Source organism: Apium graveolens, chromosome 3, assembly GCF_009905375.1.
Source record: "Apium graveolens cultivar Ventura chromosome 3, ASM990537v1, whole genome shotgun sequence".
Lineage (NCBI taxonomy): Eukaryota > Viridiplantae > Streptophyta > Magnoliopsida > Apiales > Apiaceae > Apium > Apium graveolens.
In genome coordinates, this window is record NC_133649.1 from 42,308,780 (window position 1) to 42,380,868 (window position 72,089).

A 72,089-nucleotide genomic window follows, 5' to 3' on the forward strand; every position below is an offset into this window, starting at 1 on the left:
GGTTGATAAAGAGTATTATCTTGAAGACTCAAACCTTAAGTTCCTGTTAGTTCTTCCTGAATGCTGGGATTTGAAGGCAACGACAATAAGAGACAACTATAATCTTGATGAAACAACTCTTGATGAAATCTATGGAATGCTCAAGACTCATGAGCTGGAGATGGAACAAAGAAGCAAGAGGAAAGGAGGAAAGTCAAGGACAGTTGCTCTTAAGGCTGAAGAAGAATTCCCCAAAGCAGCTTCCTCAAAGAAAGACAAGGGTAAAGCTCTTTTCATAAAGTCTGATACCGAGTCATCAAGTTCTGAGAGTGATGATGACTCAGATTCTGAAAGCTTGCCTGAGACTGATGCTGATGAGGAGATGATGAAGCTGTGTGCTCTTATGGTGAAAGGAATCACAAAGATTGCATACAGGAAGTTTAGGAAGGGAAAGAAGTTTTCCAGGAAAGGCATAAGTTCTGATAAAAAGAATTTCAGAAGATCTGAAGGCAGAGGAGGAAAGTCTGACATAGGAGATTACACCAATGTTAAATGCTATAACTGTGATGAGAAAGGCCACATATCTCCTGATTGCAAGAAGGTAAAGGGTGACAAAGGCAAGGCTCTTGTCACAAAGCAAAAAAGCTGGACAGACACCTCAGACTCTGAAAGTGAGGAAAACTATGCATTGATGGCAAATGCTGATAAAGAAAGTGCTGAGAGCAGTTCTGAAGCTGCTGAAACAAAGGTACCTCAGACTACTTATGCTATTCATACTGATGATATTAATGAGTTGAGAAGATATCTTAAAACCATGTTTGTTAGTTATAGAGATCAAACTTTAACATGTGAAAGATTAACTTCTGAAAATCTTGCATTTAAGAAAAGAAATGATTTCTTAGAAAAAGAGCTAGTCATGTTCCATCAAACTCAGAAGGATAGAGATGATGCTTTTTATGTTAGGAATGAAGTGCTAAAAATAAATGAATCTCTAAAAACTGAGTTAGAAAAGGAAAGAGAGATTATCAGGACTTGGACTAACTCTATCAAAACAACTCAAAATTTGCTAAGTAGTGGAAACTGGAAAGAGGGCTTAGGTTATGGAGAAGATAAGAATGATAAAGGAACTGAAGAAATTAAGCCTGTTATTAAACAAAAGCCAAAGTTAAAACCTGTTAAGTTTGTAACTGTAAAGTCTGAAAATGAAAAATCAGAAGTTACAAAGAAATTAACTTCTGACAAACTAAAACAGGAAAAGACAGCTGAAGTGAACATAGACTTAATGACAAAGAAGCAGCTTAAGCATAAGCTGAAAGATGTTAAGAATGCAAACAAGGTAAAATCACCTAGGAAAAATAGGAATGGAAAGGAAGGTGTGAATAAAAGCAATAATTACAAACCTGTTCCTGATGCTTCTAGGAAAACATGTCATAACTGTGGAAGTTCTAACCATCTGGCTTCTTTTTGCAGGAAGAATAAGAATATTAACTCCTTACCTTCAAAGTCAGGAGTTAAGAGTCAGTCTGTTAGATACAAACCACAAAATCCTTGTTTTCATTGTGGTAGTTTATGGCATTCCATTTATACTTGTAAGGAATATCATAGCTTGTACTATGATTATTATCAAATAAAACCTTCTTTGAAGAAAGTTTCCATTGTTCCTTCTAGTTCAAAGTCTGATAGTGTAAGTTCTGATAAGAAAATTGTTAACATAAACTCTGATGCTAAATCCGCTGCAAATGTTAACAAACTTAATAAGGCCAAAGGATCCAAGCAAGTCTGGGTCCTTAAAACTAATAATTAGTGGTCTTTGTGATTGCAGGGCAACAGGAAAAATATTCTAGTTCTGGACAGTGGATGTTCAGGACATATGACTGGAAATAAGGCCCTGCTATCAGACTTTGTGGAGAAAGCTGGCCCAAGTGTTTCTTATGGAGATGGCAACATTGGAAAAACATTGGGATATGGCAATATCAATCTTGGAAATGTCATAATTAAATAAGTAGCTCTGGTCTCAGGACTTAAACACAACCTACTGAGTATAAGTCAAATCTGTGACAGAGGTTATCATGTTGATTTCTTTGAAGAACACTGTGAAATTGTGAGTAAATCTAAAGGCAAAGTTGTTCTGAAAGGATACAGGCGTGGTAACATTTATGAAGCTAAGCTTTCAACAAGTACTGATGGTTCTGCAATCTGTCTGATGAGTAGAGCATCAATTGAAGAAAGCTGGAATTGGCATAAGAAACTCTCTCATTTAAATTTCAACAATATAAATGAACTGGTCAAGAAAGATCTTGTGAGAGGATTTCCAAACACAGTATTTGCTCCTGATGGTCTTTGTGATTCATGTCAGAAAGCCAAACAAAGAAAATCTTCATTCAAGAGCAAGACTGAATCATCAATTCTTGAGCCTTATCATCTACTACATGTTGATCTATTTGGTCCAGTAAATGTCATGTCTATTGCAAAGAAGAAGTATACATTGGTCATAGTGGATGAGTTCACCAGATACACATGGGTGTATTTCTTGCATACAAAAAGTGAAACTACATCAATCTTGATTGATCATGTCAAACATCTGGATAAAATGGTCAAAGATTCTGTGAAAGTTTTAAGGAGTGATAATGGTACTGAGTTCAAGAATTTGATAATGGAAGAGTTCTGCAAAAGCCATGGAATAAAGCAGGACCTGGAACTCCACAGCAAAATGGAGTTGTTGAAAGGAAGAATAGAACTCTCATTGAAGCTGCACGTACAATGCTTGAAGAAGCAAAGCTTCCAACCTATTTCTGGGCTGAAGCTGTGCAGACTGCTTGTTTTACTCAAAATGCAACACTCATTAACAAACATGGAAAAACACCATATGAGATGGTGAAGAAAAAGAAGCCAAATCTGAAATACTTTCATGTATTTGGATGCAAGTGTTTTGTTCTCAAGACTCATACTGAACAGCTATCAAAGTTTGATCTAAAAGTTGATGAAGGAATCTTTGTTGGATATCCACTTTCCACAAAAGCCTTCAGAGTCTATAATTTGAGAACAAAAGTAGTCATGGAATCTATCAATGTCTCTTTTGATGACAAGAAGATTACTGGTCTTGAAGATTTCATTGACCATGATCAGCTGAGATTTGAAAATGAAGACTCAAATTTTGATACTGAAAATCCTGAAAGTCTAAGTCCTGATACTGTAAACTCTGATGGAATAAACTCTGATGGAATAAACTCTGATGTTATTGAAACTGTGGTGGCTACGCCAAGGGAAGATGCACCGATGCAGGGGGAGCATACTCAAGATCCTACCACAGCTCAAGAAACATCAGAACATACATCTGGCTCTTCAAATTCTGATTCGTCAAGTTCTGATAAGCCAAGTTCTGATAGTGCTGAAAATTTAAATACTGCAGACTCCAACTCAGAGAGCATAGTTTCAGGGGGAGCATCAGAAAATGAAAATGAAGATAGCATGGATCATGGGGGAGCATCCAGTTCTAGAGAAAACCTTCCATCTGCAAGGAAGTGGACAAAATCACATACACCTGATTTGATAATTGGAAATCCTGATGCAGGTGTCAGAACTAGAACAGGTACTTCAAATGAATGTCTTTACAATTCTTTTCTCTCTCAGACTGAGCCAAAGAAACTGGAAGAAGCTCTTCAAGATGCTGATTGGGTGCAAGCAATGCAGGAAGAGTTGAATGAATTTGAAAGAAACAAAGTCTGGACCCTAGTGCCAAGACCAAAGAATAGATCTGTTGTTGGTACAAAGTGGGTATTCAGAAACAAAACTGACAGTGATGGCATAATTACAAGGAATAAGGCAAGGCTGGTTGCAAAAGGATATTCTCAACAGGAGGGAATTGATTATGATGAAACATTTGCACCAGTTGCTAGGTTAGAAGCCATAAGGATATTCTTGGCTTATGCTGCTCACAAAAAGTTTACTGTATTTCAAATGGATGTGAAAAGTGCTTTTCTCAATGGAGAATTGGAGGAGGAGGTATATGTTGAACAACCTCCAGGTTTTGTAGATACCAAACATCCAGATTATGTCTACAGGCTTGATAAAGCACTTTATGGACTTAAGCAAGCTCCTAGAGCATGGTATGAGACTTTAGCTCAGTTTCTTCTGGAAAGTGGATTCAACAGAGGGACAATAGACAAAACACTGTTCTACCTCAACCATGGAAAGGACTTACTTCTGGTCCAGATTTATGTTGATGATATCATTTTTGGATCTACAAATGACAAACTTTGCAAAAAGTTTGCCAAACTAATGCAGTCAAGATATCAGATGAGTATGATGGGGGAACTTAGCTATTTTCTGGGCCTTCAAGTCAAGCAGAATGAGGAAGGCACTTTTATTTGTCAAACCAAGTACCCCAGAAACTTGCTGAAGAAATTTGGAATGCAAGATTGTTCAAGTGCATCCACTCCAATGGCCACTGCAACAAAACTGGATAAGGATACCGGTAAATCAGTAGATATTACTGACTACAGAGGTATGATTGGCTCTCTACTCTATCTAACTGCTAGTAGACCTATCATGTATGCTACCTGTCTTTGTGCAAGATTTCAAGCAGATCCAAGAGAACCTCACTTAACAGCTGTAAAAAGAATCTTTAAGTATCTTAAAGGAACAGCTGCTCTGGGATTATGGTACCCTAGAGAATCAGATTTTAAACTAATAGGTTACTCAGATGCAGATTTTGCAGGTTGCAAAATTGACAGGAAAAGCACAAGTGGAAGCTGTCAATTTCTTGGAGGCAGATTGGTTTCTTGGTACAGCAAGAAACAAAAGTCAATTTCCACATCAACTGCAGAAGCAGAGTATATTGCTGCAGGAAGCTGTTGTGCACAGATTCTTTGGATAAAGAATCAGTTACTGGATTATGGGTTAACATACTTCAAAATCCCTATTTACTGTGATAATCAAAGTGCTATTGCTATGACAGGTAATCCAGTTCAACACTCTATGACAAAGCACATCAGCATCAGGTACCACTTCATCAGGGAACATGTGGATGAAGGTACAGTGGAATTGCATTTTGTTCCCACAGATCAACAACTAGCAGATATCTTCACAAAACCACTGTGTGAAGCTACTTTTACAAGATTGGTAAATGAACTTGGAATGGTTTCAGGTTCTTTCTCTAAATTTGCTTAGTATTGTTCTGTGTTATCAGACTTTATGCTCAGTATTTACAGAATTAATCTCATTGTGTATTATGTGCTTAATTGATAAATATCTTTAAGTACTGACTGTTGTCTGATATATGTTTCTAAACTCTGATAAGTGAAATGTCTGTTCAAGTACCTATTCAATCCTATGAGGATAACTGTGCTAGATACTGACCTAGTAGTCTTCAATAAACAAATGATTCCATGTAAGAAGTAATTATTTCAGTGGAAATCTTATGACACTAGCAAATTCTGATAATTGAGCTTAGTTAAGTTTACTTTGTATATCTTATTACTAAGTCACAAATTAGAATAATGCTACTCATCTGTTAAGTTCTGATACTAGTAAAACTGCCGAATGCACTAAGTGCTGATAAACCTCACTTATCAAAAGAAAAAGCAAAAAGATCAAAGAATAAAATCAGGTACTCCTTTGAGATCTAGAGTAAAAATGTGGAAGGGACGACCCAAGTGCATTGCTGGTATTAAGTAAATATGCATTAGAAAAGCAAAATATTTTCTTGGTGACTTTTCACACTCTATGATTACTGGAGAAATACTCTGATAATAGCATAAATTCTGATAAACAGTCGTGACTCACTTACACTGAGAAGCCACTGTAAAATAGAATTTCAAAAGATGCATAAAATTAGCACAAAACAGTTGAGGTGGACTCAAGCATGAACTCATTCATCAGTAGGTTTCAGGACAATGACAGCTCTTTAGCAAAATTTTAGTTATGCCTTATTTCTAAGATGTACTGAAGTGACTCAGACTTTACTCTCTGTCTGTTATTTAGCTTAATGCACATACTAATCACTCCATATGAATGATGAAAATTACTGTGGTGGTCTATGTTATTTTAGATAAACAGTCACTGTGTCACTTTGCACAAATTCTGAGGACAAGTTCTAGTTACACGTTCTAATGATTAAATTCTGAAGTCTATAACTCAGAACTTGTATGACGATTTACTAAGATGGGCATTCCTTTTTCGAGTTAAGAAATTATGTTCTGATGACTGTTAAGTTCTGATATAAGTCTAAGTTCTGATATTAGAGTCTAATGTTTTACTTGACTTATCTGTGAATAAAATTTGATAACAGTCTCAGTTAATAATTGAATATGTTGACGTGGAAGATTAATAATCACTATGGTTAGGGTTGATGGTATTTGTACCTGAACAGTCCAATGTTACTTGTTTCTTGTGCGCTTTAAACCATGTTTCCTCTTTCCAATGAATGTTATTCTTTTTCAAAGTCTAGGGAGACGAGGTAGAATTAATTCTACCTGTCAGCATTCAATTTCTTTGCGTCTCCTGGCATTCTCTTGCCTTTATAAGCAGCCACTTCACATCAGTCTTTCCATCAAATTCTTCTCACACACTTATCTTCATACTTCTTCTTTCAAAAACACAATGGTCAGATACAACATGTTTTTGAACTACCAAAACTTCAATATGGAGCTAAGCTGTGCCGAGTGGCAGCAGGAATGGCATGTCACAACCATTCCTGAGGAGATATGGGACTCTGTCCCACAGGAGGTACTGACACACCTCCTGTTCTTCTATATGGATTACCATCGCCATCTGGAGCGATTGGAGGAGGAAAGGCTGGCAGCTCTCCGCCAGCAAGAGCGAATCATCAGACTCGCCATTCTGTTTGTCGAGAGTAGGAAGAAGAAGAAATGATTTAATCTTGTCTTCTTCCTGTTTTTCTTCATCATCAGCTTTGTCAGGCTTCTTAGCTAGGACTAAGGCTGTTGATGTTAGGTTTAGAAGCTTAGGGAAAATCTTGTATAAGTATTGATGTAATTTCCATTTCATAAATGTATTGTCTTGATATATTAATGAAAGTTGTTTTTACTTCAAGATTTAGTCTCTGAGTTATTTTATCTTGTGTTGATAAATCCTGATTGATATTCTGATGACCATATAAATCTTGTTTTATATTAAGTTCTGATTCGTTTTCAGCACTTACTTATCTAATTTATCTTGGTCATTTTCATGTGATGTATTTTCAGAATATTAATGATGCAGTGAAAAATAATTCAATCAGTGATAACGGTTTACATTTTGAATTAAAACTGTTTCTCTTGATAAATGGAACGGTTTTTTCTTGAAACTAGGCAAATGGGTAAGTAATGATTCCTGTTTTCTCGAGCCCAGTAACTGTCTGTTATTACTGCATGTCTGACAGGTGTCCAACGGTAACATTTTTGTTCAGAGTATAAGTACAACAGAGAGAAGATTTCTTTAATCTTTTATTTTCTTCATATTTTATCTCTCTCCTTACTTTTACTCTCCTTATCTTTATTTCTCACGTTGGTTTTTCATACAGACATTATATCAAACACCTAACAGGCATACTTGAATCTCAATTTTTTTTTCACATGGCACCAAAGGATTTAATCATTGATGGAGCTAAGTTTCTCCCCAACAACTATGCTGCAGTTCTTGATCACACTGAAGCTCCATCTGAATTGCACTTTGTGCAAGATCTTCTTGCACATAGTGAGGTTGGGTATGCATTAACACAGCCTGAATTCTTTTCAAGCCAACAAGTTCTGAGGTTTTGGAGGACTGGACTTTTTTATGATGGTGGTCAATGTGGAACTCCCAGTATTATCTTCCAAGTGGGTGATTCATCCTTTGTAGTCACTCCTGGTACAGTACGCAGGGCTTTACATCTTCCAGAAGATTGTACTTTCTCCATTCCAGAGGACTCAGCCCTTCAGGAGTTAATGGCTGAATTGGGATATAAAAAGAGTCTGACGAAACTTGGACAGTTGAAACGGGCTAATATCAGAAGAGAAAGGAGTTTCTTCTTTGATTGCATCACTAAAGCTTTTGGGAACAAATGTTCGAATTTTGATGCTATTCCAATTATGAGTCAGCACATCGGGTATGTAATTATTAATCAAACTCATTTTGATTTTGCAACTGCTTTAATTGGTTTTATTGGGGATAGGATGACAGAGGATCGAGATGTTGTTTATTTTGCTAGATTCTGTCAACTTATTTACACTTATTGTACTGATGAACCTCATTTAGTCAGCACACAAACCCCACCTTTTAAGGTTGCAAAACGATACTTTAATGACCTGGTAAATGCTGATACTAAGAAAAAAGTGGTTATACCATTACAGATTCCTCAGTCTGTCAAACAGATCCTAGTAAATGTTGATTCTGATACTTATAGATCTGTTTACTCTGATGTCCAACCAACTCCAAACACCCAAAATCCATCGACCTCAGTACCTACCTCTCATTCTACTCAACCTACCCTCAGAACATATCTCAAATCCTATCTCTCCACTTCACAGACTGCTCAACCTTCATCTTCAGCACCTACTGTGAAATCTTCATCTTCCAAGCCAAAGAGGACAAAGAATGTTCCTCAAACACCTCAAAAGAGAAGGAGGATTGCATTGAGAGATGAATCTGATTCTGAGGAACCGGTTTCTGCTAGAGAACCTATTGTAACTGAAGCTGAGAAAGAGATTTCTCAGAAGGATTCTGAAATTGGGGGTTCTAGGCTTCTCAATAGGCTTAGACGAATGACAGTTCCTGAAACTCCCAAGGAATCCAAATCAACAAGGAAGTACAAGAAACAGAGGGCACAAAGGCCAGTTTCAGATGATGAAGAGGAAGCAGCTAAGGGGATCAGGAATCTCTGATCTCACAAGACAAGGAATTTGCTCCAGTCACTTCTTCTCCATCAACTCCATCTCAGGAAGCTGTATCTGACAAGGCTAACTCACCATCTGTGTCTCTTGTTGATCCAGGCACAAGTGCTGATATTGATGTTCAACACTTGGTTGTGTCTGAAGTATTTCTCTTAGAAGCTCCAACAGCAAATAATCCATCCACAACACCTGTTACTGATGTTGTTCAAACTCCAGAGTTATCAACAACACCTTCTCTGCATCAAGATGCTGATGATCAGACTTTAGGTTAGCATCAGGATATGGCTGTTGATCATAACTTAGTATCAGATCAGCAATTAGAGGATGCTGAAGCCTCCATTGCTACTCACACTGTTGTCTTATCAGAAGATACTGATTTTTTAAATTCTGATGCTGCAAATGCTGGAGATACTGGTGACGCTGCTCCAACTGTAGATGCTGATGAAGCAGGTCCTTCAAGACATAATCCTCAACAGACTCTTCCTAAGTCTGAACTGGTAAAGAAGTTTGTTACCGGGGAAGCACCAGTACCTTGGAGTGAAACTCCTGTAGGTCAGGAGTGGACTAAGGAATGGAACTCAGTTTCATGTGTTCCAACTGAAATACATCTTGCTGAGCACTTGACTAAAGCTGATGAAATGTTAAATTCTGATGATTTAAAAACCCAGCTTAGAGTCACTGCATTGAGTACTAAACATCTACAAGGTCTTCATTCAATTACTCATGCAGAGCTACACAAGATTCATGAGAACTTTATCAAACAGGAACAAGTTTGGAAAATTGATAAGAAAAAGTTCTTTCAACCTACCATTGACAGAATTGCTTATATTGAGAAAACTCAAGAGAAACAACAAGCTCAGATTGATGAAATTCTGACAAATCAAGCTTCTCAGCAATCGCAACTTACTGAAATCCAATCCTCAGTGGAATTACTTATCTCTCTTTTACTACCTGCTGATGCCAAAAAGGGGGATAAGGTAATTAAGTCCAAATGCAAAACTAACAAGACATTGCAAGGAAAGGATGATGGAAATGATGATCAAGGATACTCTGGAATGGGTAGCGGTCATAGTCAAGGTAGAAGGTTTACATCAAGACAAGCTAGTCACAGGACAAGTTCTGATACTGGGAAAAGAATAAGTTCTGCTGCTGGTAAAAGGATAAGTTCTGATGAACTTCTAGATCTTGATGAGGAAATGTCAAGACAGTTATTTCTTCAAGAAAATCCAGGAATGGACTTGGAAAGTTTAAAGAAAGAAGAAGCTAGACTTAAATCAGAGAAAGTCACATCTAAATCTGAAGCTTCTGGTAAAAAGTCACTTCCAAAACTCAAAGGCATTGTGATCAAAGAAAGGACACATACTGAACCAACATTGGCTAGATCACAACCACAGATAGATCCAAGATCCAAGGGTAAAGAAAAGGTTGGTGAACCTATCAAGGTTTATGTACCTCCTGAGGAAGAAGAAATTACTGATGAAAAGGATGATCTTGCTCTGACTTCAAGAAAAGTTCTTAAAACAACCTCTGACATGGCTCAAGTTGTTCAGAGTCAAGAAATTGTAAGTTCTGATATTCAGAAGAAGCAAGTAACCTCTGACAGAGCTCAAGTTAACTTGATATCAGAAAATAGATCAAAGACACTCCTACCAGGATTCACTAAAGCAAAACAGACTCAATCTTTGAAGACTACTGCAAGTGGTTTTGAAGCAAGAGTAGTTACTGGAAAGGAAGCTAGAGATAAAACTGGATTGGGAAGTGCTGATTAAAGAAGAGTACACAACACTACCAATGATCCAACTTCCTTGAGTGAACCAGGTATTGGAGCAACTCCTGAGAGATTGAATCAACTGGAATCTGTACAGATGGTTTACCATACCTACTTGAAAGAATACATCATGTTGTATTTCATGACAGATGGTAGGGTTTATCATATAAGACAAAATGCCATTCCATTGAAGTATTTTGAAGAATTGGAGCATGTACTTTTCTTACTTCAAGTGGATGACAGAATAACAGGGACTGCTGCAAACTACTTAAAAGAACAGATTCAGAGACAGAAAAGGCTTTATTATATTAAGTCTGACAGCATATATATTCCAAAGTACAGAGATCACAATGGTGATATTGTTGATATGAAGCCTAATACTGCACAAATCAGAACATATCTTGGTATTAAGGGACTTGAATTCAATCTAGAGTCTGACAAAGATTATGTCATAAGACTAGATCAGGAGTTGAGAAAAGCAAAGATCAATGATCTCAGAGCTGTAATCTTTCAAACTGGTGAAGATACTGCAGAGCTTAAAGATGTCAAAAGGAAAATGATTGATGAACTCAGATATGCTGAGAAATGTTTGTTGAAGAACTATCTCAGAACAACTCCTGACATCAGAGAGATCAGAAAATGATGAAGCCAAGTCGAAGATCTACAACTGCTTAAATTCTGATATTTATATAGACTAAAGTTGTTATCAGAAGTTGAAATTGGTAAAAGCTTTAAGGACTGTAAGTTGTAGTTATCTAATCTAATTCTCATGCATTTGTACTTAATGTTTTTGACATCATCAAATATCTGTTAAACTTGTATATTATGTTAATTTACAAGTTGGGGGAGATTGTTAGATATATTTGATAATGTCATGGCTAATATGTTTTATGTTTAGCTTTCAGATCTCACTTGAACAGGATAAATCAGTACTTAACTGTTGATCAGTACTTATACTGGAAGTCAGGACTTAAGGGATATCAGTACTTATGTTATCAGGAGATAATCATCAGAAGATAGATATCAGAACTTAAGTGCTGAAGGACGATCAGATAAGGACAGTAGCTGATTAAAGGAAAGAAGATCAAGATAAATATAAGAAGAGATATGCATGAAGAAGGAATTCTGTAAAGAATGGAATACTTGGAAGAAAAGATATCTGATTGATATATTTTAGGAAGCAGAATTATATTCCATATCAATTAGCGATTATCTTGTAACTGTGTAGTATATAAACACAAACATAGGGTTTACACTATAAGTGTTATCATTATTAGAGAAGATTATTCATTGTAACCCTAGCAGCTCTCGTGATATTTGTTCATCACTGAGAGGTAACAGTTCCATACTGTAACAGAGTTTATTGTTTCAATAAAGTTTGTTTTCTGTTACTTAAGTTCTTAAAGTTCGATTTGAGTGTACTATACACTGTATTCACCCCCTCTACAGTATGTGTGTGACCTAACATTTTATATATGTATTGCAGATGCCTAGGAGATTCTTGCGCGGTAGTCAGGGAAGAGTTCCAGCTCCTTTCGTGTCAGGCTCCTCTGAGGTAGTTGTGCTCAGACCAAATGAGGACTGTTGAGTTGCTGCATTAAATTAGTGGTCAGGATTATGTAAGATAATTTGGGTTGTGTTAGTTGAGTAACCTAAGTCATACTTAAACCTGAAAAAGGTCTCGGTAAAGGGGTCGTAGTTATGTATTATTAATGAGTTGGACTGAATTATGATTGTTATTATTGTTGTTGGTGACGTCAACTCCTGACCCCGGGGTTGAGGCCGTCATAAATTAAGTGAGAAAATATATTGCTCGAAAGGTGTTTGTGAAAATGCCTGTAAGAAAAACTGCTTCAGAGAATATTAGTGGGTGAGAGAAAATAAGAGAGATGAGAGAATAAGAAAAGTAGGTAAAAGATTAGAAAATCTTTTAACTCTCTTATTTATACAGCCCATGTGATAACGGTTAATATTTGAAGCATGGCAGACAAATTACACCTGGCAACGTGTGAATAGTCAGTTAAAAGTTAAAGCAGGAGTTAAGGGGCACGAGAAATAAGTAATAATTACTGTGCACATGCAGTTTTTCAGGACTTGCACGTTTACCACTAACCCTTAATGATTATGACTGGTTTTATCTCACCTAAATATATTCGGATTAAATATGATTGTTTCAGTTTTTTTACCACAAATAAGTCAAGTAATGAATAATGCCACGTTAGCATCAAAGATTCCATCAGGATTTAATATCAGAACTTTAACTTATATCAGATTTTAACAGTCATCAGAATATGGCTTCTGTACTCAAAAAGTGAATATTTTTTTTTGTGATTCTTCATACAAATACCGACTTGATTCTTTAGAGTTTAATCATCAGAACTTTCATCAGAACTTGTCCTCAGAATTTATGCAAATGACACTTAACTGTTTGTCAAAAATAACTTAATCACCACAGTAATTTTCATCATTCATATAGAGTGAAAGTGTGTGCATTCAGCAGAATATTAGATAAAGATTAAAGTCTGATAAACTTCAGTACATCTTAGAAATAAGGCATAACTAAGAAAAGTGCTTAAAATCTGTCATCAATCATGAAGTCTACTATGGAACAAATTTATGCAAGAGTCCACCTCAACTGTTTGTGCTCATTTTATGCATCTTTTGAAATTCCTTTTTACAGTGACTTCTCAGTGTAAGTGAGTCACAGCTGCTTATCAGAATTTATGATGTTATCAGAGTATTTCTCCAGTAATCAGAGATTGTGAAAAGTCACCAAGAAAAATTTATTTATTTTTCTAATGCATATTACTTAATACCAGCAATGCACTTGGGTCTTCCCTTCCACATATTTACTCTAGATCTTAAAAGAGTACCTGACTTTAATTTTCTTTTCTTTTCTTTTGATAAGTGAGGCTTATCAGCATTTAGTTCATCCTTAAGATTTACTGACATCATAATTTGACATATAAGAAGCAAGAATCTAGTTTGTGACTTAGTAATAAGATACACAAAGTAAACTTGACTAAGCTCAAAATTAGAACTTGTCTGTGTTAATGAATTTCCACATAAACAACTAATTCAAACATGGGATTTCTAGTATGTTAAAGACTACTAGGTTAGCATCTAGCACAGTTATCCTCATTGTATTGAATAGTCACAGAACATTCAAAACACTATCAGAGTTTAAAGATCCACATCAGATAACAATCAGCATTTAATGAATTTTAATTAAAGCACATATTAAATGAAAATAAAACAATATGTAAACACTGATCATAAAGTCTGATGCATGAGAACAAAAAGTAAACAGATTTAGAGAAAGAACCTGAAACCATTCCAAGTTCATTTACCAGTCTTGTAAAAGTAGCTTCACATAGTGGTTTTGTGAAGATATCTGCTAGTTGTTGATCTTTTGGAATAAAATGTAATTCCACTGTACCTTCCATCACATGTTTCCTTATGAAATGGTACCTAATGCTGATGTGCTTTGTCATTGAGTGTTGAACTGGATTACTTGTCATAGCAATAACACTTTGATTATCACAGTAAATAGGGATTTTAGAAAATTCTAACCCATAATCCAGTAACTGATTCTTCATCCAAAGAATTTGTGCATAACAGCTTCCTGCAGCAATATATTCTTCTTCTGCAGTTGATGTGGAAATTGACTTCTGTTTCTTGCTAAACCAAGAAACCAATCTGCCTCCAAGAAATTGGCAGCTTCCATTTATGCTTTTCCTGTCTATTTTGCATCCTGCAAAATCTGCATCTGAGGAACCTATTAGCTTAAAATCTGATTCTCTAGGATACCACAATCCTAGATCAGTTTTACCCTTAAGGTACTTGAGAATTCTTTTCACAGCTATTAAGTGTGGTTCTCTTGGATCAGCCTGAAATCTTGCACAAAGACAGGTAGCATACATGATATCAGGTCTACTTGCAGTTAAATAGAGTAAAGAGCCAATCATACCTCTGTAGTTAGTAATATCTATTGATGAACCAGTATCTTTATCTAACTTGGTTGCAGTGGCCATGTGAGTGGATGCAGTTGAACAATCTTGCATTCCAAATTTCTTCAGTAAATTTATGGTGTACTTGGATTGACAGATAAAAGTACCTTCTTTATTCTGCTTGACTTGAAGTCCCAGAAAATAGCTGAGTTCTCCCATCATACTCATTTGATATCTTGACTGCATTAGCTTTGCAAACCTCTCACAGAGTTTGGCATTTGTAGAACCAAATATGATATCATCAACATATATCTGTACCAAGAGTAGGTCCTTTCCATGGTTGAGGTAGAACTATATTTTATCAATTGTACCTCTGTGAAATCCACTTTCCAGAAGGAATTGAGCTAAAGTCTCATACCATGCTCTAGGAGCTTGCTTAAGACCATAAGTACTTTGTCAAGCCTGTAGACATGATTTGGAAATTTTGAATCTACAAAGCCCGGAGGTTGTTTAACATAGACCTCTTCTTCCAATTCTCCATTAAGAAAAGCACTTTTCACATCCATTTGAAAGACTTTAAACTTTTTGTGAGCAGCATAAGCCAAAAAGATTCTTATGGCTTCTAATATAGCAACTGGTGCAAATGTTTCATCATAATCAATACCCTCATGTTGAGAGTAGTCTTTAGCAACCAGCCTTGCTTTATTCCTTGTAATTATGCCATCACTGTCAGTTTTGTTTCTGAACACCCATTTTGTGCCAACTACTGATCTTTTATTTGGTCTTGGCACTAGGGTCAAGACTTTATTTCTTTCAAATTCGTTTAACTCTTCCTGCATTGTTTGCACCCAATCAGCATCTTGAAGAGTTTCTTCCACTTTCTTTGGTTCAGTCTGAGATAGAAAAGAATGATAGAGACATTCATTTGATGTTATAGTTCTAGTTTTGACACATGCTTCAGGATCTCCAATTATTAAGCCAGGTGTATGTAATTTGGTCCACTTCCTTGCATAATGAAGTTGACTTCTAGAACTGGATCCTCCCCCATGATCCATGCTGTCTCCATCAGCATATTCTGATGCTCCCCCTGTAGTTATGCTCTCTGAGACTTCAGAATTTGACTTGGATCCTTCAGGATTTGAAGTATCAGAGTTTTCAGAATTATTAAAATTTGGTTCATCAGAACTAGATGAATCAAAACTTGAAGAGCAAGTGACAGGTTCTGATGCTTCTTGAGAGTCTTGAGATGTGGTAGGATCTACAGCTTGCTCCCCCTGGACAGGTGCATTTTCCTTTGGAGTTGTTACCACAGATTTAATGACATCAGTACTTACAGGATCAGAGTATAAGTCATCAGAATTTACAGAATTTGAATTTAAGTCTTCATTTTCAAATCTCAGCTGATCGTGATCATTGAAATCTTTAAGTCCAGTAATCTTCTTATCATCAAAAGATACATTGATAGATTCCATGACAGCTCTAGTTCTTAAATTGTAGACTCTGAAGGCTTTTGTGGAAAGTGGATATCCAACAAAAATTCCTTCATCAGCTTTTAGATCAAATTTTGACAGCTGTTCAGGATGAGTCTTAAGAACAAAACACTTACATCCAAATACATGAAAGTATTTCAGATTTGGCTTCTTTTTCTTCACCATCTCATATGGTGTTTTTCCATGCTTGTTTATGAGTGTTGCATTCTGTGTAAAATAAGTAGTCTGCACAGCTTCAGCCCAAAAGTAGGTTGGCAGCTTTGCTTCATCAAGCATAGTTCATGCAGCTTCAATGAGAGTCGTGTTCTTTCTTTCTATAACTCCATTTTGCTGTGGAATTCCAGGTGCAGAAAATTCCTGTTTGATTTCATGCTCTTTACAGAACTCTTCCATGATTGAATTCTTGAACTCAGTGCCATTATCACTTTTTTGAATTTTAACAGAATCTTTGACCAACCTATCCAGCTGTCTGACATGATCAGTTAGAGTAGATGTAGTTTTATTCTTCTTGTGCAAGAAGTACACCCAAGTGTACCTTGTGAATTCATCCACTATAATCATAGCATATTTCTTCTTTGGAATAGACATGACATTGACTGGACCAAATAGATCAACATGCAGTAGGTGATAAGGCTCAAGAATTGATGACTCAGTTTTGCTCTTGAAAGAAGATTTTCTTTGTTTTGCCTTTTGACATGAATCACAAAGGCCATCAGGAGAAAATACTGATTTTGGCAGTCCTCTCACAAGATCTTTCTTTACAAGATCATTTATGTTATTGAAGTTTAAATAAGAGAGTCTTTTGTGCCAATTCCAGCTTTCTTCAATTGATGCTCTACTCAACAGACAGATTGCAGAACCATCAGAACTTGTTGAAAGCCTGACTTCATAAATGTTACCATGCCTGTAACCTTTCAGAACCACTTTCCATGTAGTATTGCTTACAACTTCATAATGTTCTTCAAAGAAATCCACATGATAACCTCTGTCACAGATTTGACTCGCACTCAGCAGATTGTGTTTAAGTCCTGAGACAAGAGTTAATGTTTCAATGATGACATTCCTAAGATTAATATTGCCATATCCCAGAGTTTTTCCCATGTTGCCATCTCCATAAGAAACTCCTGGGCCAGCTTTTTCCACAAAGTCTGAGAGCAGAGCTTTATTTCCAGTCATATGTCCTGAACATCCACTATCCAGTACTAGGATGTTTTTCCTATTGCCCTGCAATCACAAAGACCACTAATGGTTAGTTTTAAGGACCCAGACTTGCTTGGATCCTTTGGCCTTTTTAAGTTTGTTAGCATTTGCAGCGGATTTAGTATCAGAGTTTATGCTAACATGCTGTTTATCAGAATTTATATCAGACTTTGCATCAGACTTTGCACTAGAAGGAATTAAAGTAACTTTCTTCAAAGAAGGTTTTATTTGATAATAATCATAGTACAAAATATGATATTCCTTACAAGTGTAAATGGAATGCCATAAACTACCATAATGAAAATAAGGATTTTGTGGCTTAAACCTAACAGACTGACTGTTAACTCCTAACTTAGGAGGTAAAGAGTTTATATTCTTATTCTTCCTGCAAAAAGAAGCAAGATGGTTAGAGTTTCCACAGTTATAACATTTCTTTCTAGGAGCATTAGGAACAGGCATTTAATTATTGCTTTTATTCACACCTTCCTTTACATTCCTATTTTTCCTAGCTGCCTTTACCTTGTTGACATTTCTTATTTCTTTCAGCTTATGCTTAAGCTGCTTCTTTGTCATTAAACCTATGTTGACTTCAGCTGGTTTATCATGTTCTAATTTGTCAGAAGTTGACTTCTCCTTAACTTCTATCACAGACTCTTTCATCTTTTCAGAATCAGACTTTACAGTTTTAGCTACAAACTTAACATGATTTACCTTTGGCTTAACAGTTTGTTTAACAACAATTGGCTCAATTTGTTCAGTTCCTTTTTCACTTTTATCATCTCCATAACCTAAGCCCTCTTTCCAGTTTCCACTACTTAATAAATTCTGAGTTGTTCTGCCAGAGTTAGTCCAAGTCCTGATAATCTCTCTTTCCTTTTCTAACTCAGTTTTTAGAGATTGATTCAATTTTAACACTTCATCTCTAATATAAAAAACATCATCTATTTCTTTCTGAGTTTGATGGAACTTAACTAACTCATTTTCTAAATAGTCATTCCTTTTCTTATAAGCAAGATTTTCAGAAGTTAATCTTTCACATGTTAAAGTTTGATCTTCGTAACTAATAAACATGGTTTTAAGATATAATCTCAACTCAGTAATATTATCAGTATGAAAAGCATAAGTTGTTTGAGGTACCTTCAATTCAGCAGTTTCAGAGCTGCCATCAGCATTTGCCATTAAAGCATAATTCACCTCATCTTCAGAATCTGAAGAGTCTGTCCAGCTTTTCTTCTTTATGACAAGTGCCTTGCCTTTGTCACTCTTTCCTTTCTTGCAGTCAGGAGATATGTGGCCTCTTTCACCACAATTATAGCATTTGACATTTGAGTTGTCTCTTCTGTCAGACTTTGCACTTTTGCCTTCATACTTTCTGAACCCTTTCTTATCAGTACTTCCATCTTTCTTGGAAAACTTCTTTCCCCTTATGAATTTCCTGTAGGATATCTTTGTGATACCCTTCACCATAAGAGCACACAATTTCATCATCTCTTCATCAACATCTATTTCAGGTAAACTTTCAGTTTCTGAATTATCATCATCAAAACTTGATGATTCTGAATCAGACTTTATGATGAGAGCCTTTCCTTTGCCTTTCTTTGAGACAACCACTTTGGGGGATTCCTCCTCAGCCTCAAGAGCAATTGTCCTTGACTTTCTCCCATGCCTCTTGCTTCTTTGATGCATCTCAAGTTCATAAGTCTTGAGCATACCATAAATTTCATCATGAGTAGTTTCATCAAGGGCATAGTTGTCTCTTATAGTAGTAGACTTCAAATCCCAACTTTCAGGAAGAGCTAAAAGGAATTTTAGATTTGAATCTTCAAGATCATATTCCTTGTCCACCAGCGACAGATCATTCAAGTTTGACAACCTGTCATATAAGTCAGTTAATGACTCATCAGCTTTTGAGTCAAAGTGCTCATACTCTTGAGTGAGTATAATCCCCCTATTTTTCTTGATTGCATCAGTTTCCTGACATCTTGTCTCCAAATCATCCCATATCTCCTTTGCAGTCTTGCAATAAATTACCCCGTTTGACATGACATTATCAATGGCACTATGCAGCAAATGCCTTACCTTTGCATCCTTGGCAATTGATGAGATATCTTCAGCTATATACTCACTTTTCTCCTTTGGTATGGTCTTTGCTGACTGATCTGCAACTACAACAGAGAGCTTGGTAGGCTTATGTGGTCCTTCATTAATTCTGTCAAGGTATTCTGGATCTGTAGCTTCCAGAAACATAACCATCTTCACTTTCCATATGGGATACTCAGAAGGTCTTAGTATGGGAACCCTAATAGTCTCATATCGACTGTGGATTTGTGTGTTTTTAGTTTCTTCAGTTTTGATGGGCTTGGTTGGATTTTCTGCTTCTTCAGACATGATTGTTTGGATCTTTACTGTATGTGAGTTAACAGATAAGCTCTGATACCAATTGTTAGGTCACACAACACTGTAAAAGGGGGTTGAATACAGTGTTCAATACAATCAAATCGATTTCGAACACAAGTAACATTAAACAGATATATTCAATATAATAGACTCTGTTACAATGGAACTATTCTCTCTCAGTGATGTGCAAATATCACGAGAGCTGCTAGGTTACAATGTATGATCTTCTCAATAATGATAACACATATAGTGTAAACCTATATCTGTGTTTATATAGTACACAGTTACAAGATAACTTCTAATTGATATGGAATATAATTCTGTCTGCTAAAATATATCAATCAGATATCTTATACAAGTCTTCTTATCTTCTAACTCTTTCCATGCATATCTTCTTTTGTTTTAGTCTCGATCTTCTTTCCTGTAAATCAGCTTCCTTCCTTAACTATAAGTCCTCCCATACTTAAGTTCTGATATCTATCTTCTGATAACCTAAGTTCTGATATCCTTAAGTTCTGACTTCCAGTAAGTACTGATTCCAGTAAATCCTGATATTTCCTGTTTGTTAAGATTTGAAAACTAAACATGAAATATATTAGACATGACATCTCAAATATATCTAACAAACATAAAATAAACAAAATGCTATTTTATTAAGTACTTCGAAATACCTATTAAAGACTATTAGCAGCTAAGTTCAATTAAATGTTACTTGACTTTGGTTCATTGATTATATCATTATAGGTAGAAGTTACCATCCAAGAAAAAATGGGATAATGGGAAAAAGGACGACGAAGACTTACTGGAAGTCTTATATCTCTTAACAATGACAGAACTTTCACAGGTCTATACTTAATATTAAATCATGTGTTCTTATTTGTCATTTTGGTCCATATTATACTTAATGATAGTCTTTAACCTTTGTTCGGAGGATTCTGAAATTGTTTCATAAAGATTTTAGAAAAAGATTGCCTCCGAGACTAATGTTTCAGTGTGTTAATTCTATTTGGAAGGGTAAACATGATGAAATCCGTGTACAACTTATGACATGAGATTTTCGTATTGTATCCCTACTATTTTAATTATATACTTATTATATAATATATGTATAAGGGGGGATTTTATCCAAATTTTGGTAATTATGGTCCTTGTACTACCAATTTAATAATGACCGTTAGATTTATAAACAAATTGATCATAACGGTTGGATCTAAAATAAAGTAATATTTTATAACTAAATATATGTAAGTATTCTAAATTGAATAGAATTTGTATATTTTCAATAATTTAAACCAAAAGAGAGTAGGCATTCTGAATTGAATAGAATAATAATGCAAAATTTCTTATTATTCTTTTCTTGAATTTATGGATAATATTTGTTGGACAAAATTTGCAAACACTAAATTATATTTGTATTATAAGTATGTATATGTGTAAATATTATTTCTGAATTAAATTCTTGATTTTATAATTATTTTTGACTGTATGGTGTGAATGAAGTTGTGAATGTACTAATGTTTCTGTTTTGTGATTTTTTTTTATCGTAGGTAACCCGCAGCCGTTATCCTTCGGGTGCGCACAGGATAAACCCTACGGGCTCACGCAATAGCCTGCAAATCACGTGAACCAAGGTAAACCGCGGTAAACCGCATTTAAGCGACAGGCTCTGACTCATGAGGCATAATCATAAATTCTACTTCCGTGGGATTCGAACTTGTGATCAATAGAATAATTATTCTCTCTTTAACCAACTGAGCCAACCCTTGCGGGCCTGTTTTGTGATTTGTGTTCGCCTCCTTCCATCTTTTCATATATATATTTGTATGTGTAAGTATATATGTGTAAGTGTCGTTTCTAAATTAAATTCTTGATTTAATGATAATTTTTTATTGCATGGTGTGAATGAAGTTATTAATGTACTAATGTTTCTGCTTTGTGATTTGTGTTTCGCTTGTAAGTCCAGGGTCTTATGGTTCACTTTAAAATACTTTTGTTTGGTAAATTAAGATTATTATTTTGTTTTTAGGGTTGTTTTTGTATTTAATATTTAATATGATCATAAATATGCACATAACAAGCAAGTTAATCAAATTGATGGATTCCGGTAGGATGCTAATATATAAGGTTTATAAGGCCGTTGCAAAACGTAATTTACTAGACATTGAGTTTAAATCAAGAATTCCAATTACAATAAAATCGTAGAAGAGTTCAAAAAAAATCGACGATTTTTCTTCAAATTTTTTATTCAAGATGACCAACACGAAACCAGAAATCCAAATAATTTTATTTATTCTATTTAAAAGCAAATTTATAATGTTACTAGTCCATTATTTAAAGAAACAAATGAAAAAAAAACAAACATATTTTATTTTGGTGAACGGTGATATTGTGCTGTACTACTAAAGAAACATCGGTCCCCAGAAAATCAGTTAGTATAAAAGTGAAGAAAAGGGTATGACTTGGGGATGAATTGAAGACGGCTGATTTATTTTGCGGCCATGGACGGGATTTCAATCCGACGAAATTCATTATTGCTTTCGCGCCTTAAATCTCTTCTCTCTTTAAAGGCACTGTCTCTTATTTTTCATTCAGACATTTTATCAAACACTATGCATACTTTTACAATTGTATACATTCATGTTCATATATTTTGCAGAGATTTAGACATAGTTTTGTGGGAACTGGAGCTCAAGATAAATCTAGTGTTAATAGAAGTAAAGGCTCGCATTTGAATCCTGACTCTAAATTAGGTATGTGTATATATACCATGCTTTCCATTTATGAGTAAGGGTTTTTATTTTAGAGTTCATTTAACTAGTAAGCGTGGTACTTTGTTGGACGGGTTTTCTTAAGTTTGCGATTTCATTGCCAGATATTACTTCAGTCGTTTAGAAAAAATGTAATTTGTAAAAATGGTGGCTGCCATATGACCTCCGCTTTTCTGAAAGGCGGAATGAATGCAGCCGCCAATGTGCTATGTTAGGTAAAATTTGGGGCACCAATGTGTTATGTAGGATTTATTTTCTTATTGTTGTAGTAATGTAAGATTGTATATTCTGTTTATTGTTTTTTCATGGTATGCATGTGTAGGTAAAATGGATACGTCACAACGCACGCAGTTGGATTCCAGAAAATTGGGTTTATATTCATCAATGATATCTGAGGCCTCGTGGCTTGTTCTTAAGTCTCTCCAAGCACGAGGTGACAAGTTTAATTGTGTTTTTGCTAATTGACTAGTTCATGCTAAATGTTTAATATTATTAAACATCTGATTTTTATTTTTTTCTAATTTGAGTTTGTTTCATTCTTTTTCCTTGTATTCTTGAAGTTCCAGACACAGCCTCGGCTTTTTAAAAATAAATTATCAGGCAGAAAATATGTAAATCATTCTTATAGAATATGAACTCATTCTTGTTCTCGAATTTGGCTTTTCCTCAAGCCAAAAGCTGCAAGCTTGTAACTGTTTGGGATAATATTAGAACACCACATCTCGCATCTCACATCTCTCGTCTCCAGCCTCATTTAAGCGTGTGCTTCATGCAGTGAAAATATACTGTTCTATTACAGGATTGAAGGAGAAAAATGATTGAAAAGTATTCTTTTTGCCACATCTATAAAAGACAGACATAATGTGTAAAGTAACAGTTAATATCATATTGTTAATAATAGTTTATATAAGCACACTAAGTTACAGTTGATGTCGTTTGAAAGTTCCTTGTTTTTAAGGATTTGATCGTGGCTACTTTATACATGGGCTTGTAGTCTATTGTGATCAACATGCGATATTGTAAATTTGAATCACATAGTATAGCATAATTTGTGAAAGTGGTCTTTATTTTGTTTTGTGGTTCTACTAGTTATTTTACAAGTCACATAAAAATTGATCTGTATTATGCAGGGTTCAAAGCGTACTTGGTTGGTGGTTGTGTAAGGGATTTACTACTAAACAGAAAACCAAAAGATTACGATATTATAACAACGGCCAACCTTAAACAGGTTATCTTTACGATTCTTCTGTTGATACTTTTTACTTTTAAATGAAGCGCTTTTATAATAATGAGACGGTGTATTTATATATCTTTGATTATTTGTTATATTCATGTAGGTCAAGAAGCAATTTTATCGTTCTTATCCTTCACAAATTGTTGGACGGCGATTTCCTATATGTATAGTACACTTAAAAAACACAGTTATTGAGGTCAGTAATGTATATACGTATCTACTTCTGGGAAGCGTAGAATATTTTAGTGGTACAAATGAAATTATATGTTATATAACATTTTTTTTCATTTACCAGGTATCTAGTTTTGAAACTGCAGTGGAAGGCACTATTGAGAAAGAAAAGTTTCTTGCTGCTCAAAAGCCCCCCACATGCCAAAAATCAGACCTTGTACTTTGGAGGGACAGTATGAGCCGCGATTTTACAGTTAACAGGTTTGTGTTGAAGCGTTTGTTATGTTTTCAAAGTGTGATAACTCATTCGTGTGGATGTTTTATGTTCCTCACTAGTAGCTGTTTTAGGTTTTGGATTTTTTCCAGTATGTAGTTACTGAAGTACATTTTGAATTTTGCATTTGTTCGCTATATGTTAGGAATCAGCTTAGTAGTAGTCTATAGTAGTATTTGGGGTAATAGGAATAGTAAGGGTATATGTGTCATTTACTGATTTAGTTTGTTGGTAGCTTATATTTAGCAAGACGTGATTGTATTTTCAGATTATGCATGATCAATGTATGAAAACGGACTTTTTCCACAAGTCTCTCTCTCTCTCTCTCTCTAAGTTCAATTTTGTTCTATCCTCTTGTTCTATCTGCATTTCTAGCTCTCTCTCTCTCTCTCTAAGTTCAATTCTGTTCTATCCTCTTGTTCTATCTGCATTTCTAGCTGTTAATTCTCTGTTTCTCGCCCTCCCCCTCCCCCCTCCCCCCTCTCTCTACATTCCGGAGTTCTGATCTCTGTCTATATTCAATTCTGTTCTATCGTCTTGTTCTATCTGCATTTCTAGCCGTTAACTCTCTATTTTTTCACTTGATTACTGTCCTATACTATCAGAAAACAACAAAAACATTCAAATATTCAGAAAACTCAAAGTCAGAAACCCTAGTTCCTGACACTATAACATAAAAAAACTTGCTGTTTTGAAGTATCTTTTGCCTTGATTTTGGCTTCAACTTCTGGGGCATGAGTTGAATACTTTTGTTATTATCTCCACATGATCTGGCAGCAGATTCTTAAGATATGCCTCCTTTTCTTTTCTGGAAGACCCCTTATTCTGCTAGCTTCTGTATATCTTGCCTTACGCGGTTATGCCTTCCAGTCCCTGAATTTTGTGTTTTTATGTAATGCTTACTTAATTATTTCTTCTATGAATTATGCCTTCTTTGACATTAATACTCCCCCTCCCCTTAAATTGTTGAATCAGCTTATTTTTCAACCCTTTTGAACATAAAATTTATGATTATGCAAATGGACTGGGGGATATAAAGTCCTTAAAGGTGAGCTCATTCTTTATTATCTATTTAATTTCTCTTTTCTTTTCCCTTGAGCTATTAAGATTCTAATGTTGCGATATGTGCACAGCTACGAACTTTAATTCCTGCACATATATCTTTCACAGAGGATAGTGGTAAGTGTATATTTCGTTTCAATATTTTTTCAGTACCAGGATGTTTGTAATGTATTCTACGTTTAAACTAGTTTCTTTTTGGTTCAGCTAGAATCTTGAGGGCTGTGAGAATAGCAGCTCGTCTTTGCTTGTCTTTTTCAAAGGAAATTGAGTCTGCGATATCTGATCTCTCTTTCTCAGTGCTAAGCATATCCCAGGTACCTCATGGAAATGTTTAGTCATAGCATTTGCTTGCTAGTTGTATCGCTTAATGCTGTTCGTGAATTTTGCCCATTGTTTTTCCCTAACTTAATGATATCTGCCCATTGTTGTACAGCAGCTTCAGTCTTTGTTCTGTTCATTTACCTGTTTACTTATAATTAATTTATAAATGGTTTGCGTAGTTCTGACTACTTTTCTATCCTAATACACCTTTCTAACATGATCAACTGATCATTTCAGTCCAGGATAATGATGGAATTAAATTATATGTTGTCTTATGGAGCTGCTCAGCCTTCTATATCTTTACTTCAAAGAGTCGGCCTGCTTGAAATTCTGCTACCATTCCATGTGAGCTAGTTATATTTTGCTAGTTTTCTGCTTTATTGTATACATTGCTGGTTGTAGAAGCAGCATATTTTTAACACACTTCTGATCCAGGCGGCATATCTTACTAAGCAAGGAAGAAAATATGGTGAAAATTCAACAATGTTGATGGTAAAACCTGTTTTCTTCGGATAACCATTATTCAATATTAATATGGTCCTTGACCAATTGGCTCTATATCATACATATTTATGTAAAAAAGACCCATATTTTCCGCAAGTTACACATATCATGACCACTCTGTTTTCATTCATGTCTAATCTGATTATCTTCTCTCGTTTCAGAAATTATTATATAATTTAGATCGCCTGTCATCTTGTGAACAACCTTCTGATTCTGGTGTGTGGTGAGTTGATATTTTGATTTTAAACACGAGTTTTTGTTTTTTGATTGTTATGTCTAAAGTCTTGCACATACATTATGCAAGTTTTTTAACTTTGTTTTATATGTTTTGTAGATGTAATGATTTTTATCGTGTGAATTGAATGATAAACTTAAATTAATTTTTTACCTAGCCTGAAATGAATTAGTCTTCCTGCTAATATATTAGTATCAACTTTCTTCATCTGATAAGAAAAATACAATAATTGTAAGATTTAATTAGGATGCTTAACTTGCATGTGTCTGTAGCCTAGTATATTTGTATATGGTTTCATTTTTTGTTACATGGATGTAGTATATACACTTATTTAAGATAAACACGTTTACAAAAATGTTTATAAATAGGGTTGGACTTTTTGTCTTTCATATGGCATTGGTAGACAAGCCTCAGCATCCCCTAGTGGTTTTTTCTCTAGCTTCTCTTCTGTATTATGGAAATTGGAAGGCAGCAGTTCATTTTGCAAGACTGCAGATTGAAGTCCCTATTAGTTTTGAGCCTGAACTTCTGGAAGCAACAGCCTTTATATCAGATCGTGAACTTGCTGAAAGAGTTATCCAGCTGGCTATTTTAATACAAGAATCTGTACATATTTTGACTAATGCAGACAGTTTGCATGAAATGATGGAAAATTTTCCAGGCTCCGCTTGCTCTGGTTTGGTAGGTACATCTATAGAAACTCACATTTGCAATCAATGATGTAAATTTTCAGACGACAATTCTGTTCATAGCATTTTTATGTTTGTTTTGGTCTAGCCCAAGTAACTTACCAAAAAAATGGTCTGGCCCAAGTAGGCTAACATAAAGGCATCGAGTTGACTAAAATGAATTCCTGCTAATATATATGTTTCTTTTGTTCACTAAGTTGTGATGGCATAGGTTGACATGTTTGAGATGTGGGTTTTGAGAGAGTTGGTCATCTAACATGTATGAGAGCTCGGTTCTTCTGATTAGAGGTTTTAAGCTCGGAAGTGATACTCCCAGTCTTATCACAATTTCATAAGGATCTAAAGTTGGCCCTTTTGCCCTTTGGGGATCTGTTGATGCCCTTTAAAGGGTTATAGTGATCTACTCTTGCCTGTATGTGGACTTAAGAAATGGGCTGTAAATATTATTTTTTTTGCTAATCAAAATGGGCTGTATTTATATATGTTTATGATTCGTTTAGTGCTTTCTCAAATAAATAATACCTACTTTTTCTTTGTCAACCATCTTTCAAAACTGTTTTTTTAAGACTTATCTCATCACCTATACAATTGCAGTATTTAAGTTTAGATTCAATGTCATAGAGTTTGAACTCTGATATTGTGTAAATTATTTTGATTTCAGGTTTTTGTACCAAAAAATATGAGGAGCTTCATTGCTAAGGTTTTTGGTGGGATTGACGGACTTATAAAACGCAATACTCAAGGACGGACGAGTTTCGATATTAATTATGACATGCTTCAAAAATGTGATGTAAAAGAATCAAGGTTTGTAATTGGAAAAATCGTTATGGAAACTATCTGCTGTGTGGTAGATCATGAAGTCATGGCTCAAAGTGAAGAAGACCATGTTGAGAAGGAACTAGTAGAGAAACAACTGTCTTGTGCTTGTGAGTCACTACCAGCAAACAACATGACGTCTAATGATGACGTGTTCACAAGGGTAAAACGAGAAATGCAACAAAAAAAGGAAGAGCAACAACTGGCAACTAAAAAGCAGAAGGTAGACAAAACTGAGGACGATAGAGATGTTGCAAAATTATAAGTGACAGGTAAGGAAAGATTCTCATTATCACAGAGCAAGGTGGATAAGATGCTGAAGACAGTAGAAAATTGCGAGGAAACTATGCATAGTAAATGTAATGTTTCTGAAGGTGGTGTACACAATAAGAAGGGGGAAACAAAGGTGAGTAGAGGAGAAGGAAGCCAGCTGGGTGCATTATCTGCTCTGTTCAAGCACGAAGACGCAGGTGATATAATCTAATGTGTATACTTCGTAGGAATAACCAAAAAATCAGGCAGGTATATTCAATTCATGTTAGTGTTCCCAATTAACTGATCACTCTTGGTGATAGCACAGGCGGTGAGGTTTGTTTTTTGACGGCTTATAATTTTTGATTGTGATGTTTGTTCTTTTTGGCAGCTTATACTAATTTTTAGATTATTCCTGTTGTAGCTATATATTATTTATCTATTTCCTTCCATATATCATTTCTTTGTTAAATTTCAGGAAGAACTAGTATAACATAAGCTGCACTTTTTTTTTTATCTCAGCGCTCAACAGCCATTGAGTTTTTAATTTCTAAAGAGTTAATTACATTTTGCAACCCTCATCTTTCATTTAAAATCAAAACATTATACCTATTTTGCAAAATACAGTTTGCAACATTTAACTTTCAGAATCAATTACAACATGCATCCCTTATAAAATTGAAATTGAGATGTTAATATTAATAACTAAAATTTCAAAATAATTAAAATATTTATTTTAATGCACTTTTTGCATGAAAAAAATTATAGCTATTTTCTATTAGTAATACTCTAAATTAATCATAATGTTAAATACTTAAAATATATTTATTAAGCAAAATATATGTTTATATATATAATCATAAAATTACTAAATATATCTATATTTTAAAATTTTAAATATTATACTGAGTAATAAAATAATTGACATTAATATTATTTTTATAATTGAAATTCTAAATTTTAGTTTGATTTAAAAAATTTAAAATTATTATTTAAATATTTTTCTAAATTTCAATTTTACCCTCCACAATATAAATATTTTAAACAAAATGATTAAAGGGATTTATATTGTATTTGATATCTAAAGTTAGGGGTTGCAAACTGTATTTTTGAAAGTATATAGTTTTGTTATTTAATAAAAAATAGGGGTTGCAAAATGTAATTAACTCTTTTCAAAATTCATTGTTGTGATTCTGTGGAGACTTTTTCTTGAACTGCAGAGACCAGTCACATAAACTTCGAAAAAATCAATTTTTTTAACCCAGAAAAAATAGATCATTTATATATTCATTAACAGCTAAAATAATAGAGCTTTTTAAAAAAATACCCAAACCTAAAAATATTTTTGTAAAAACACTGTCATTTTTAAAAAAAATCAAAAATATTTGTTTAATTTGTAGAAATATAATTTTTCAAAAACATTTGCAAAATATTTTTTTGACAACTGGAATCAACTGCATATGTAACATTTGACGAGTTTCTGCAATTACATGTAAACTCAAATCAACCAAAAAAAACTTTATTCAACTAATTGCATATCTGGTTGATTTTGATTGATTCTGTATTTTTGCAAAAAAAAAAAAAATCAAAAGATAGTAAAATCGCAAAATAATAACTAATTTATTGCATATAACTATTTAATTTCTAAAAAATATCTTTCATGTATGTATTAGTATTCAAAATATATATGGTAGTGGAGTTCAATTTTGACTCCAATGAAGTAAAATATCTTTGGATATATATTATGATTTCACTCCGAAAAAACTCTGTTTTCTTGCTATATTATCGATAAAAAAGTTAGAATATATTAATTAAAATATTTTATTGAAAAACTAGTAAATATAAAAATGGAGTTCGAATCCGTGAAAAAAATATGTTTTGTTTGTAGACTGAGAGTTTTTTGTGGAAAAAATAAATATAAATTATATCTCAACTGAAAAAATAAAACAAAGTGAACTCTTACAGAGCTTACTCCAATATCATTACACGTTCGGAGTTCCACCTAAAATTCCACAATTGACAAAATGCAGGGGTCCAACCAGTTTCCCAAGTCAACAAACTTCAACAAAAAATGGCTTGATTGTCTTTGTATATTGTAGTACTGCTAAGGGATTTCTATTCGCAAACAATAATCACTAATTTTTATAGAAATGGGCTGTTATTGGTGGTTGAATAATAAATCTTAATGACTGCTGCATTCATATTAATTCCATCAATTAAAAAAGCCCAATTTTATTGGAGTGCACACATTAGAAAGACGTACCACTAATATAGAATTCAAATTTCTTGGACTAAGAAGAGTTGCATATCATTCTCCTCATAAAATATATTATTATATAGCCTCTTAGTTATTTAACATCCATTTTTTTCTTTGCACTCCAACAAGCCTCTGGGTTTTCTTCTCTATCAATTTTTTTTGTCTATTTTTTCATTAAATATGAATAAAACAGGATTCAGGTTCTTGATTGTACTTCACTGCATTTAATATATGTTAATACTCTCTCCATCATATTTTAGTTGTCATGTTTCCTTTTATAAAAATCAAATTGACCAATTTTTGCTAACGATTAAACATTATTCTTAAATTATTTCGAAAAAATAAAAATTATATATTAAAATAGATTAAATCTACTTTCTCGTGATATAATTTTTTTATTTTGTTCAATCCTAAATTATTAATAAACTTCGGTCAAATTTAAGTCAATTTGACGGGCACAAATACAAATGAGACAACTAAAATAGGATGAAGGGAGTATAAAATGAGAAGAGGAGACAAGAGATGCTCCTCACTAATGAGGAAAGATGAGATCCTAACATTCTAGGGAGGTACAAAAGGCTATTGGAGGTGTTTTTTGTTTAATTTTCCTCAAATTTTGAGGAAAAAGAGTGCATGGGAGGCTCTTAGAGCAACTCCAAAAAACTCTCTATACATATTCTTTAGTTAAATTTTGAAGAAATTGAAGGGAAAAATGTCTCAAGCACACTCCTAAGTCATCCTCAAATATTTAGTATCTTCAAATCTTTCCTCAATATTGAGGAGTGCATTTTTCTTCCTCTTTCATTTATATATTGATATTTATTATTTTCCCTCCTTTTTCTACAATTCTCACCATACTTTTCCTAAAAATATAGATAAAGAAATACATACAAAATATACAGAGAATAAATTGAGGAGAGTTGTTGAAGTAAAACATTAAATTTGTATCTTAAGTTTTTAAGAGTCATTTTAATAATATTATTTATGAGGAGAATATTAAGTAATCGTTGAAGTTGCTGTAAGCCCTTAAAAACTGCCAAAGTTTCAATACATATTAACTTTTTTCCCCACATAATTGTTCTTTCACTTACCCGTAAAAGAAAGCTTCAAGAGAGTACTTTATACTTTTCAAAAAACTTGATGTATTTTTCAGTTTCATCTATCTTGTTATTGTCATTATCATTTTTTGGTAGGCAATCATTTTCATACCATTCAAATACGAGTCTAGTATGCAGTAAGAAAACAGTTCTTGATCAGTCTAGGCGCCAAGTTTTCTTGACAGACTACTTGTTAGCTATGGTCTCACTGACTGAATCAGTATCCATGCAAAGTTATGGGGGTTCTGAAAATGGCACCGTTTTCGCGTTCGCAGATTGCAGGAGAGATTTGTCGAGAAATGACTGCATTCTTTGTGTTGAACACTGTAAAGTAGAGTTGCATAGCTGCCTTTTCATTCAGAGTTTGTTTCTTGGTGGTAGGGTTTATAATAGCTTAGATGGATGCTTCTTAAGGTATGATGATTATCGATTTTTTGGGGAGATTTCGGATGATGAGGTATTTTGTGGAGGGGATGAGTTCGTTGGAAATAAGAGTTTGTTTAGAGAAAGTGTTGGTGAATTAGTGAGGAGTTTGGCTGTTAAAGGGGCTAAAACTGATAGGTTTTCTGTAGGGAATGTTAACGAGGGTGATTTTAGGGTTTTTGCATTGGTTCAATGTTGGAGATTTCTGGGTAAAATTGATTGTGAAAAGTGTTTGGAGGGTTTGGTAGGAAAAGTTGGTTCTTGTCTGCCAAAAAATGAGGGAAGTGTTTTGAATTCTGGATGTTATTTGAAGTATTCTACTTACAAATTCTATGGAGATTCAAGGATCACTGGTACATCAACAAAAAGCAAAGGCAAGTATACATTTCTCTATTCTCTTATTTTCAGCTTCTTTCTCTTCTTAATTGAAGAATGCCACTTTTACATCTCTTTCATCAATATTTTAGGTCATTTTGAGTTTCTTGTTTTCATTTGAAGTCATTTCTTATCTTTTCCAGTTTTATCTCTATGTTTGCTGATGAATGTTTTAGTCATTAATAATGTGTTTTATAATGAAGAAATCAAAACATTTATGCAAAAATAATATCGTAACTTTGACATTTGAAGTTTGGAAGAAAGAACATACTGAAGCCCATGGTAGAAGCAACAATGCCATTAGTGAATAGAAATGGTAAAAATTTGTTTTTTATGATAAAATTCTAGTCAATAGACATTACATTTTTGTAAACCAACATTTTTGTAAAAACATGAGTATATAACTATTGCTTGATACATGCTATGATTTATAAATTTCAGCAGAATATAAATTTGCATTGCTGACCTTTGTTTGACAAGAAGCATAATTTAACTTTATGTATCAATCTCAAGACAATGGTAGACAGTTTGCTGATTAGTAGTAGTAATTTATATCCACTACTTTTCACCAGCTAAAGGTATCAGTCAGGTGATAGGGACTTGGTAGTTGCACTAATTTGACTAGTAGTCCGGTCCTAAAGTAATTACGGTGTGACCCAATTTCTAATATAAACAATAACGGGGGAATAATAATGTGCTGAATGGTGTGAAAACTGAGTTTTGCTAAGCTATATCAGTCATCTTATGTAAGCATGACAACCATAATCCATAATGGAGGTTTAACAGCTGCTTGTTCATGTGGGTACAGGAGAGGGAGCCAGACATTTTACAATTGTTCTGGCTTTAACTTCAGCTTGTATAGCTATTTTGATGCTTACATCAACGCTTTCTTTCTTTTTGCGGAAGCGCATGGAAAAACAAAGAAGAGGTACTTCGAAAATTTACTTGGATAACACTGTCAGACAATAGAGTTAGTGTGACTGTATTTTTAATATTAAGACACCCATTTTATTTTTTGAATTTTTTTTAAATGTTATTCCGTATAATCTGACTACTTTTCTGTGTTGTAGAGAAAGAGCAGTATGATTATTTGGCCACTGTTACAGACTCCAAACTCATTTTCTCGTATGAAACCCTTGAAAAGGCGACTAAATACTTTCATGATTCCAATAAGCTTGGGGAAGGGGGATCAGGCCATGTGTATAAGGTAAATTATGTCATCCTTCGGACGTGCTAATTGGAAGAAAGTAGAATATCGAGAGAGAGTAAGAGAGTACATATAATGGTGGACTTAATGATGTATGCAATATTATGGACAGGGAAGATTACCGGATGGGAGGACAGTAGCTATAAAGAGGATATTATTTGATACTAAGCAATGGGCAGAACACTTGTTCAATGAAGTAAATTTGATAAGTGGAATCAATCATAAGAATCATGTAAAGCTTTTGGGTTACAGCGTTACTGGACCAGAAAGTCTGCTCGTTTATGAGTACATGCCCAACCAAAGCCTTCACGATTACTTCTTTGGTTGTTACTTGACAGTTTATTCTTTCCTCTCCTCTCCTCTACACACACACACGTCACAGATTTGCACAGACAACTTCTGGATTTTTTTTAAGATACTAAAGAAATTATGCTTCAGGGAAGAAGAATGTGGAAGCATTAAAATGGGACGTCAGATACAAAATATTATTAGGAACAGCAGAGGGATTGACGTATCTGCATGAAGATTCAAAGATAAGAATCATACACAGAGATATAAAGTTGAGCAATATTCTCCTCGATGAAGAATTTACTCCCAAAATTGCAGATTTTGGGCTAGCTAGATTGTTTCCTCGTGACAAAACTCATCTCTCCTCTGCCATTGCAGGGACACTGTAAGTTAACCAACTTCTTTACATCATTAATGCAGAACTGAGCATTTATAATACATAAATTTGTAGTCAAACTATGCTTTGTAGCTATGTTGCATACTTAGTCTCTGATCCTCATTTACACATGCAGTGGTTATATGGCTCCAGAGTATGTTTTTAGTGGCAAATTGACAGAGAAAGCAGATGTTTATAGTTTTGGAGTCCTCGTTATTGAAGTAGTGTGTGGACGGAGAAATAATGCCTTTTCTGAGAACACAACTTCGCTCCTTGAAATGGTACATTTGAATATCACAAGCTCATACTCTTTGCTAACATTTTGTCTGTTTTCACCTTCAACATTGATATGTAAATTGATACTTTATTTATTCAATCCCGCTAACTTCAGACTGAGAAAAACCGAGCATATCCCAGCTAATTAATAACTTCTTCTTGTGCTAAATTTCGAAGGTTTGGAACTCTTACAAAAAAGGTACAGTGCATGAAGAAATTGATCCAGTGCTGAAGGCTAGTTTTGAAGAAGATGCAGCAAGAGTGCTGAAGATTGGTCTACTATGTGCTCAAGCATCTGCGGAACTGCGTCCAACAATGTCTAAAGTTGTGAAAATGCTTATGAATGATCAACAACTACCTCGGCCAACACAACCACCGTTTCTCAGTTCTACTTATGTTCAAAGAATTCCACTAAAATAACGAGCCTAACTATTTGGCTATACTGTAGTATTATTTTTAGTGGATGTTGTGCTTTCATTGTTAGTTACAGAAAAGAGGCAAGTGTAACACAGCGTGACAAAATCATTGAATGAGAATATACACTAATTTTGTTTTAATTTCTCGTTTTCCGCTGTAGTGGAGCTACAAATCTGGAGTCCTGTCCCTTATTACATGACACTTTGTCTCTAACAACAATACTACCGCTATCTACTTAAAGTATACATACTTTGTTTCTAAGAACACTACCATTATTTATTTCTAAAAAAAAATACTACCGTTATCTTAATTAAAGTATACATCATATGACACATCATATTTGGAGAATTTATCAAAATAATTTAGTTACGGGTGGATTATCAAAATATCAAATTTATAAGATGATTGGACCTTTAAAATTTCAATTCATCAAATACGCTGAATCGTCTGTCGTATTTTTTTTAAAATAATGCAAATTTATGTGATAAGTACAGATATGCATCTTCCAATCACGGGCTAATATGTTATTTGATGATGCGTATGAAATTGCGCATAAATCTATTATTATAGACTATTTAGGGTTGTTTGGTTTGAGTAATCCTGGAATCAAGTACGAATTTCGTTCTTTTTAACCCAATATCTTATATCTGGTTGAAAATATAATAATTTTAAGGGGTCGTTTGATTCAGAAGACGGTATGAGTTTGGAATAAGAAATTGGGTTAGGCTGATATGGGGTTGAGGAATCATTTCTGATATAATGTGTTTGGTTCGGTACTGAAATCAAATTTGTTTGATTTAAATATTTTTGGTTCATTAGTTAAATCAAACTTTTATATATTGCATATGTCGAATTTAAGTTAGTTATACAACTTAAGAACAAAAAAATGTAAATATAAGTGATTAAAAAATTAAAATTTCAATGTTAATATATAACTTTAAAACAAATAAAATAAAATATTACTAATTTGTATTAAATAAAAATAAGTACAACTTATTTAAGAATAAACAACATGATATTTAAGATATATGTTTTAAGATTGTATTGAACTTTATAAATAAATAAAAAAATAAAATTTAATTTGATACCTCATACCCCCTTCTCAAACCCAACTCCCCACAAATGTATCAAATCTGATTCCAGATGGATATAAGATATGGGTATCAGATTTTAAAAACAGTGAACCTAACACCAGGTATGGGGTTGGAATGAACGAAACTCAAATCTGATATCAGAATGAGCCAAACCAAACGACCCCTAAATTTATTTCTCAAACTCAGATATGGGTTTTTTGATATCGGGGAGGTGATACGAGGAAAAACCATTTTTTCATTATTTTCATTTATATTCAAGCTATTTCGTTAAAATAGATACAAATATAAAATAATTGACCAAAAATATAATAAATTAATAATTAAATTAATATAATTTAAAATAATTAAAATTAATAATACAAAAATATCTTATAACAAAGATATTCATTGTAATACTCAATTAAATATATGATATTAAAAATGATAATTCACTCTTATATCATTTTAATCCGAATTCTAATTACAATCTCATACTATTATTTAAGCCAAACGACCCATTAGATTTTAAGTGGTTATTTTGAGTAAAATATTTGGGAGAGAGACAAGGAGGGACATGAAAATCGAAGATGGGCTATTTTGCTATCAATGCCTTTAGTTATTTCCTAGCCTCAATTTTTTTATAACATTAAAATTTTAAGAGTAGAACAGTTATAAAAAGAAATCAAAATACATCATTCTGGGCTTAATTATTGAATTTTCTCAAAACCAGTTCCAAAAATTTATTATGGAAACAAATATGTTAGAGTATATTAATTTACAAAATTTACTAATGATGAAAAATAATGTTATGCAAAAGCGAAGGCGTACGTTGATTTAATTTCGAAAAATATTGTTTTTCTTTAAAAATATACCACTATTTTTTATCTCAAGAAAAAGTATATAGTAAAACCTCGATAAATTAATACCTTTGGTATCATGAAAAATTATTAATTAATCGAAATATTAATATATTGATAAATTACTAATTTATTAATTTATCGATATATTAATAATTTATTAATTTATCGAGATATATTATTCAAAATTTTATAACATATACAATTCTCAGAATAATAGTTTATTTTCATCTATTAAATACTTAAAATAACATTAAGAAATATTTATAAATTTAAGTAAATTGAAAGGATTCACTTATTTAATTAGATTACTAATATCCTCAAGTTGTCAAAATGGTTCAAGTTAGAATCCTATCTTTTCTAGACTAGCCTTGGTCATATCTACCACAATAATAAAAGATACCTTATTTAACTAAATACCCAGTTAGTCTCACGAAAAGAAAAAGATATCTTTAAAACAACAATTACATTAAGTAATTTTCTCTTCTAATATGAACATAGTACGACATAGTTCCATAATGCATTAAGAAAGATTCAAGATGAAGTACAATACGACATCAATTTTTTTTTAAAAAAAACAGGTTACAATTAAGGTTTACTATAAATGTACATCCTAAAAATCTATAATTTTGATGTAATATGCAATTATTAATTTATATATAATATGAGACTTATATGTATTAATAAAAAAATATTATCTTATAAATTTAGTGAATTATTAATTTAGTATAAAGGGGCCGACTCGAGGTTAGAAAAAAATATTAATTTAACGAGATTATTAATTTATCGAGTATTAATTTATGGAGGTTTTACTGTACCACCATTTAAAGCAATTTAATCACTCTTATTCAAACTAGTAATATAGCCCGTGCTTCACACACGAGAATTTCTTGCAATATACAAAATTTATTTTTAAAAAAAATTAGCGCAATATCGCAAAATTTATCATACATTTGTATTGTTAAAAAATGCAAAGATTAACATAGGTGTCTGATACTTGAATTAGTATGTTGAAACACATAATTATATTTAATTATTTACGATTATAAAAATGTGCATGGAGTAAACTTTAAATTTGTTAAAAATATTTTTAAATTAATTATGTTAGTGAAACTACATCACTAAAACAAATTGTGCGTGCATTAGTGTATAATAATTGAAAGACATAAAATTGATAAATTGCTAATAAAAATAAATAAAATTTATATTGCTTTATGAATTCCCACCCCAAATATTCAATGAACCGATTAAAAGATCCAATATCCAATACCACTACGCATTTAAAAATACTACGGTCTTAATATTTTATCGAATATATTGACAATTTTAAATCCTTAAGATCCTTAATGATGACTAATAATTTCACTCGGAAAAAAGCGGTCCATCAAATCCTTTAAATTCAAGACTGAAACAAAAAAAACATGATAAAATATTAACAAAAAAAATGTATAAACATAATTGTTTTTAAAAGTAAAAAAAATAAATCAAGTTAATATATTTAATATTTAATATTAATATAACATAACTTATAATAAAAACACATTTCTCTCATTATTATTACCACCTCCAAATCAAGATTTAGATATATCTTTGATGCAGAGAAATTGGTTATTGCTATTGAGCCTTTTAAAAATATAAAAGTTCAATAATTGTTAATAAGTTATAAATTATTATGTGAAAATTATGAACCTAAAAGTAATAATATTAACATTATGTCTCTTACCTTGTACAAAATCAAACTACAGGAGTTTCTAGTGCTTGGTCAAAAACTTGATTCATAATCTTTAATTGTTTTTTCATTACATTAATTGATTGATATGAAAAGATAAAATTGTAATGATTTATGATTGATAGATATGGATACAAAAGGAATGAAAAGTTGATAAGCGATACCTAGGTAATTTTAAACTTTCCTTTAGTTAGTTTGTGGAAAGAAGCTAAAACAATTATTTCTTTTATTTTATATTGTTGATAAATTATACAAATGATTATTGAGAATCCGAGTAAAAAATATTTTAAAAATAAAAGTGTATCCGGAAAATTAGTTTATCAATTTTAATTAACTTTGGAAACAAACACATGTTTTCAAGGAAGCATGTAAATTACAAATTTCGTTGTTCTAGATCTTATTTTTTTAAAATTTGAAAAGATATCGATTGATTTATTACAAATCTTCATGAAGTTTTTCCAGTGATTCTACAAAATCATATAAAGATTTAAGTAAGCTAAATATATGAAAAATGTATTGTTCATAAATATATTAGTTGTCTTATTTTATCCAATATGTTAAAAAAACTATATATATAAGATATTCATTTAATTAGACTGAAAGTCATTGCAACAGTTAAGTAAGCTCCATAAATTCGAGAGATACAATGTAAAAAAATTCTACAAAATCCAAGATGCATTGTAAAATGATCTTAGATTATAAGTTCTATTAATATAAAATATGATCGTATCGGCTCTTGTTGCAAGTCACAGTTTAGCACTGTACCATATCTCTCGTGCAAAAATGATGAACGTTAGTTTGTACTTAGTTTGAAAGAACAAACACACATATATTCTACATCACCAGTTTTGGAGAGTTATAATATAATGTGTTGTGTATTATTATTTGTAATTTAATATGATTTACATAATAATCTCTTGCTAAGTAATGTCAAATTATTTTATTATTTTTAATTTATAAATTGCTTGTGATATTTAACCTCTACATTATACTCTAAGTTGATGTTTAGATGAATAAAAAGTTAGCCTAATTAGCCTAGTTCTAACATATTTTTTGAAAATTACGTAATGATTTCAATATTATCAAATTTTGCAAGGTCGCTTATCAAGCACAGAAGAAGGCCTTAAAGCTAAGAGGAAATGCTTCTTAGTCGGAATTTGTGAACATAACTATTTTGGTTCATTGGTATGTAATACAATACTCAATATAGAGTCGTTGGCAATTAATATAAATGTGAAATTGATCGTTTGCGTATATATTGATGACATAGAGTACCACAACCATTCGCTATGGAATTTTGTGCCAAACTTCCTCGAAAAATATTTCTTATTTGCAGAGGAGGAATTAATTGTGAAATATTTTATGATAGTGATAATAAAAAATTACTTGGATTTGAAAATTTTATGAAAAGCCATAATGTCCGAAAAATGTATACGGTATTGTTGAATTATATTGGAGGTGAAAATTTCTTTATTGAGATATATAATTCATCTGGTCAAGCAATAGATTATTCTGGTTGTGATTCACAAAATTATGTGAATATACCTAATAATATAAAAGAAAAAGAGTTCATTCTCAGTTTGGATGATTTGGAGGATGAAAAGGCGAGGATGCGGTATTTTTTTAGCGTACTTGGAAGGGAATTAATTTTTTATGAACATACCATCCACCCATCTGATATTGGCCCATGGATAAGTAAAATGGTTGGTTGATACATAAATGTTTTCTTATATCTTTTTTGTGTTATAAATGTTTAACTTTTTGATTATTTTACTGATACAGCTACTTCCGAAAAAAATATCAGAATTATATGGACAATGGAAAGACGGGGACACAATACAATTGTGTTTTCTGTATAAAACCTGGGAAGTTAAAATTGAAAAATCCCACAATGATTGTTATTTGGTAATGGATGGAAACAATTCGTGATGTATAGTAGAGTGGAAATATTTGACATTCTTATGTTCGATTCACTTATTTCATTGGACGAACACCTGGTCCATGTTTGTTTGTTCAAAAGTGATGATATTCGACCACATGAAATGTCATTAGGTAATGTTTGGTCTTTTGTGCTTTATTAGTAATATAATACTCATTATATGAGAATAGATGATTAATGCTACATCTATGATTCTTTCTAAATATATATTTTTTGAACAGGAACTAAAGATAGGACTGCATCTTTTTTACATGTAATGCACTTGCATAGGAGGTATTACAAAGAAATTGTAAGTTGACTTGGTACATACATTAATTTTTTAGTTTACTGTTTCAAAAATATGTACTACAATATCTTCGAAACTATTGTTACCTGACAGATTCCACCAATGCTGGTTCGTCTATTTTATGATCATATGCTTTCCAACGCGAATACAATACGTTGCAGAGATACTATTTTTCCAGTATCGTATAAAAAAGACACAGGGTATTGGAAAAATGGGAAAATCTTCAATCAATATAGTCTACAGAGACATGATACCTTTTTAATTACGATTGATGAAAATCATGAAGCCAGGATGAGAATTTACAGGAGCGATGCGATGGAGGTGGAATATGATTTAATATCTTCGAGACCTGATATTATACCTTGGCATTGGTTTATGAAAGATATGCGGAAAAAAGAATGTTCAAGTACTTTATAAGTTTTTACACAATTTAATATATCATTATAATAATATAATGAAGCATAATGTATCTTATTACTATATTTTCAAACGTGGATGACATAGTGTAATATATAATAGATGATGTCAAAGATTACTAGAGCTAATAATGTCATCAACATCTATGATCTGAGTATATTAGAAGATCAGAAGAATTGAAGGCAGCAGGCAAAAGCAGAATTTCAAAGGATGGAAAATTTCTGTATGTAAAAGCTGGCTCTTTGTCAAGATACAGGATAGGGATGTTAGCTAGTTATCCTAAGCCAGATTTGATGAAACTAATAGAGGCTCTAACTGACAACTCCATCCTAGAAGAATTGGAAATACTTGTACAGATTAAGAACATAATTGAGAAATGATCAGACAGCTCAGTCTTTACTTAATTATTGTAAACTGTCAAAGATTCAATGTACAAGTGTTGTATCAGCTTTTGTAGTGTTTTATTTTCATTCTTTAACTTGGGGTTAGTCTTGTTAACATGCATGAATTTGTGATAAATAATCTTCTCACAAATTGGGGGAGATTGTTGTGCAAGATATGCCTGTATCATAACAACACTAAGTCATACTGACAACCTTAAGATTAGTTGTATTGTAACCTTAATCTGTAATTCATACTTGTAACACTTAATGTCTGTAAAATGTAAATGGAGCAGACTGGAGCATTTTTCTCTAAACAGTGTCAAGCCTAAGAATTCTATCTGGAAGAAGATCAAGAAGGTCATGCCTCAGAAGAATTATGAAGAAGCTTAGAGTTGAATAAATCTGTTTGGTGAAAAACATTTTAAGTCAAGATCTCTACAAGTCACAGAATTAGTGTTATAGAGAAGTCATTCGAGAACTCAGAAAGACCTATCGAGAACTCAGAAATTGTCTATCGAGAACTCAGGAAATGCTATTGGAGATATCGATAAGTCAGATACCCATTCGAGAACTCAGAGATATCGACAAGTATACATTCATTAGAGAACTCTGAGTTATCGATAAACCAAAATTCACTAGAGAACTCAGAGTTGTCGATAAGTCAAGACATCAATGAAGTTTCAGAGATATCGACAAGCCAACATGTCTATCGAGATGTCGAGTTCTCTACAGCTTAATTGGAGATCTCGAAGTGAAGAAATTTCTCTAAGTACATAATTGCAGAACAGTTTAATATCCAAGGTTGCAGATCAACAAACAATTCACACAGCTGGATTGACAAGTCTACAAAAAGCAGTTTGAGAGATGTGCAAGATCAATGGCAAAGATTAACTGACAGAGGAAGATTAAAGTAAACACGGGTTGCTAAGGATATGCTAAGCCAGAAATGGAAGATTTGCTTTTTCTATAAATAGAAATGACAAGTGACAGTTTAGAAAAGCTAATAGCATGTTTATTATCCACTATGTAAACCAGCAGTTAACTGAGTTATAAAGTTAACACTGGTTCTCTAGTTAAATGTAACAATCTGTTAAAGAGAAAACACGCGCTAATAACACACGCAAGTATACGCATTCGCAAGTAATATAGAATACTTTCTAGTTCGTTCCCACAGAGACTCAGACTAATTATGTTCAATTAACTCACTCACCAATGTATGATTACTTCCCAATGTTAAGACAATAACACTTAGATTTGATTAACTAATTATTAACTACAATTAACTACTACAATTAAGCACTTAATTAACACTTGAATTAACAATATTAAAACACTCATGAGATCACAACTTCATTACTACTTCCTTCAATAGTCATTGTTATTACCCTTAGCATGCAACAGTGATGATATTAATCGAATAACACGAAACTGATAAAAGCCAACTTTCATTGTACTAATACCATTCTACCAAACATCCACAATTAAGATAGAAGTTGAATAGGCATCAATTATGTTGAGTCCCTATATGTCTATAGAAATTGACAACATAACGATTTAAGCACAAGTTATTCCTTTTGATTACACAGGGTGAATAAAACGGTTAGAGTTACCCACTAATCATGCAACATCGTACATGAACCTATGCTAGCATGGCAAGTTCTAAATCTCAAGATCCACCGTCGCTTCACAAGAGATTAACACCCTATCTTATATGTTCGCGACGCACATAAGACGAATACGCACAACCAATACTAGATATCATACAATCATCACACACTAGGATATTAAACAATTAACTAAAGAATTCCATAGTAAATCCGTTACGACCCCATGATCACAATTAACCCATGATAGCACTCATCGTCATCATGGGTTCATATGAAAACATGATAAATAAACACAAGAGAATAATAACTAAAACTACTTATATTAAACCAGAGTACGTCACAAGAGTAAATAGGTTCAAAGTAAAGAAAACTAGCATCCAACGTTATAACGAAATAAAGAATCACAAGAAAATATGCTTCCCCTTCGTTGCGGTGTGCTAAAACGGTCTTCGTCCTTATCTCCTTCGCTCTTCGATTAATACTACGATCTAACCTTTTTGAAACGTCTCTGAAATCTACTTATATAGGAGTCCCATAAAACCCAGATAACTCAGAAGTTGGAAGCCAAACAGAAATAGGAGTCTAAAATAATTAATCTGAAATTATGACCCTGCGCGGCCGCTCAGCATTCCTGAGCGGGCGCTCAGCTTCCTGCGCGGCCGCTGAGCAGAGCTGAGCGGGCGCTCAGACCCCTTCTGGAAAATACTCTGTTTTTGCTCCGTTTCTTCGCTGCAATCTGCTCCTATCTTCTCACTTGCAATGCTAAACACATGCCAAGGCTTATTATTGATGAATTCTCTCCCGAAATGCAACTAATACCCTGAAATGCACAAACACTAGAAAAATGCATCAAATACACAAAATACTTGATTTCAAGACACCAATTTAAGCTATTATAAGACATTCTAAGTGGTATAAAATGCCACTTATCACACCCCCAAACTTAAATCGATGCTTGTCCTCAAGCGTCACAGACTCAAAAACAAAATAAAAATATGCATTAATGCAATCTATATGAAATGCATCGATCCCCCTTACTACGACCAAGCCAACCAACTTACGACATCTCAACAAATGCAATTAGGCGAATAAAGATCCATCGAATCATACAAACTAACATACAACCAGAAACGTGGTGTGTGCAGATGCTTAACAGATATGCTTCGAAACTAGATTAATTATCATGACTCAACTATCCTCAAGGCAATCGCATGATTATACAAATAATAAAAATTATAGGCACAAAGTGACTTATAACACTTCAAGCATCCTGGAGCTTATTACGGAATCATACTTTTTATTTATAACAACAAATGCTTATTTGACCGTGCAATGAGTGAGGTCCACAAAAGACTTATACAATGGCATCCATGTAGCGAGCGTTAGGTTGGCGGATCCCAGACTATAAAAGCCTTAGGTCACTAGGCACAAAGTCCCCTAAGAACTTAATAACTCGAATACCAAAGAGCCCACTCGTGATCAATTATTCATTACTCTTTATTTTTCTTCTTCTTCTTTTTTTCCTTTTTCTATTTTTTTCTCTCTTTTTTTTCAACTTTCTGAGCAAGTGCGTTTCGCTCCATCTTGCTCAACCCTAGAATACTCGCATAAATATACGAGCCGGCTACTAGCCATTTGACGCCTAGCCACAATTAGCAATGAATTCCATTTTTCACTTCATTTTTTTTTCATGCCTTTTATCACTAAGAACCTATTATAAAATTCTAAGCATAATAAATAGATTAACCTCGAAAACCATCAAACCATAACAACCATCTAGTCCTTAAGCATTCTCTAAGACTTAGTGAAATTACAAGTGTTTCTAGCATGCATATCAACCTACACGATTCAACATTACTTTAACGCTATCACTACACTCGCATCAACATCACAAATCAATTGGTAAATCAGCGCAAAAGGGATCATGGTATATGCATGAGCTACATGACATGATAAATAAAGCTATAAATAATAATAATAAAAACTATATGGCAAAAATTATGCAATTATATGAACTAAACTATCATGAATATGCAACTATATGACACAAACATAAAATATTCCTTAACTACCACCCCCAAACTTAAAATCTTCACTGTCCCCAGTGAAGGTAGTAGAAAGGAACACAGGATATACCTACTCGGAGAGATCATCATCATCATCACCCTCAGAGGATGGTGTATCAGGAGGCGGATATGCAGAGTCCTCACCAAAAACTGGCCACTGGATGTCAGCTCCAAGGCCTCGAAAAGCAGTCCCAAGTGCAAGGGTGAGCTCTTGAGCAAACCTGATCTGTGTCTCGTACATAGCGTCCATCCTCCTCGACAGCCTCCTATACCGGGCATCAGCCATCCCAACACCCTCCTGAGCTCTAGAAGAACCAGCCTCATCTCGCCTTGGCCTCGCCATGGTAGCACCTCGTGCTGGACGCCCTCCCGGAAGATGATAACCCAGCCCATACTTCTCGGGCTCACCACCGGTCCACTCCTGCATCGCATACAGAGTCCCGAAATCAATAGGAGCGGCCCATACTGCAACTGCTCATGAGACGGCCACTGAACTCCCACCGCTCGGTAAAGCTTGGTAACCGTGGATGCATAAGGGATGTTCATGTGCTTAGCTCCCCTCAAAAACTTCAGAATTCCTTGGTAGATGAACTCACCAAGGTCCACATAGTACTCCTCATTCAAAATTCCCCACAACAACTGTGCTCTCTCAACTGTGACCTCATATGCATGCGAAGTAGGCAAAATATTAGCACAAATAAAAGCATTCCATGCATGGGCATACCTATTCATCGCGATCGCTGGAAAGTGACGATACTCGTTAGTTCCTGTCTTGAAGGTCCAAACTGTGCCTGGCCTACAGAGAGTGGCACAAATCAAATCCAAGTCAAAATCCTCAGCAGTCTTCTCGTTCCAATTCTCCTTCGTGGGCTTCCTCCGTCGCTGCCCAATCACACGGTGAATCACCGCAGGGTGATAATCAACCGTCATCCCCCGGACCACAGAATACCCATTCTTCTCACCCTTCGCATTCGCATAGAATTCGTGAACCACGCTCATCGACACTGCTTCAGGAGATTCACAAAAAACAATCCAACCCTTCTCAGCAATCATAGGCAACAACTCACCATCCCTCCCCGATGGTAAGAACCCCCTCTCCTTCAAAATCGGCTTACCCAGAAGCCTAGTATACTCCTCCTCAGCAACCCTATCATTCAAACGAGGCCTCGCAGCAATACTTCTCGAAGAATCAGCAGTAGGGACAGTGCTGCTGCTATCGATAGTCCTGGATCTCTTGGGTGCCATCGAAACTGAGTAAAAGTGTTAAAGATTTGTGTGATTGGGTTTGGGAGAGAGTTTAAAGTTTAAAAGTATATGGGGAGTATATGGAATAAGTGTATGTATATAGAGGGTAGGGATTAGGGTAAAATTTGATTAGGAGTGGGTTTGAGGGTTAAAAACATGGGGTAATGGGAAAATAAATCGTGGGTAATGGGGCGGTAAATTGTTTTTTTATATTTGATTGGACTTAAATTTTTTTCTCCCAGTCGACCCTTGAGCGGTCGCTCAGCAGAGCTGAGCGGGCGCTCAGGAAGCTTCTGGGAAAAAAAATTTTCTGGCCCAGTTTTTCTGATTTTATTTGTGGTTTTCGATAGGTTACTAACTTCTAAGGGTTCCTGTAACAACAAATCATGGGTTGCCTCCCACAAAGCGCTTCTTTTTCGTCATTAGCTTGACGTTTACCTTCCTCAAGTTGACAATAAAACGGCACTAACCACTTCCCGGTTTGCCGTGTCCCCATAGTAGTGCTTCAAACGCTGACCATTAACCTTGAATGCTTGGTCCGGATCATTCTCAAAAATCTCCACCGCTCCATGTGAAAACACAGTTTTGACAATAAAAGGTCCAGACCACCTTGATTTCAACTTCCCAGGAAAAAGTCGGAGACGAGAGTTGAATAAAAGAACTTGTTGCCCCGGCATGAATAACTTAGGATGTAGCTTCCTATCATTCCACCTTTTCACTTTTTCCTTGTACATTTTGTTGTTCTCGTACGTTTGGAGTCGAAATTCGTCAAGTTCATTAAGATGAAGCATTCGCTTCTTTCCAGCTGCATCTAGATCCACGTTCAACTTCTTCAATGCCCAATAGGCCTTATGCTCGAGCTCCGCAGGTAGATGACATCCCTTACCATACACAAGTTGAAACGGGGACATCCCAAGTGGAGTCTTGTATGTTGTTCTGTAAGCCCAAATAGCTTCATCGAGCTTTAAAGACCAATCCTTCCTTGACGGACAAATAACCTTCTCTAAAATGTGCTTGATCTCTCTGTTAGATACTTTCGCTTGACCATTTGTTTGCGGATGATAGGCAATAGCAACCCGGTGATTCACATTGTAGCGCTGCATCATAGAAGTAAACTTACGGTTGCAGAAATGCGACCCTTCATCACTTATGATTACTCGTGGTATTCCAAACCTTGTGAAAATCTGCTTATGAAGAAAATTCAACACTGCCTTTGCATCATTTGTCGGTAGAGCTTTGACTTCTACCCATTTTGAGACATAATCGACTGCCAGCAAGATATACTGATTATTGCAGGACGAGACAAAAGGCCCCATGAAATCGATTCCCCAAACATCAAAGACCTCGACTTCAAGTATCACATTTAACGGCATCTCATCCTTTCGCGTAAGATTTCCCACTCTTTGGCAACGATCACACCTTAAAATGAATTGATGAGCATCCTTAAACAAAGTAGGCCAGAAAAAACCTGCTTGCAGAATACGAGCTGCCGTCTTTTCACCACCATAGTGTCCACCATAAACTGTGGAGTGGCAGTCTCGTAATATCCCCTCCGTCTCACAGAATGGGATACATCTCCTGATGATCTGGTCAGCTTCCTATCTAAACAAATATGGTTCATCCCACATATACCACTTCACCTCATGCAGAAACTTCTTCTTTTGAGCTGTGGTCAATTTAGGAGGCATTATATTGCTGACAAGATAATTCACAATATCTGCGAACCATGGCTCTTCCTCCTGAAGTGCGAACAACTGCTCATCCGGAAAAGATTCGTTGATCAATGTCGTATCATGTGAAGTAGACTCAGGATTCTCCAATCTAGAGAGATGGTCAGCTACTTGATTCTCAGTACCTTTTCGATCCTTGATCTCTAACTCAAATTCCTGTAGTAAGAGCACCCAACGAATGAGTCTCGGCTTCGAATCCTTCTTGGAAACCAAATAGCGAATGGCCGCATAATCAGTGAATACTGTCACCTTTGTCCCAAGCAAATAAGATTGAAATTTTTCGAAACCAAAGACTATAGCCAAGAGCTCCTTCTCAGTAGTGGTGTAGTTCATTTGGGCCCCATTTAAGGTCTTGCTAGCATAGTAAACCACATGAAAAAGGTTATTCTTACACTGCCCAAGAACTGCGCCCACCGCATAATCACTCTCATCACACATCATCTCAAAAGGCTCTGTCCAATCAGGTGCTGTAATAACTGGTGCAGTTATCAAACTCTTCTTAAGAGTCTCGAATGCCGTTAAGCAGTCATCATCAAATTTGAAAGGCACTTCCTTCTCAAGCAAGTTGCAAAATGGCTTAGATATCTTCGAAAAGTCCTTGATGAAATGCCGATAAAAACCCGCATGACCAAGAAAACTACGGATTCCTTTCACAGAAATAGGTGGTGGAAGATTTTCAATGACTCCCACCTTGGCTTTGTCCACCTCAAGACCCTTGCTAGAGACCTTATGCCCAAGAATAATGCCTTCACGCACCATAAAATGACATTTTTCCCAATTGAGCACCAAATTAGTTTCCACACACCTTTTGAGTACTGCACGAAGATTATTCAAACATTCATCATACGAATGTCCAAAGACAGAGAAGTCATCCATGAACACCTCGACATTATTTCCAATCATGTCAGAGAATATAACCATCATACATCTCTGAAAAGTGGCCGGTGCGCCACATAACCCAAACGAAACTCTGCGAAAAGCAAACGTGCCAAATGGACAAGTGAAGGTAGTCTTTTCTTGATCCTCCGATACAATACAAATCTGATTATACCCTGAATAGCCATCCAGAAGAAAATAATACTCATGACCAGCCAACCTGTTAAGTATCTGATCAATAAACGGAAGCGGGAAGTGATCCTTCCTTGTGGCTTTGTTCAACTTTCTGTAATCCATGCATACTCTCCATCATGTGACTGTTCGAGTGGGGATGAGCTCGTTCTTCTCATTTGCTACCACAGTGATACCTCCTTTCTTAGGTACACATTGCACGGGGCTCACCCAAGAACTGTCAGAAATAGGATAAATGATTCCTGCATCCAGCCACTTCAGAATTTCTTTCTTCACCACTTCTTTCATGATAGGATTAAGTCTGCGCTGTTGCTCAACAGTCGGCTTACTACCCTCCTCTAGCAGAATCTTATACATGTAATATGAAGGGCCGATCCCTTTGATGTCTGCTATAGTCCATCCGATAGCCGATTTGAATTCTCTCAAAATCCTTAAGAGCTTGTCCTCCTCACTACCTGAAAGGTCAGATGCAATAATAACAGGTAAAGTAGATGCATCACCTAAAAAAGCATACCTCAAGTGTTCAGGCAATGGATTAAGCTCCAAGGTAGGTGCTTCCTCAATCGATGGTTTGAGCTTTCCTTCAGCATTTTTGAGGTCAGAAGTACCAAGAAATTCAAACGGCATGTCTAGCTTTTGCCTCCAGGGAGAAGGATTAAGATATTGTAGTTGCTCATTGCCATCCTCATCATCACTGTCAAAATCCCCCACTAAGGCCTTCTCTAATGCATTAGACATTAGCATATGATCGAGTTCTGAAGTAACCGCAGAATCAATCAAATCCACTTTTAAGCACTCCTCATCTTCTGTAGGGAATTTCATTGCTTTGAATACATTGAATGTCACATCCTGATCGTGCACCCGCATAGTAAGTTCACCTTTCTGCACATCTATCAAGGTACAGCCTATAGCCAAGAAAGGTCTCCCCAAGATTATGGGAATCTTCTTATCTTCCTCAAAATCCAGTATAACAAAGTCTGTAGGATAGAAGAGCTTATCCACCTTTACTAGCACATCCTCCGCTATGCCTCCTAGGTAAGTAATAGAATGATCAGCCAATTGTAGAGTCATGTAGGTGGGTTTTGGATCAGGCAAATTCAACTTTTTAAAGATCGACAACGGCATCAGATTGATGCTTGCTCCCAAATCACAAAGGCACTTGTCAAAAGACAACTTGCCAATGGTGCAAGGAATGGTGAAGCTACCTAGATCTTTAAGCTTTGGAGGTAACTTTTGCTGCAGCATAACACTGCATTTTTCCGTTAGAGCAACGGTCTCAAGGTCATCCAGTTTCACCTTCCTTGAAAGAATACTCTTCATAAATCTCACATAACTAGGCATTTGCTCTAGAGCCTCAGCGAAAGGTATATTGATGTGAAGTTTCTTGAACACCTCCAGAAACTTACCGAACTGCTTATCCAGCTTTTGTTGTTGCAATCTCTTAGGGAAAGGTAGTGGAGGATAGAGCTGTTTCTCCCCTGTATTACCCTCAGGCAGAGTGTGTTCAACAGTAGTCTTCCTTGGTTCCGCCGCTTTCTCCTTTTCCTTAGCTTCTTCATCTCCAACTTCAGCTTCTCCTTCTTTTGCTTTTTCAGAATCAGCAACTTTTCCAGACCTTAAGGTAATAGCCTTGACTTGCTCTTTAGCTTCCTTCCTGCCTGGCACTTCAGTGTCACTGGGAAGTGTGCCAGGTTGACGATTGAGCACTGCATTGGCTATTTGACCAATTTGATTTTCCAAGGTCTTGATAGAAACCGCCTGACTCTTGCACAACAGCTTAAGTTCCTCAAAATCAGCACTAGTGGGTGCAGCTGCACCTCCCTGTTGAGGATATGATTACCTTTGAGCATAAGGCTGAGGTTGCTGGAATTCAGGTGGATTGAACTGCTTACTCACGCCTTGCTGATATGGTTGCTGAATAGCATTCTGATTATTACCCCAACTGAAATTTGGATGATTTCTGTTGTTAGGATGATAAGTAGCTGGCACAGGCTGCTGTTGTCGCTGATAATTGTTCACATACTGAACAGATTCGTTAATAAGAGAACACTGATCCGTAGCATGAGAACCTGCACAAAGCTCACAGACCATAGCTATCTGATTGACTCCATAGGTGGCTAGAGAATCGACCTTCATACTCAACACTTAGAGCTGCGCTGCAATAGCTGTAGCTGCATCGACTTCCAGAATACCTGCTACCTTCCCAGGCATAGCTTTTGGCCCACAAGGCACCTCCAGCTGCTGTATCGAGCATGGGCCGAGATTGGGCCCCCAAACCATTATAGAAACCAGTGATCACCATCCAATCAGGCATTCCATGATGTGGACACTTTCTCAACATCTTCTTGTAGCGCTCCCAAGCTTCGCACATAGATTCTGTAGGTTGCTGCGCAAACTGAGTAAGAGCACTCCTCATAGCAGCAGTCTTCGCCATTGGATAAAACTTCACCAGAAACTTTTGCGCAAGATCTTGCCACGTAGTGATTGACCCAACTGGTTCAGAATGTAACCAGTCCTTAGCTTTATCCCTCAGAGAGAATGGGAAAAGCCTCAGCTTGATAGCCTCATCAGTCACACCATTATATTTGAAAGTACTGCAGATCTCGACAAAATTCCTTATGTGCATGTTGGGGTCTTCATTCACAGCTCCTTCGAAAGAAACAGAATTCTGTACCATCTTAATAGTGCCCGGCTTGATTTCAAAGGTGTTAGCCTGAATAGCCGGATGAAGGATGCTTGACTGAATGTCATCAATTTTGGGCCGAGAAAAGTCCATAAGAGCTGGATCTGCTGGAACTATACGATCACCCATGATTAAGGGTTCTTTCTGCTCACTTCCTGAATCCGAATCTTCAAAATCTATCTTCTCTGAAATATCAAGAACTTCGTCTGTCTCCTCAGCTGTATCTAAAGTCCTCTTGCGAGTACGAGAATGAGTTTGCATAAACGCTCGCTAAAGTACCTGAAACACAACCGGAAATAATAAGTAACACGTCTTAATCACCGAGTCCTAATGACCAATGATGGTAAGTACATAAACTAAACAAATACGCCGAGTCCCCGGCAGCGGCTCCAAAAACTTGTTAGGGAGAAAACACGCGCTAATAACACACGCAAGTATACGCGTTCGCAAGAAATATAGAATACTTTCTAGTTCGTTCCCACAGAGACTCAGACTAATTATGTTCAATTAACTCACTCACCAATGTATGATTACTTCCCAATGTTAAGATAATAACACTTAGATTTGATTAACTAATTATTAACTACAATTAACTACTACAATTAAGCACTTAATTAACACTTAAATTAACAATATTAAAACACTCATGAGATCACAACTTCATTACTACTTCCTTCAATAGTCATTGTTATTACCCTTAGCATGCAACAGTGATGATATTAATCGAATAACACGAAACTGATAAAAGCCAACTTTCATTGTACTAATACCATTCTACCAGATATCCACAATTAAGATAGAAGTTGAATAGGCATCAATTATGTTGAGTCCCTATATGTCTATAGAAATTGACAACATAACGATTTAAGCACAAGTTATTCCTTTTGATTACACAGGGCGAATAAAACGGTTAGAGTTACCCACTAATCATGCAACATCATACATGAACCTATGCTAGCATGGCAAATTCTAAATCTCAAGATCCACCGTCGCTTCACAAGAGATTAACACCCTATCTTATATGTTCGCGACGCACATAAGACGAATACGCACAACCAATACTAGATATCATACAATCATCACACACTAGGATATTAAACAATTAACTAAAGAATTCCATAGTAAATCCGTTACGACCCCATGATCACAATTAGCCCATGATAGCACTCATCGTCATCATGGGTTCATATAAAAACATGATAAATAAACACAAGAGAATAATAACTAAAACTACTTATATTAAACCAGAGTACGTCACAAGAGTAAATAGGTTCAAAGTAAAGAAAACTAGCATCCAACGTTACAACGAAATAAAGAATTACAAGAAAATATGCTTCCCCTTCGTTGCAGTGTGCTAAAACGGTCTTCTTCCTTATCTCCTTCGCTCTTCGATTAATACTACGATCCAACCTTTTTGAAACGTCTCTGAAATCTACTTATATAGGAGTCCCATAAAACCCAGATAACTCAGAAGTTGGAAGCCAAACAGAAATGGGAGTCTAAAATAATTAATCAGAAATTATGACCCTGCGCGGCCGCTCAACATTCCTGAGCGGCCGCTCAACATTCCTGAGCGAGTGCTCAGCTTCCTGCGCGGCCGCTCAGCAGAGCTGAGCGGGCGCTCAGACCCCTTCTGGAAAATACTCTGTTTTTGCTCCGTTTCTTCGCTGCAATCTGTTCCTATCTTCCCACTTGCAATGCTAAACACATGCCAAGGATTATTATTGATGAATTCTCTCCTGAAATATAAATAATACCCTGAAATGCACAAACACTAGAAAAATGCATCAAATACACAAAATACTTTATTTCAAGACACCAATTTAAGCTATTATAAGACGTTCTAAGTGGTATAAAATGCCACTTATCACAATCAAGATAGAAAATTGGGTGTTCTCTCTCAAGAAAGAAGCTAAGTTCTAAAACAGGAACTTAGAGATTTTGTAGCAAAAAAATGCTTGATTTTTAATATAAAATTAAGTGAGTTTTGAAGATCTTTGTTTTACATATTTGCACAGTTATTTATGTTTAACATCTATTCTACTAAATCATTGATAACAACCAATTGCTAAAGTCTAAGTCGATCAAAAATCAAACATTTAAGCCAAAACACATTCACCCCCCCCCTTCTGTGTTGTATTCATACCTAACAAGTGGTATCAGAGCAATATCTGAAAGTAAACAGATTAGATCTTGGAAAAATGAATACACAAAAAATCAGTAGTATCAAGATTCCTCCCTTTGATAAGGCCAACTACACTTTATGAAAAAAGAAAATGTTGCTGTTTATAAGAATGGCCAATCATCTTTACATTGGTATCCTGAAGAATGGGCCCTTCACTCCTGTGGTTAGAGTTTAGGAAACCACAGATGGAGACATGGTTATTCCAGCTCATTATGCTCCCAAGGATCCCTCTGAGTATACTGAACCTGAAAGAGAGAAATTTTCCCTAGACAGTGCTTTGCAACTGATACTAATAGAGTCACTTGACAATGTAATGTATAATAACATTATCAATTCTGACACTTGTAAACAGATCTGGGAAAAGATTGAGATACTCCGTGAAGGAACTGAGGAGGTTAGGTCAAATCAAAGAAGGATATTAATTTCTCAGTATGAGGGTTTTATGGCTAAACCAAAGGAGGGTATTACTGATGTGTTTGAAAGGTTTAATAAGCTGATAAATGACTTGCAGCTTCATGATAAATTTTATGATGCCGAAGAAGTGAATTTGAAGTTCTTGCTTACTCTCCCTGACCATTTGGAACAAAAGATCTCTGCAATCAGAGAAGGAAGGGATTTGAGTAGAATCACACTAGAAGTGCTCTATGGGGTTCTGAAAACTTATGAACTTGAAATGATTCAAAAAAAATCATTAAGGGTTGGTCAAGGATATGTACTGAACGGCTCAAGTGCACTAATTGTAAATGATGGCCAGACCTCTAATGATGAGCAAAGATCCCAAACTCCAGAAGTTTCTACAAGTGAGAAAAGAGTCAATGACACTAAAGAGCAAGTCATACTGGAATTGGATGAAAAAGATGAATTCTACACTCTTGATGAACTTGATGAGCTAGACAAATCAATGGCTTACTTGGCTAGAAAATTCTCTAACATTAGAGTGAAGAAACCAAGATTTTTCAAGAGCAAAGGATAGTCCTTCAATAAAGACAGCAGCTGGAAAGGAAAAAGGAAGTACACTCCTGATAGCAAAAATGGCTACAAGACTGGATCTGTTGATAGATCAAACATAAGGTGCTTTAATTGTGATGAGTTGGGCCATTTTTCTACAGAATGTAGGAAATCCAAGAAGGCAAAGAAAGACAAAGCGTATCTTGAATTGGAAGCAAAGTATGATGCTCTTCTAAAGAAGCAACAAGGGAAAGCTTATATTGCTGAGGGCAGGAGCTGGGATGATTCAGATAATGATGAGGATGAAGAAGTTGGAAACTATGCACTCATGGCCTTGGAGCAAGGTGACTCTTCATCATCTAAATCACATGTACCAACTCTTACCACAATTGATTTAAATGTGAGTCAATATAAGGAAACTGTTGAAAAGATGAGCACGGAAATGTTCCACATTCATACAAGCATGGTTGCTGCAAATGAGGAAGTTAGCAGATTGAAAAAGATCAATGAAAAACTTGAGAGTGAAAAACAAGAGACTGAATTGTTACTGGTTGAGCTTGATGCTGCTAGGCAAGAAAATGCATACTTAAAGAACAAATTAAAGTGTGCAAGTGAAATTGAAGCAGTATTGAGAGAAAGGCTGGAGAAGAATGAAGTGAAGCTGAAATCCTTCAAAAATGCTTCTGATTTGATTGGCCAATATCATGAAAATAACAAGCCATGTACAAACATTGCCATTGGTCTTGATTATGAGGGTTTGAACAACAAAAAGAAGTCTGTCACTGATAAAGGAAAATCAACTGAAACTGAAGATGTTCCAATTATTTTGAAGAAAGTTGAATCACCCTTGTTCAAGGCATGTGAAGTGAACTTCAGTGAAGAAGAGTTGATCATCAAACAGGAGATAGCTGATGAGGACAATGAAAAGAAAATTGATGAGACAACTCAGTGTTTCATCTCTGTTGAAACACCAAAAGCCAATCAAGAAACTAAGGAGCCCGTGAAGGAGATTAAAGCTGAACAAGTCAAAAAGAAAAAAAGAAGAATAGAAATGGAAAGATTGGGATAAACAAAAGCAATAATTTTGCTTATGTTGCAGATGCTCCTAGAAAAAGGTGTGAGAATTATGGATCAATGAATCACCTAACTCATCTTTGTAAAAAGACTGTTAGCAATTCACCTGAAGGAGTCTGTAAGTACAATGAAGCTACGACTGATGATCCCTATTCATTCTGTGACAAGTTTAACTGCATTCCCTGCAACTTGAAAATGATGAAGAGTTGCCACAAATTGAGAATTGATCTCATAGAATCAAAAATTGGTTCTGTATCTGAAAGGGAAAATTCTCAACAGTCTATGAATTCCATTTTATCTCAAAATTCTCATTCTACTTCTGCAAAATCAGTTAACAAGAAGAAAGTGCCCAACACAACTTGGGTAGCTAAACATAACTAATCCTCATTGTATACAGGGCAAAGTAAAGAAGGTCATATGGATCATTGATAGTGGATGTTCTAGGCATATGACATGTGATAAGGCCCTGCTATCACAATTTGAGGAGATGGCTGGCCCTTTGGCGACCTTTGGAGACAACAGCAAAGGATTCATAATAGGATATTGCAAGATTGTTTCTGGAAATATTGTCATTGAAGATGTAGCACTAGTTGCTGGATTAGAAGTAAATCTCCTAAGTGTTAGTCAATTTGCAGACAGAGGTTTTCAAGTTATTTTCAACAAAGAAGATTGTGCTTTTATTAGCAAAAAGACTGGTGAAATTGCTCTTAAAGGAGTAAGAAAGGGAAGCTTGTTTGTTGCAGACTTAGACTCAACAAATAAGGATAGAGTGTGCTATTTCTACACCAAGGCTTCAGAAGAGCAAATCAAATTATGGCATAAGAAGCTATCTCACCTGAATTTCAAAGCAATCAACACCTTAGTCAAGAAGGAGCTTGTGAGAGACATGCCCAGTCTGGAATTTGCTCAACTGGAAGTTTGTGAAGCTTGTCAGAAAGGAAAGATGAAAAGATCAAGTCACAATTCAAAATCTGTGAATTCCATAAATGCACCTCTGCAACTTATTCACATGGACTTGTTTGGGCCAGTAAATGTCTTGTCCATTTCAAGGAACAAATATGCCCTTGTCATGGTTTATAATTTTTCAAGATACACTTGGGTTGAGTTCATGTACTCTAAAGATGAAACTCCAAACATTATAATTGAGCACATCGAGAAAATTGAGAAGCAAGCTGAAGGAAAAGTTAGTGTGAAAAAATTGAGAAGTGATAATGGAACAGAATTCAGAAACTCAACATTAAGTGAATTCTGCAAAGGCATTGTTCAAGAATTTTCAGCAGCTAGAACACCTCAACAGAATGGAGTAGTTGAGAGGAAAAATAGAACATTGGTTGAAGCTGCTAGAACTTTGCTACAAGATGCTCAGTTGCCAACTAGTTTTTGGGAAGAGGCTGTTAATACTGCATGCTATACTCAAAACATATATCTCATCAACAAAGCTCATGGCTAATCACCCTACTCAATCATGTCTAACAGGAAGCCTACAGTGAAGCATCTACATGTGTTTGGAAGCAAGTGTTATATTCTAAAAAACAACTCTGAATATGTGGGAAAATTTAACTCTAAAGTTTTTGAAGCAATTTTTCTAGGATATTCATTGGAAAGAACAACCTACAAAGTTTATGTGATTGATCAAAAGAAAATTATGGAAAGCACATATGTGACTTTTGATGATGACAAGTGTCCGGGCTTGGAATTCCTTGATGTAAATGATGCTGAAGCCCTTGCATTTGAAAATCTAACCATTGATAGTGATTCTGATGATGAAGATGAAGTTGTGACACAACAAGTGACAAATGAAGAAACCTCTGAACAAAATCATGGAAATGAAAGCTCTCTTCAGACACCTGAATTTGATGGCACAAACTCAGGGGGAGAAGGAGAAAATGGAAATGACAGTCAGGGTAATACTGAAGAAAATGATGAAGGCACTAGTCAACAGACACACACTAGAAAGTGGGATAGGAGTCATACTGTAGAAGCTATTATTGGTGATCCCTCAACTGGTGTGAGAACTAAAAGTGCAACTGCTAATGAATGCCTACATGCATGTTTTCTATCTCAAGTAGAGCCCAAGAAAACTGAAGAAGCCCTATTAGATCCTGATTGGATATGTGCTATGTAGGAGCTGAATCAGTTTGAGAGAAACAAAGTTTGGAAATTAGTTCCTGCACCAAAGAATAGAAGCATAATTGGAACTAAGTGGGTGTACAAGAACAAAATGGATGAAAATGGAATTGTTACTAGAAACAAAGCAAGGCTGGTTGCTAAAGGCTACTCACAAGAAAAGGGAATTGACTATGATGAGACTTTTGCTCCTGTTGCAAGACTAGAAGCAATAAGAATTTTTCTGGCATTTGCTGCACACTCAAATTTCAAAGTGTATCAAATGGATGCCAAGAGTGCTTTTCTTAATGGTGAACTAGAAGAAGAAGTTTATGTGCAACAGCCACCTGGCTTTGAAGATCCAGAATTTCCTAACTTTGTTTACAAATTACTCAAGGCTCTATATGGACTGAAATAGGCACCTAGAGCCTGGTATGACATATTGTCAGAATTTCTACTCAAACATGGTTTTACCAGAGGTACTATTGATAAGACTCTCTTCTACAAGAAGTATGGTGAAGATATGATCCTAGTTCAAATCTATGTGGATGATATCATCTTTGGATCTACAAATGAAAAGCTTTGTCAAAGATTCTCTAGGCTAATGCATAGTGAGTATGAAATGAGCATGATGGGAGAATTGAGTTACTTCCTTGGCCTTCAAGTTAGTTAAAGAAGTGATGGTATTTTCATCAGCCAAACCAAATATGTGAATGACTTATTGAAGAAATTTGGTATGGTGGATAGCTCACCAGCATCTACACCAATGTCTACTGCAACCAAGTTGGATGAAGACAAGAAAGGCAAGAGTGTGGATATTTAAAGCTATAGAGGGATGATTGGATCATTGCTGTATTTGACTGCTAGTATACCAGACATCATGTTTGCTACTTGTCTGTGTGCCAGATTTCAAGCCAATCCAAAGGAATCACTGTAATATATAATAGATGATGTCAAAGATTACTGGAGCTAATAATGTCATCAACATCTATGATCTGAGTATATCAGAAGATCAGAAGAATTGAAGGCAGCAAGCAAGAGCAGAATATCAAAGGATGGAAGATTTCTGAATATAAAAGTTGGCTCTTTGTCATGTTACAGGATAGGGATGTTAGCTAGATATCCTAAGCCAGATTTGTTGAAACTAATAGAGGCTCTAACTAACACCCCCATCCTAGAAGAATTGGAAATACTTGTGCAAATTAAGAACATAATTGAGAAAGAATCAGACAGCTCAGTCTTTACTTAATTATTATAAACTGTCAAATGTCCAATGTACAAGTGTTGTATCAGCTTTTGTATTGTCTTATTTTCATTCTTTAACTTGGGGTTAGTCTTGTTAACAGTTATGAATTTGTGATAAACAATCTTCTCACAAATTGGGGGAGATTGTTGTGCAAGACATGCCTATATCATAACAAGACTAAGTCATACTGACAACCCTGAGATTAGTTGTATTGTAACCTTAATCTGTAATTCATACCTGTAACACTTAATGTCTGTAAAATCTAAATGGAGCAGACTGGAGCATTTCTCTCTAAATAGTGTCAAGCCTAAGAATTCTATCTGGAAGAAGATCAAGAAGATCATGCCTCAGAAGAATTATGAAGAAGCTTGGAGTTGAATAAATCTGTTTGGTGTAAAACATTCTAAGTCAAGATCTCTACAAGTCACAAAATTACTGTTATAGAGAAGTCATTCGAGAACTCAGGAATTGCCTATCGAGAACTCATGAATTGCCTATCGAGAACTCAGGAACTGTCTATCGAGAACTCAGGAAATGCTATTGGAGATATCGATAAGTCATATACCCATTCGAGAACTCAGAGATATCGACAAGTATACATTCATTAGAGAACTTTGAGTTATCGATAAGCCAAAGTCCATTAGAGAACTCTGAGTTATCGATAAACCAAAATTCACTTGAGAACTCAGAGTTGTCGATAAGTCAAAGCAACAATGAAGTTTCAGAGATATCGATAAGGCAACATGCCTATCGAGATGTCGAGTTCTCTATAGCTTAATTGGAGATCTCGAAGTGAAGAAATTTCTCTAAGTACAGAATTGCAGAACAGTTTAATATCCAAGGTTGCAGATCAACAAATAATTCACATAGCTGGATTGACAAGTCTACAAAAAGCAGCTTGAGAGATGTGCAAGATCAATGACAAAGATTAACTGACAGAGGAGATTAAAGTAAACACGGGATGCTAAAGATATGCTAAGCTAGAAATGGAAGATTTGCTTTTCTATAAATAGAAATGACAAGTGACGGTTTAGAAAAACTAATAGCATGTTTATTATCCAATGTGTAAACCAGCAGTTAACTGAGTTATAAAGTTAACATTGGTCCTCTAGTTAAATAGAACAATCTAGATAGAAAATTGTGTGTTCTCTCTCAAGAAAGAAGCTAAGTTCTAAAATAAGAACTTGGAGATTTTGTAGCAAAACACTGCTTGATTTTTAATATAAAATTAAGTGAGTTTTGAAGATCTTTGTTTTACATATTTGCACAGTTATTTATGTTTAACATCTATTCTACTAAATCATTGATAACAACCAACTGCTAAAGCCTAAGTCGATCAAAAATCAAACATTTAAGCAAATACGCATTCGCCCCCCCTCTGTGTTGTATTCTTACCTAACAAGTGGTATCAGAGCAAAATCTGAAAGTAAACAGATTAGATCTTGGAAAAATGAATACACAGAAAATCAGTAGTATCAAGATTCCTCCCTTTGATAAGGCCAACTACACTTTTTGGAAAAAGAAAATGTTGCTGTTTATAAGAATGGCCAATCATCTTTACATTGGTATCCTCAAGAATGGGCCCTTCACTCCTGTAGTTAGAGTTGAGGAAACCACAGATGGAGATATGGTTATTCCAACTCATTATGCTCCCAAGGATCCTTCTTAGTACACTGAACCTGAAAGAGAGAAAGTTTCCCTAGACAGTGCTTTGTAACTCATACTAATTGAGTCACTTGACAATGTAATGTATAATAACATTGTCAACTGTGACACTGCTAAACAGATCTGGGAAAAGATTGAAATACTTTGTGAAGGAACTGGGGAGGTTAGGTCAAATAAAAGAAGGATATTGATTTCTCAGTATGAGGGTTTTATGTTAGATATATTTGATAATATCATGGCTAATATGATTTATGTTTAGTTTTCAGATCTTACTTAAACAGGATAAATCAGTACTTACTGGAAGTCAGGACTTATGGATATCAGTACTTATATTATCAGGAGATAATTATCAGAAGATGGATATCAGAACTTAAGTACTGAAGGACAATCAGATAAGGAAAACAACTGATTAAAGGAAAGAAGATCGAGACAAATATAAGACGAGTTATGCATGAAGAAGGAATTCTATGAAGAATAGAATACTTGGAAGAAAAGATATCTGATTGATATATTTTAGGAAGCAGAATTATATTCCATATCAATTAGCGATTATCTTGTAACTGTGTAGTATATAAACACAGACATAGAGTTTACACTATAAGTGTTATCATATTCGAGAAGATTATTCATTGTAACCCTAACAGCTATATTTGTTCATCACTGAGAGGTAACAGTTCCATACTGTAACAGAGTTTATTGTTTCAATAAAGTTTGTTTTCTGTTACTTGAGTTATTAAAGTTCGATTTGATTGTACTTTACACTGTATTCACCCCCTCTACAGTGTGTGTGTGACCTAACAAGTGGTATCAGAGCTTATGTGTTAACGCACAAACAGTTTAAGATCCAAACACAATCATGTCTGACACAGAAACTCCAACTAAGCCCACCAAAACTGAAGAACCTCCAAAGACACAAATTCAAAGTTGGTATGAGACCATCAGTGTTCCCATATTGAGACCATCTGAATATGCCATATGGAAGGTGAGGATGACCATGTTTCTAGAAGCTACAGATCCAGAATATCTTGATAGAATCAAGGAAGGACCTCACAAACCAACCAAGCTCGTTGTTGCAGTTGCAGGTGAAGCAGCGAAGACTGTACCAAAGGAGAAGAGTGATTACACTGCTGAAGATATTGCATCAATTGCTAAGGATGCTAAGGTACGACACTTACTGCATAGTGCCATTGATAATGTAATGTCAAACAGGGTAATTAACTGCAAGACTGTAAAGGAGATATGGGATGCTCTGGAAACAAGGTGTCAGGGAACTGATACAATTAAGAAGAACAGGAAGACAATACTCACTCAAGAGTATGAACACTTTGACTCAAAGGCTAATGAGTCATTGACTGATTTATATGATAGATTTGTCAAACTCTTGAATGATTTGTCACTGGTTAATAAGGAGTATGATCTTGAAGATTCAAATCTTAAATTCCTGTTAGCTCTTCCTGAATGCTGGGATTTGAAGGCTACAACAATAAGAGATAACTACAATCTTGATGAAACAACTCTTGATGAAATTCATGGAATGCTCAAGACTCATAAACTTGAGATGGAACAAAGAAGCAAGAGGAAAGGAGGAAAGTCAAGGACAGTTGCTCTTAAGGCTGAAGAAGAATCCCCCAAGGCAGCTACCTCAAGGAAAGATAAGAGTAAAGCTCTTTTCACAAAGACTGATACTGAGTCATCAAGTTCTGAAAGTGATGATGACTCAGAATCTGAAAGCTTGCCTGAGACTGATGCTGATGAGGAGATGATGAAGCTGTGTGCTCTTATGGTGAAAGGGATCACAAAGATTGCATACAGGAAGTTCAGGAAGGGAAAGAAGTTTTCCAGGAAAGGCACAAGTTCTGATAAGAAGAATTTCAGAAGATCTGAGGGCAGAGGAGGAAAGTCTGACAGAGAAGATTATACCAATGTCAAATGCTATAACTGTGGTAAGAAAGGCCACATATCTCCTGATTGCAAGAAAGTGAAGAGTGAAAAAGTGAGGAGAATTATGCTTTGATGGCAAATGCTAATAAAGCAAGTGTTGAAAGCAGTTCTGAAGCTGCTGAATCAAAGGTACCTCAGACTACTTATGCTTTTCATACTGATGATATTAATGAGTTGAGAAGATATCTTAAAACCATGTTTGTTAGTTATAGAGATCAAACTTTAACATGTTAAAGATTAACTTCTGAAAATCTTGCTTTTAAGAAAAGAAATGATTTCTTAGAAAAAGAGTTAGTTATGTTCCATCAAACTCAGAAAGATAAAGATGATGCTTTTTATGTTAGGGATGAAGTGCTAAAAATGAATGAATCTCTAAAAACTGAGTTAGAAAAGGAAAGAGAGGTTATCAGGACTTGGACTAACTCTGGCAGAACAACTCAAAATTTGCTAAGTAGTGAAAACTGGAAAGAGGGCTTAGGTTATGGAGAGGATAAGAATGATGAAGGAACTGTAGAAATTAAGCCTGTTGTTGTTAAGCAAAAGCCAAAGTTAAAACCTGTTAAGTTTGTAACTGTAAAGTCTGATAATGAGAAATCAGAAGTTAAAAAGGGATTAACTTCTGACAAACTAAAACAGGAAAAGACAGTTGAAGTAAACATAGGCTTAAAGACTAAGAAGCAGCTTAAGCATAAGCTGAAAGATGTTAAGAATGCAAACAAGGTAAAATCACCTAGGAAGAATAGGAATGGAAAGGAAGGAGTGAATAAAAGCAATGATTATAAGCCTGTTTCTGATGCTCCTAGGAAAATGTGTCATAACTGTAGAAGTTCTAACCATCTGGCTTCTTTTTGCAGGAAGAATAAGAACATAAACTCCTTACCTTCAAAGTCAGGAGTTAAGAGTCAGTCTGTTAGATATAAACCACAAAATCCTTGTTTTCATTGTGGTAGTTTATGGCATTCCATTTATACTTGTAAGGAATATCATAGTTTGTACTATGATTATTATCAAATAAAACCTTCTTTAAAGAAAGTTTCCATTGTTCCTTCTAGTGTAAATTCTGATTCAAAGTCTGATAGTGTAAATTCTGATAAGAAAAATGTTAACATATACTCTGATGCTAAATCCGCTACAAATGTTAACAAAATTGATAAGGCCAAAGGATCCAAGCAAGTCTGGGTCCTTAAAACTAATCATTAGTGGTCTTTGTGATTGCAGGGCAACAGGAAAAACATCCTAGTTCTGGACAGTGGATGTTCAGGACATATGACTGGAAATAAAGCCCTGCTATCAGACTTTGTGGAGAAAGCTGGCCCAAGTGTTTCTTATGGAGATGGTAACATTAGAAAAACATTGGGATATGGCAATATCAATCTTGGGAATGTCATCATTAAAGAAATAGCTCTGGTCTCAGGACTTAAACACAATCTGCTGAGTATAAGTCAAATCTGTGACAGAGGTTATCATGTTGATTTCTTTGAAGAACACTGTGAAGTTGTGAGTAAATCTACAGGCAAAGTTGTTCTGAAAGGATACAGGCGTGGTAACATTTATGAAGCTAAGCTTTCAACAAGTACTGATGGTTCTGCAATCTGTCTGATGAGTAGAGCGTCAATTGAAGAAAGCTGGAATTGGCACAAAAAACTCTCTCATTTAAATTTCAACAATATAAGTGAGTTGGTCAAGAAAGATCTTGTGAGAGGACTGTCAAAGTCAGTATTTGCTCTTGATGGCCTTTGTGATTCTTGTCAGAAGGCCAAACAAAGAAAATCCTCATTCAAGAGCAAGACTGAATCATCAATTCTTGAGCCTTATCACCTACTACATGTTGATCTGTTTGGTTCAGTGAATGTCATGTCTATTGCAAAGAAGAAATATGCCTTGGTCATAGTAGATGAGTTCACCATATACACATGGGTGTATTTCTTGCACACAAAAAGTGAAACTGCATCCATCTTGATTGATCATGTCAAACAACTGGATAAATTGGTCAAAGATTCTGTGAAGACAATAAGGAGTGATAATGGCACTGAGTTCAAGAATTTGATAATGGAAGAGTTCTGCAAAAACCATGGAATCAAGCAGGAATTCTCTGCTCCTGGAACTCCACAGCAAAATGGAGTTGTTGAAAGGAAGAATAGAACTCTCATTGAAGCTGCACGTACAATGCTTGAAAAAGCAGAGCTTCTAACCTATTTCTGGGCTGAAGCTGTGCAGACTGCTTGTTTTACTCAAAATGCTACACTCATTAACAAGCAAGGAAAGACACCATATGAGATGGTGAAGAAAAAGAAGCCAAATCTGAAGTATTTTCATGTATTTGGAAGCAAGTGTTTTGTTCTTAAGACTCATCCTGAACAGCTATCCAAATTTGATCTAAAAGCTGATGAAGGAATCTTTGTTGGATATCCACTTTCCACAAAAGCCTTCAGAGTCTATAACTTGAGAACAAGAGTGGTCATGGAGTCTATCAATGTCTCTTTTGATGACAAGAAGATTACTGGACTTGAAGACTTTATTGATCATGATCAGCTGAGATTTGAAAATGAAGACTCAAATTCTGATACTGATAATCCTAACAATCTAAGTCCTGATACTGCAAACTCTGATGGATTAAACTCTGACGTTATTGAAACTGTAGTGACTACGCTAAAGGAAGATGCACCTATGCAGGGGGAGCATACTCAAGATCTTACCACATTTCAAGAAGCATAATAACATACATCTGGCTCTTCAAGTTCTGATTCGTCAAGTTCTGATAAGCCAAGTTCTGATAGTTCTGAAAATCTAAATTCTGAAGAATCCAACTCAGAGAGCATAGTTTCAGGGGGAGCATCAGAAAATGAAAATGAAGACAGCATGGATCATGGGGGAGCATCCAGTTCTAGAGAGAACCTTCCATCTGCAAGGAAGTGGACTAAATCACATACCCCTGATTTGATAATTGGAAATCCTGATGCAGGTGTCAGAACTAGAACAGGAACTTCAAATGAATGTCTTTACAATTCTTTTCTTTCTCAGACTGAGCCAAAGATAGTGGAAGAAGCTCTTTAAGATGCTGATTCGGTGCAAGCAATGCAGGAAGAGTTACATGAATTTGAAAGAAATAAAGTCTGGACCCTAGTGCCAAGACCAAAGAATGGATCTGTTATTGGTACAAAGTGGGTACTCAGAAATAAAACTAACAGTGATGGCATAATTACAAGGAATAAGGCAAGGCTGGTTGCAAAAGGATATTCTCAACATGAGGGAATTGATTATGATGAAACATTTGCACCAATTGCTAGGTTAGAAGCCATAAGGATATTTTTGGCTAATGCTGCTCACAAAAAGTTTACTGTCTTTCAAATGGATGTGAAAAGTGCTTTTCTCAATGGAGAATTGGAGGAAGAAGTATATGTTGAACAACCTCCAGGCTTTGTAGTTTCCAAATATCCAGATTATGTCTACAGGCTTGATAAAGCACTTTATGGACTTAAGCAAGCTCCTAGAGAATGGTATGAGACTTTAGCTCAGTTTCTTCTGGAAAGTGGATTTAACAGAGGAACTATAGACAAAACACTGTTCTACCTCAACCATGGAAAGGACTTACTTCTAGTCCAGATCTATGTTGATGATATCATTTTTGGGTCTACAAATGAGAGACTTTGCAAAAAGTTTGCCAAACTGATGCAGTCAAGGTATCAGATGAGTATGATGGGGGAACTTAGCTATTTTCTGGGCCTTCAAGTCAAGCAGAATGAAGAAGGCACTTTTATTTGTCAAACTAAGTATACCAGAAACTTGCTGAAGAAATTTGGAATGCAAGATTGTTCAAGTGCATCCACTCCCATGACCACTGCAACAAAACTGGACAAGGATACTGGTAAATCAGTAGATATTACTGATTACAGAGGTATGATTGGCTCTCTACTCTATCTAACTGCTAGTAGACCTGATATCATGTATGCTACTTATAACACCCCCAAATCCGGGGTCGGGGATCCGGGTTGTCACGAGTTCCATTTCCCTTAATAACACCCAATCTTAATAATTAATCAACTACTCTGTACTGTGACCCCACAATAAACACACACACCACACGTTATAGTCTCAGAGTTGAACATCCAAAAATAATCACAAGTCATTTTATTCCACAATTATCTGCCAATACACCTTAAAAGGTTTTCTGAATAAATTTACATTTTCTTTGCCATTATTACAATTCATAAGTATACATAAATCTGGTACATCAAAAGTTGAAGCCTAGTCTATTTGTAGTTCCCACCTTAGCTACAGCGACTTCAATGCCTATAGGAAGCTGCAGAACGTTTCCTATCCGCTCGTGAATTGGGAGCTTGGTCCTGTTCATCTTGTCTATCTGATGTTGTGTGATGAAAGAAGAAAGCAAGGGTGAGCAGCAAGCCCACCAAAATAATATGTATAATAATTTACAATATATGAGCCTTCTCATAGTACTCATGAAAGTCTTGGTCAAAAGAAATGAACCAAGTTTGATATCTTAATGCGATGAAGTCGCAAAATATTCAGTATATATACATATATACTTTTCAAAATCTTGGAAGTCCTCTTCCATGCATAATATACACAGAGTTCCAGTGTATAACTGTATAAAAATATCGTTGCAAGGTGATCTCATATATCTAACCTTGTCTCAACGTTTTTCTGAAAATCTTTGTCATGCATAAGATAATCAATTACTAGATATAAGTTTAAAAGATGAAGTTACAAGATACTCCAATATACTTATATCTTTTCCAAATACTACTTGAACTACCACCGTTCAAGTTATAATTAGTTTCAAAAGTTCATCACGTAGATGAGACTACAAGACCAGATTTGAATAGATTAAATCTTTAAAATATTATCAAAATAAAATGAAGTTACGAGATACTTCATTTGATGTAAACATCATTTTGAAAACTTGACCCTGCCAACATTCAACAATCGCCCAACCGTAGCCTTTCTATCGAAATGCTCTGGGTAGTGTTGCAGAAATTATCCAATTGGATGATGAACTCATTACGGGAGTTTGTCGCGCCAGGAAGACCACTTACGATGATCAGTCGTAGTAGTACAACCCCACCATTTTCTACATGTAGAGGAGAACCTGTCGGATTTACTTGTCAACCGAATACTGAACTCCTAAGGAATGGACCGCCTTAGCGGAACTTCCAGGCCATTTGGGCCAATATAATAAGGCTGGGCCGGCGCTACTCGGCCACTTACGCCACTCCTAGTTCAGATGAAATCCATGACTCTGAAACGTAAAGCTCGTCCCCACTTTCCCCAAGTAGAAACTTGTTGATACGGCTCCACCAAGAAGTCGTATCTATTTGGAAAGGAGAATTCACCGATATTTCCCAGGCGATGCCTGTTAATGAATTAACTTGTTCCAGGAATTTTACTTCCCGAGTGTTGGGTAAGTAATCAATTCATTTATCAAAACAGCAACCTTGTTGCGAATATAAAACACACCACAGAGCCGGATCCCTCAGGTTTTGAGCGAGTATTTAAATCCCCTTCGAAAGGAGGATCTTAAATATATAAAAAAATGAGTTTTGGGATCCGCTCTAACTTTTAAAAATCATTTTGAAGACTCGCAAAACATTTTTAAGAATGTTTGGAGTGAAGCTGATTTAATGAAGTAAATCAGTCCCCATTATATTAGAAAATATCTGAATATTATTATTTAAATAATATTTCCATAAAGAATAATCTTTATAAAAATAATTGAAGTAGAAGTTTTGAAACTTATACTTGAAATGAATATTAAATATCCAAAGATATACCTATACGAAAGTACTATCTTTATTTGAATAATCAAAAGTGAGTTTGATTATCGACACCTTATTCTTTAATAAAATAAAGAATATATCTCAGCAAATAATCGGAGTCATAGATCCTCAAATGAATATTCAAATAATATTCAATAAATAAAATAAGCTGAGTCATAAGCCCTCGAATGAATATTCGAAATAATATTCAATAAATAAATAAGCTGAGTCATAAGCCCTCGAATGAATATTCGAAATAATATTCAATAAATAAATAAGCTGAGTCATAAGCCCTCGAATGAATATTCGAAATAATATTCATTAAATAATAAGTTGAGTCATAATACCTCGAATGAATATTATAAATAATATTCATTAAATAAAATAAAGGAGTCATACATCCTCAAATGAATATCCAAGTAATATTCAATAAATAATATAAAGGAGTCATAAGTCCTCGAATGAATATTCAAGATAATATTCATTAATAAAATAAAGTTAAAGTTATCGAATAAACCTTATTCGATTAATAGTTTTGAAAACTATGACCATATATATATATATGTATATATATATATTTATATCCATATATACAAAATCTACTCGGGATCCTCGACTCCCGGTTTTAGAAAATATTTTTCACCTTTGGGTCCCTATACTAAGGGTATATGCAAATTACCGCTATCCTCTAGCATAGGTATTATCAACTGAATCAACAATTATATATGGAAAGAATACGAAATAGGCATGCATATATATATACCATAGCAGCATGCTTCAATATATTGCAACATTTGCTAATTAACCAACATGCATCTATCGCAAGATAATGCAAATACCTATATACATCACAACAACAGTTATAACTGGTAGAAAACTTGCCTGAGCGACTGGGGGTTACGAATGGCTCGAGATGAGTCTGGTAACCTATAAACAACAAGTAAGTTGGAATTAAACCAAAGTCACTTGTAATTCTATACTTTAACTAACTTAGACTCTAACGCTTGTTTTGCGCTTACTGATTTTCTTAAGTCACTCGAGTACCCTCGGCTCCACCATTTTTTGTAATTTAACCTTTACGAGTTCTAAGGCGATTCCTTCGCGAGTGTCTTACCAATTGCCTAACACACTTACCATAAATGTTTCATGCATTAATTAACCCTTTTTGGTCTTTAACCTATGTTTCAAAGTAAGGCGAGGGGAAAAGTTTCGTTCGCGAAACGCCGTTACTTGAAACGGTCGTTTCTCCTAAACCGTGCATCGGAATCGAACGAACTACATATCAAAACGAAGCTCGTAACATGAGCTATCTAAACATGGCAGAGGTCATAATCTAGCAGGGTGTTCTCGGGTCCTAATGTTATGCACAAAAACAGTCTAAAGAAAATCGGACGTTACGACAGCTATGTTTACGCGATTTCCAAATTTTAAACCATTCAAAACCATCCCAATTCAACCTCAAATCCAACATACAACCAACATCCATCCTTATCACATCATAACAACCCCAACAAATCCACATTAACCATTTATACTTATTCCCCACATGAACTAAAAGCTTTACTTAGGTTCTTTAACTAATTATCAAGATTTACAACTCCAACAATACCACAAAACCAACTAATCTCTACAAACTCAACCAAACTTCAAACAATCAAGCATCATGCTTCACATATACTATATCAAACATATTCATTCCTAATTACTCAAAACTAAAGCTAGGGTTTGTAGTTTATACCTTCCTTGGAGAGTGGAGAATCAAGAGAATGGCTTGGAATCACCCTTAAAGTCCTTATCCAAGCTTAATCTAAACAAAACTTCAAGAACACAAATTTTATTTCTTGAAAAACACTATTCACCATCTTCTTCCATGATTTATAGAAAAAGATTGGCTTGGAATTAGAAGCTTAAACTTATAGGAAGTATGTAACTATCCATGGGGAAGCTTAGATAATTACCTTGCTAAATAGTAAGTGGTGGAGCTTGGATCTTCAATTTTTAAGAAATGGGCCAAGAGCATGAAGAAGAAGAAGAGAGATTTTTGTGTTTTGCCTTGTTTTGCTTTTGGTTGGTTGATTTTTGTTGTTTGATTTAGTCAATTACCTTGTTGCCCTTGAATTTGTGTGGTTCTCATTCAACCACACCTCCTTCCTTCCCATGTCATGCTTGTGTCATCCTCATGATGTCATCCTCCCCTCCTTGTCCTCTTCTCATTGGTTGGGTGACATCATCCTCTCTAATCCCTTTGATTAGCTTCCTAATTGTTTGCCTAATGACCGCTGATCTGTTATACGGTTCGCTTAACTTTCATTTTCATTTATCGTTTGAGGGATCATACCCGGGATCTTATTACTTAGGTTCCCTTAACGTTTCTCTATATATTGTATTCCTTTTATGATCCTCTCTTATAATCCTTTAATTTAAATCCTTTTTATCCTGTTACCTTATACTCAATTCTTTCCGTATCTATTGGATTTCCGAGAAAAATCAAAGTGTTCGGATTTGGATTCTGACGATCTTTACATACACTTATATCCCATATAAAGTACTAATAAAATCTCAGAATATCCATATCAGAACCCCTACATAGTGTGGCATGAAAAGTTTTCTCATTCAGCAAAAACACTATTCATAAGGGTTTCAAAATTTCCCAAAAATTGGGGTTATTACATTCTCCCCTCCTTAAAAGGATTCCGTCCCGGAATCAGATAGAAATGAATAGGGATACCTTCTTAGTATTGCACTTTCTAACTCTCAAGTCAATTTTCCCACATTGTGGTTCTACCATCAAACTCTTACTAGTTTGATAACCCTTCTCCTAAGCACTCGTTCCTTCTTAATCTATACCCTTCCTGGTTGCTCCATATAGGTTACGTCTGGTTGCATGTCTATGCGCTCATATGCCCCTATTTATCTGGCATCCGAATTACATTTTCTTAACATTGATACGTGGAACACGTTATGAACTTGCTACATATTCGGGGGTAGGGCTAGCTCATATGCTATCTTCCCAATATGTCTTAATATATCCAAGGGTCCAACAATTCGTGGACTTAGCTTCCCTTTCTTTCCGAACCTCATCCTTCCTTTCCAAGGGAATACCTATAACAACACTAAGTCCCCTACTTCCTATTCTTTGTCCTTCCGTGTCAAATCAACATACTTCTTATGTCCATCTTGGGCTACTACCAGCCGTCCTCTGATTAGATCTATTATATCCCTGGTCCTTTGGACTACTGCGGTTCCGAGCATCTTACGCTCTACAACTTCATCCTAACATAAGGGAGATCGACATTGTCTTCCCTCAAGGATCTCATAAGGCGATATCTCAATACTGACATATGATCTATTATCGTAAGAAAACTCAA

The 72,089-nt window shown here is 35.1% G+C and overlaps 2 protein-coding genes and 1 non-coding gene across 5 annotated transcripts; all 3 read left to right on the forward strand.

The window, feature by feature from the left end:
- The first annotated feature begins 22,036 nt into the window (after positions 1-22,036).
- LOC141712192 (uncharacterized) lies at positions 22,037-28,392 on the forward strand. 3 transcript variants are annotated; one of them, XM_074515031.1, is made up of 14 exons: positions 22,037-22,221; positions 22,311-22,404; positions 22,745-22,855; positions 23,553-23,650; positions 23,760-23,852; positions 23,952-24,088; positions 25,077-25,149; positions 25,235-25,280; positions 25,368-25,477; positions 25,722-25,829; positions 25,920-25,976; positions 26,150-26,211; positions 26,592-26,904; positions 27,574-28,392. In XM_074515031.1, the coding sequence occupies exons 1-14, from the start codon at positions 22,153-22,155 to the stop codon at positions 27,991-27,993; spliced, it is 1,791 nt and encodes a 596-aa protein (XP_074371132.1). In that variant the 5' UTR covers positions 22,037-22,152; the 3' UTR covers positions 27,994-28,392. The 3 variants fall into 3 exon arrangements, with proteins under 3 accessions (XP_074371132.1, XP_074371134.1, XP_074371133.1); XM_074515033.1 differs by having other exon boundaries at positions 26,592-26,908; positions 27,574-27,763; XM_074515032.1 differs by adding an exon at positions 22,527-22,637 and having other exon boundaries at positions 22,055-22,404.
- Positions 28,393-31,300: 2,908 nt separating this feature from the next.
- LOC141712193 (cysteine-rich receptor-like protein kinase 3) lies at positions 31,301-34,838 on the forward strand. Its single transcript, XM_074515034.1, has 7 exons — positions 31,301-32,131; positions 32,941-33,060; positions 33,203-33,339; positions 33,452-33,662; positions 33,778-34,012; positions 34,140-34,284; positions 34,457-34,838. Exons 1-7 carry the CDS (start codon positions 31,378-31,380, stop codon positions 34,697-34,699), a joined length of 1,845 nt encoding a protein of 614 aa, XP_074371135.1. The 5' UTR covers positions 31,301-31,377; the 3' UTR covers positions 34,700-34,838.
- A 16,570-nt stretch (positions 34,839-51,408) lies between these two features.
- Positions 51,409-51,515, forward strand: LOC141715847 (small nucleolar RNA R71). The gene has a single exon (XR_012572594.1). It is a non-coding gene; the product is annotated as a small nucleolar RNA R71 (small nucleolar RNA).
- The last annotated feature ends 20,574 nt before the right edge of the window (positions 51,516-72,089 follow it).

Excerpts from the sequence above, each read along its gene's own strand:
- LOC141712192 (XM_074515031.1), top strand. The coding sequence starts at position 22,153 with ATGGACGGGATTTCAATCCGACGAAATTCATTATTGCTTTCGCGCCTT. Across the intron at positions 23,651-23,759 it reads CAACGGCCAACCTTAAACAG|GTCAAGAAGCAATTTTATCG; the intron begins GTTATCTTTACG and ends ATATTCATGTAG. Across the intron at positions 23,853-23,951 it reads TAAAAAACACAGTTATTGAG|GTATCTAGTTTTGAAACTGC; the intron begins GTCAGTAATGTA and ends TTCATTTACCAG.
- LOC141712193 (XM_074515034.1), top strand. The coding sequence starts at position 31,378 with ATGTATTTTTCAGTTTCATCTATCTTGTTATTGTCATTATCATTTTTT. Across the intron at positions 32,132-32,940 it reads TACATCAACAAAAAGCAAAG|GAGAGGGAGCCAGACATTTT; the intron begins GCAAGTATACAT and ends ATGTGGGTACAG. Across the intron at positions 34,285-34,456 it reads CAACTTCGCTCCTTGAAATG|GTTTGGAACTCTTACAAAAA; the intron begins GTACATTTGAAT and ends TAAATTTCGAAG.